The sequence below is a fragment of the Elephas maximus genome, chromosome 10 (assembly GCF_024166365.1).
Source record: "Elephas maximus indicus isolate mEleMax1 chromosome 10, mEleMax1 primary haplotype, whole genome shotgun sequence".
Lineage (NCBI taxonomy): Eukaryota > Metazoa > Chordata > Mammalia > Proboscidea > Elephantidae > Elephas > Elephas maximus.
In genome coordinates, this window is record NC_064828.1 from 62,323,719 (window position 1) to 62,395,807 (window position 72,089).

A 72,089-nucleotide genomic window follows, 5' to 3' on the forward strand; every position below is an offset into this window, starting at 1 on the left:
GTTACCACTGAGTTAATTCCCATGTGTGCAGAGTAGAATTACCCTCCACAGGGTTTTTAAGGCTATGACCTTTCAGAATCAGATCACCAGGCCTTTCTTCCAAGGTGTCTCTGGGTGGGTTTGAACCACAAACCTTTTGGTTAGCAGTTGAGTGCTTAACTGTTTGTGCCAGCTGGGGACTCTTTAGCATGAGAGACCAAAACCAAACCAAACCCTTTGCTGTCCAGTTGATTCCGACTCATAGTGACCCTATAGGGCAGAGTAAAACTGCCCCACAGGGTTGCCAAGGAGCAGCTGGTGGATTCGAAGTGCTGATTTTTTGGTTAGCAGCCAAATACTTAACCACTGTGCCACCAGAGCTTCTAGCATGGGAGGGATCTCAATAAATATTCTGCAAATGGCTTACCACCAACTTCCACATACCTTTGCCTCATTATCCTCATCACCTTCTTTGTAGCCATGTCTGGAAAAATCAACCCTAACTATTATTACTGTTGAACAAATGAGAAAGAAAATAGAAATTTCTTTGCCCAGGAAACGGTCTCTATGCACACTTAGCACAGGCTTCTGAGGTCTTCATAATAGGTGTGGTGTGGATCATGGGCACAGAGGGACTTTTCAGAATTTCTGTAGCCCAGTCTCCAAGCTTCTTGTTCAGGTTCCTCAGGAAAATTTCTGGGCCTCGGACTCAGCCTCTTAAAAATGGGGTTAACATCTGATCATGGTGACGGGTAAAGAGTAAAAATGAAGACCTATTGAAAGAACAAGAAGTGGCACAGATGCTTAGTAGTTACGTGTCTGATTTCTGTTAACAAAATGCCCTGTGCACTCAAAGTAGACTTAGCTTGGGCTGCCGTGATGTAAGATGGATGAAGGGAATGGGCTAGAAGCCAGGTGGAGCCAGCTGGTGGCAGCTTAACCCATGGCTGGCCTCTGCAGAGCCTTTGGGTGTTCTTTGCCTCTGCCCCCCACCCCTCCTGCCTTCCAATCACCCAGCTGGAAAAGCCAACTCAGCCAGCAGCTACGTTAACCTGTGGCACCTGAACTCAGGGTCAAGTGTTCCCATCCTTCTGTGTCCCTTACCCCTGTCTGTGGGAACTGTGTCTCTTCTTAGCTCTGAGGACTTGGTCTCCTGCACTCTACATTGTACCTCAGCCCCCCCAGTGCCTGTTGTGCCCTGTTAGGAAAAATCTCAGGGAACTCAACTTCAGAAAGTCTCTTTAATTCTCCCCTCCTCCCACTTCCATCCTGAAACTGAATTCTCTTGCCTTTCTCAGAGAGTAGAATGCAACATTCCAAAGCTCAGCTTTGGTGTTGGTGTCCATTGCTTACCCTGTGCCCAGCAGTCTGGGATACACCTTCCAGTCCTACTTAAAGTGTTGTCTGCTTTTGAATGGCCTGCTGCTCACACAGCCATCATCGGGTTCAAGCAAATGACTGAGGCTGAGGAGCTGCTGTGGAAGGAAGGAACATTACTGTGATGCCCTCTAAGAATAGAGACGCCCCTGCTTGGGTGGGCTCAGGCACCACTGGTAGGCGCAGAACAGGGGGATGCAGCAGAGGAGGGAAGGTGGAAGAGGCTCTGGGGCTGGGGAGAAAGGGCTCACCTGACATAGGGTTCTGGAGTCCCCAGAGGTGAAAGGCATTTTCAGCAGCAGTAGAGGCTATTCTGGTCATGTGAGGGGAGCGGGATTGTGGGAAGCTCATGAGTCTGTGCTTTAAGATGAGTTCCCTGGGCTGGGGCTTGACCTAGCCCCTAGAGCTGCTGGCATTTGAACACATTCCTGGGTCTAAATTTAAACTGAAATCATGGGGAAGGGGACAAACATACAAAATTGGACTGACGGATGGTCAGTCCTATCTGCTCATGCTTAGATCAGTGACGCTCAATGACACTCCAGCCACCAGGCTGCCTTTATGTATGCCTCCTCCCCATGGTGGGGAGGAGGAGGTCCCCTTCAGTAACTCCAGCCCAGAACCACTGGAGCTGTGGCATCTGCCTTTCTAATCTGGTTTGCAGCTTGGGGGTGAGGTCTGGAGTAGAAAAGCCTCCTCACATAGGGTGTTCTCTGGTGTCATGGATTGAATTGTGCCCCCCAAAATATCTATCAACTTGGCTAGGTCAAGATTCCCAGTATTGTATGATTGTCTACCATTTTGTCATCTCATATGATTTCCCTATGTATTGTAAATCCTATCACTATGATGTTAATGAGATGGATTGACGGTAGTTCTATTGCTGAGATCTACAAGATTAGATAGCGTCTTAAGCAAATATTTTTTGAGATATAAAAGAGGAAGCCAGTAGAGAGACATGGGGACCTCATACCACCAAGAAAGCAGTGGTGGGAGCAGAGCGTGTCCTTTGGATCTGAGGTTCCTGTGCGGAGAAGCTCTTAGACCAAGGGAAGATTAATGACACAGACATTCCTCCAGAGCAGAGAAAGCATTTCCCTGGAGCTGACGCCCTGAATTTGAACCTGTAGCCCAGTAAACTGTGAGAGAATAAATTTCTCTTTGTTAAACCCATCTATTTGTGGTATTTCTGTTACAGCAGCACTAGATGACTAAGACAGAATTTGGTACCCAGAGTGGGGTGCTGCTCTAACAGATACCTAAAGTGTGGAAGCAGTTTTGAAACTATGAATGGATAGAAGACTCAGACAGAAGTGAAGAGAACTGTTAACGCTGAGGAAGGCAGAAATGCTGAGAAACAGCAGCAGAGGACCGACAGCAGCAGTGAACCAGCAGCAGCAGAACCAAGAGACCAGTGCCAGACAGCACTGAAGCCAACCCATCGAGTGAGACAACTGAGTGCCTGTGTGCAGGAGGCTTCCTGGAGGAGTGGGGTACCTCCAGGCACTTATCAGTGGAACTACTGAGCTTTGAAACACTTGCCCCGGCAGGAAAGATGCAGGTGTGAGGCCCGAGGGTCGAGAGGCCAAGGAACCAGGAAGTAGAAGCTGAAGAGACTGAGGAACACAGGAAGCCAAGCTGCCTCAGTCTCAAAAGGTATGGCCAGGACCCCTGGGGCTTCAAAGCGTGGAGCCATGGCCTCTGGTGTGTCTGAGGGTGGAGTCTCCACTTAGATGGACTAGGAGAATGGTGTACATAAAGCTGAGGCAGCAGAGTTGCCATCCGAGAGGGCATGGAAAGCGAAGCTGAAGCCCAGGGCCCAGGGTCCTCTATTCAGAACCTGAAGAGTGTGTCCGATACATACAGTCTAGAGGGCAGGCCTATTCTGTAAATGGTCTCAGAGAACAGAGGATTATTTTCAAGCCTTGAGGGCTAAGGTAATGTGTTCTGCTGACTTGCTTGCTGCCTGTTATGCCTTCTTTCCCTCCAATGTCTCACATTTCTTACAGCAATATCTACCGTGTGGCTGTTCCACCATTGTACTTTGGAAGCAGATAACTTGTATTCTAGATTTCACAGATGAAGAGAATTTTTTGCATTTTAGACTTGGAGTTGATTTAAGACTTTTGCTATGATATGATGGGGTGAATGTGTTTTACATGTGGCAAGGACACAAATTTGGGGGGGCCAAAGGGTGGAATGTCATGTATTGAATTGTGTCCCCCCAAAATATCTGTCGTCTGGGCTAGGTAATTATTCCCAATACTGGTTACTTGAACTTTAGGTACATTGTAGTATATGCAAGGTTAAGGCACTTGGCTGCTAACCAAAAGGTTGGAGGTTTAAGTCTACACAGAGGTGCCTTGGAAAAGAAGTCTGGTGATCTACTTCTGAAAAATTAGCCATCGAAAACCCTATGGAGCACAGTTCTTCTCTGACACTGATGGAGTTGCCATGAGTTGAAATTGACTTGACTAGTACTGGTATTTGTATTTATATTTATATATTCACAGACAGACCTTGAAAGCAGCAAGAGAGACCTTGCCAACTCTTTCCTTGAGAATTATCCTTGCTTAACTTGACTCCCAGGAAGAAAAGGCCCTCCCTTTCACGGATTTGATGCTACTGGTTGTCTGCCTACAGGTGGAGAGAGGGCTCCCCGAGGTCCTCTACCAAAAGGGATGATCAGGGGAGACTCCTGGCCTGGCCTGGCCAGACAAGAGCCCCAGACAATGAGCATGGGAAGAGATGAGAATCTGTTGCTTCGGGGTTTTGCTCTTTCAAAGTAACCCTGGCAGGGCAGCCATCAGTGACAGACACAACAAGGGGGTTAAAATTGTCACATGCACAGTCTGGAGACTCTGTAGCAAAGTACCTGGTTTGAGAATGGACATTCATTCAGCACCCCAGTCTCCCTTAGGAACTACTACTCTGCCTAACAGGATTGTACGGAATGAGCCCAACTTCTAACTCACAGACTTAAAAGTGTAGTAGTTAAATGTGTATGCTCTGGAGGAAGGCTGTCTGGGTTCAAATTCCACCATTCCCACTTATTAGCTGCTAGCCTTAGTAAGTTGCTTGGCCTCTCTGTGCCTCTGTTTCCTCATTTGTTACAATGATTAAAGGACTCCGTATATGTAAGGCACTAGGAACAGTGCATGGCACATAGTAAGCACTATTGGTTTATTGTTGTAAATAATGTTGATGGTGACCCCATGTGTCTCAGAGTACAACTGTGCCCCATAGGGATTTCAAGGCTGTGACCCTTCAAAAGCAGATTACCAGGCCTTTCTCCTGAGGTGCCTGTGGGTAGGTTTGAACCGCCAACCTTTCAGCAAGTAGTCAAGTGCTTAACTGTTTGCACCACTCAAGGACCCCTGTTGCAAGTAATAGGCTCTCTGAAAGACAAAGACTTCTCAAAAGCATGCAGTCTTCAGAGGCCATGAGGCTGTTTGTGCTTCTCCTTAAACTACCAGTCAGAGACATATGGCAGGTTAGCTGCTCTCAATGTCTTTTCATCCCCATATGAGACAGCAGGGAGCTCATTGGAGACCAACAGCTGCCACTAAACTCTTCTGTTATTTGGCACTCAAGGGACCTTGTCCCACCCCACCCCAGCATCCTGAAGTCAGCACTCAGCCTCGCCTGCCCCCTAGGTTTATAACCAGACATACTGGCCTTCTCCTCTTGAGCCCTGACCTCTTGGACTCATTTAGCCAGAGACTAGGGAAAAAAACAAATTAAAGCCTATGTAGTTTGTTCATAAGGTTTTCACCGGCTAATGCTTTTCAGAAGTAGACTGCTGGGTCCTTTTTCCTTCTTTGGATTGACATAGTGGCTGCAACAATGAGCTCAAGCAAAACAATGATTGTAAGGATGGCGCAGGACCGGGCAGTGTTTCGTTCTGTCGTGCATAGGGTCGCTATGAGTCAGAACCAACCTGACAGCACCTAACAACAACAACAACAGTTTGAAAAGCCCAGTGCAGGGAGATTCAATTAAAGCATCTCCAGTCCTTCTTGTGCCTTCTCAGCTTTGCCTGATTATTCTAACTCTCCATAACTTCTTGGGAATGGTGAGAAGAGCAGGAAAGACTGTCTGCCTCCCTGGACTTGATGTGATTCTCTGCAGCAGAACCCTTCCCAGGGCAGCTATGAAGGGAAGGTAGCAGGAGCTCGGAGAGCCTTTGGGTAAAGAGCTTAACTATTCCCAAAGGCAGAAACACCGAAGTCAGTCTTAGCTCTGGTGTGGGCATCAGAAAAGAGAAAAGGTTTAGGGGGTGGGGATGGGGATAAGGGGACCAGGAGGGGTTGGAAGGAGGCTAGAAAAATAGGGATTATTTTCATTATTACAGACTTTTCTATAAAATGGGTGATTTATGTGTAGTGCAAATAAATTACCTTTTAATTAGGCAGAAAGAAAGCTGTGTGTATTAGGATTACATTTGGCTATGTGTGGCAGAAAATCCCAAAATAGTAGTGGCTTTAAAAGATAGACCTTTATCTCTCATATAAAAGAAATCTGGAGCTAGACAACCCAGGGTTGATCTGGAAGCCCTGTGGTTATCAGCAAACCAGGTTTCACCTAATATATTGCTCCGCCAACTTTAGCATGTCTCCTTGTATTTCCAGGTGGCTGTTCAGCCTTCTACCATCACATCCAGACACCAGATAGCGGAAGAGAGTCTTCTCAGAAATCCCACACATTACTTCTGCTTACATCTCATTGTCCAGAACTTAGTAACATGGCCATATAACCTTTCCTCTTGTTAGCTACGTACGTAGAAAAACTGGGGATCTGTAAGCTCCATGAGGCAAGGACTGTCCTTTGTTCACTATTGTCTCTTCAGTGTATGACACCTAGTAGGACCTCAATAAATATTTGTCAACCTACTGACTTTCAGTGCTAGAATACTGGAGAGGTCCAACAGTCAAGGCCATTGCCAATAACACTTTTCTTTAACTGAGTTTCCTGACTGAGACCAGGTCAAAACCGGATTCTCCCGTGCTGTACATCTGCCAGGATTTGGGCGGCCCTAATGCCCACGTCAAGATCCAGGAAGGATGTGGATCGAGTTGCCAAACCAGCCGCTCTGAGAACTCCCACGGCAAACTCCACTTTATAAAACCAGCTCCAGCCAGAAGCACACCCAGGAGGGCAGGAGAACAGAAACTGCAGGCGTGTGGGTGAGTTTTAGATCTGAAAATGCAAGTGGCTGCCCAATGTTTAAGGAGGAAAAGTAGGTCAACCTCCTTCCTTCAGGTTGGCGTCATCCCCAGACCCTAAAGGGGAAGAAAGAGTTGTGCGATCTCTGGCGTCAGAAGCTGTGGGCACATTTGGTCATGCTCAGCTTTAGGAGCACTACCCCCAGCTCTTTTTCTCAAGACTCCCTAAAAATCAGGAAAAGATGAGTCCAAGCTGTTTTCAGCCTTCAGGTCTTGATTATAGAATCTTTATGAGGCTAGCCTTTTAAGAAAGGGTCCATTTTAGCACCTCCCAAGCCCAAAGGCAGGACCCAAACCCAAAATCCACTGCAATCCAGTCGATTCTGACTCAGAAAGACTCTATAGGACAGAGTAGAACAGGACCCAGAATCCAAAATGTTTCCCAAAGTTTCCCATTTTAAATTTGTCCAGCTAGAGATGGAGCATTCTGTTTTCTGGTATGGGATCACGAGATTTTATAGGAAAGAGCAAAGAGAGAGAGCTTGGGAGAGCCCTGTGAAAGAGCCTGCCCTATGAGGCCTCAGGCGTAAGTACTGCCAGTGACTGCTCACGATACGCTCTATGCTAACAGGGCTCCCTACAACTTCCCCAGTCCCAGCAGAGAGGAGACACCAAGATGGAGAAATGGAGACGCGTCTCCAGTTTTGCAGGCAAAAAATCACCCCCTGCACCCTGTCCCTCCACATTCACTATTGTGATGTTTATTCATAACAACCTGGGCATACCTCAACCACTTGTCCTTCTGACCGAGAAGCTGGAAGTGATGTGTGTCTTTGGTATAATCTGGGGATTTTCTGGGTGAGGGCTGAGATGATTAGTTGCTGGAACCGGTTCCTCCTGGTTTACAAGAGGAGGTTATTAAATATTCAAGAGTTTTGTGAGCCAGTTGTTAAGCCTTTGGTATCTTGATATCAGCCATGGTGACAGTACTTACACCACAGAAAATGGCTAATGCAATTAATCTGGATTTTTCCCCCAGGGCTAGTGCACTATGTCCTCAGAAGGAGCTCGGAGAGGGCTAGAGAAGGCAGGAGAGGACCAAGGGGGTAGTGGTGCCAAGGGTGTTTGATGCTTTCCCTTACATCTTTGTCATGCCATCCTTTTTAGCTATTCATACACTTACTTCCTTGGGCTCAACATTTTCCCTGTGGGAACATCGATGAGTTCCACTCCCACTGCACCAGGGAATATGAAGAAGTTTACTTTCACTCACCCCTGTGCTAATGAGCTTCAATAGCACAACCTCCAAGAGCAGCGGGACCATTTCCTTGCGGGATAAAAGAGAGAAGGAAAAGCTGGGGAGGTGTCTTCAATGGCAACAAGCCAATGGACAAGTAGATACGGGCAGCCTGATAATCAAAGTTTGGCTTCCGTCAAATCCCCTGACAAAAACCATGATTCAGGCTTACCCATTAAGGCCATAGGTGATGTTTCTTTTGTAAATGAATCCCTATGCTTCAGATTTCATTTTCAGAAGTCACAAAGAGTTGAAAAGAAAACAAATTATTTTCATGGTAATAAGCGAAGCCCTATGGTGACCCCAAGTGTATAGGATAGAACTTCTCTGCAGGGTTTTTAAGGCTGTGACCTTTTGGAAGCAGATCATCAAGCCTGTCTTTCAAAGCATTTCTGGGTGGGTTTATGGGCTCTCCGTGAGTCTGAATTGACTCGATGGCAACTAGCAAAAACAACAAATGAAACCCAGGATTGGCATAGAGAAGGGCTCTTAAACTTTAATGGGCTGCCCAACTTGGGGAAGGAGGTACTTCCATAAACACAGATTTGCAGGACTTTTTCTGAGACATTTAGATTCTTGAGAACTTTTGTTGTTATTGTGTGCCATCGAGTCGATTTCGACTCATAGAAACCCTATATGACGGAGTAAAAGCTCATAAGGTTTCCTAGGCTGTAATCTTTACGTGAAAAAACGCTGTCGCCATCGATGAACAAGGAAGGCTGAAGAAGAATTGAAGCCTTTGAACAGTGATATTGGCGAACAATACTGAATATACACTGGACTGCCAAAAGAACGAAGGAAGGATGGTGAGATTACGTCTCAAGTACTTTGGACATGTTATCAGGAGGGATCAGTCCCTGGAGAAGGACATCACGCTTGGCAAAGTAGAGGGTCAGCAAAAAAGTGGAAGACCCTCAATGAGATGTATTGACACAGTGGCTGCAACAATGGGCTCAAGCATAACAACAATTGTGAGGATGGCGCAGGACTGGGTGGTGTTTTATTCTGTTGTGCACGGGGTTGCTATGAGTCACAACTGACTCAACTGGCATATAACAAGTAACAACAATCTTTACGGGAGCAGATTGCCAGGTCTTTTCTCCCTGGAGTGGTTGGTGGGTTTTAACTGTTGACTTTTTGGTTTGTAGCCAAGTGCTTAACCATTGTGCCACCAAAGATCCTTGGAGAAGTGTAGAGGGGGCCTAAGAATCAGCTTTTTTAACCGCCCCTACTCCCACCTGAGGACTACACTTTGAGAAGCCGGTTGGAAGAGGGTTCTCAGCAGGGTCCTCATGACAGAGGCATTTGAAGATGGTGGATCTGACCATTGAGTGGGCTCCTCCTCCAGGGCCTACAGTGCCACAGCTGCACGTGGGTCCAGCATTGTGCCAGGTGCTATGAGAAAAAATAAAAAAGCATTCCATTTCTCACCACCTTTAGTAAGGATCAGGGATGGAGCCTGGGAAAGTAGCCATTAGGCTCTGAGGAACCTCTGGGATGCCTTCACAGTGCCAGCCACCTCTAAGCAATAGCCCCAGGTCTCAGCCTCCACCAAGCCCTGCAGCCTCCCTTTGGCCCTGGGAAAGCTAGAAAGAGGAGCACAGGAAGCACTGCATGGTAACTGCCATCTATAAGGAGGTGACCCTCTGATCTCCTTCCCAACTGATGCAGCCACCTCACCTGCAGTCAAAATGACCCAGATCTATGTTCAAGACAGAGGTAGCCTCCCCATCCAAGATCCCCCTCTGGGAACTAGGAGTGACAATGAACTTTTTCTTTTCTTTCTTTCTTTCTTTTTTTTTTTCAATTGTGCTTTTAAGTGAAAGTTTACAAATCAAGTCAGATTCTCATACAAGTGCTATATACTCCCAGTTGCTCTCCCCCAATGAGACAACACACTCCTTCTCTCCACCCTGTATTCCAGTGTCCATTCAGCCAGCTTCTGTCCCCCTCTGCCTTCTCATCTCCCCTTCAGACAGGAGCTGCCCACATAGTCTCATGTGTCTACTTAGTCCAAGAAGCTCACTCCTCACCAGTATCATTTTCTACCTTATAGTCCAGTCCAGTCCCTGTCTGAAGAGTTGGCTGTGGGAATGGTTCCAAGCCTGGGCTAATAGAAGGTCTAGGACCATGATCTCCAGGGACAATGAACTTCTGTTTCTCCAGACAAATGAGAGGGAGCCCTTCCACCATGGGCTCAGGGCACCCTCTGGAAGCTCCTGAAAGCTGCTGCATGTATGTTGCTCTAGTTGGAAGCACCTCTTGATGATGTAGATCGACAAGGGCTTGCAAAATTCATCCCAAGAACCTAAGACCACTTGTAAAGAGGGGATAGAGTAGGGGCATGACACCCCACAGATGGGCCTGATCTGGAGAGGGGCTACTGATGAACAGTGGTTCCCCCCTCCAGTACACCCACACCACTCCTTGAGAAAGATATCCCACTCCCCGTCCAGATGGTACAACCTGCCAGAGGACATCAAGATAAAGAAGGGAAAGAAAAGATGCAAAACTTCATCTCAGCCCTTGGCATTTGCCAACTGTACACCATCTCGTCTGAGTGGAATTCTACTGCAGCCCTTCCTTAGGCTAAGCTCTTTATATTTCCAAGCCACTTCCTGTTTCCTTTTCTAGGTCATAAGGCTGGCTTATAGCTGGTGTGCTTTACTCACCCGAAAGGCGCTGCTATTATCTCCCATCAGAGACTACAGCTGCCTCTCTGAGAGGGTATGACTTGGAAGGTTATTGGTTTGTTCTTATGAAGATACACAAACCATCCTAGGCTTTCAGAAACGCTGCCTGCTTAGGCCCAGAAGCCAGACGTGCCTGGAAAATCTGTGAATTGCTTGGTTTGGGTTTCTCTGCTGTGCTGATGCCCAGTGTCCTTGGTTTCCAGGAGGGACTGGAAAAGTAGAATTTTTGCAAAAAATTCCACTGGAAACCTTGCTTTGCCAAGTGGCCAGGCCTACCAGACAATCATCAGAAAATAGCTAGTGGTCCTAGAGGAAGATGTGAACAAGCAGCCATTCGAAAGCATTATCTTCTAGTAACTAGATTTCAAAACAAGGAGGAAACCACAGCTCAGACATGAGTTGATGTTCAGTAACCTGAGTTCATAAGAAGAGAGACAAGAGCAGACTGAACAATCATATCACCATCCCTTTATGATTTCTAAGCAGTTTACCCATCCTGACTTCCACCGCTTATTGGAGAAGGGCTATTCTGGTGGACAAGGCACTGGGTGATTTGGTCGAGGTCAGTGTGCTGAGTCAGCACCAGACTGCTATTTTTACCTCCCAGTTCTATCCCCTGAGCTTTTTTTCTGTAAAATGTATTGCCAGCTGAAACACACCTGAGATGGCACAGAAAATGCAGAGCTCTAATCTTTTCCCAATACCTCTAAGTGAACATGCATTCAGGGATGATGCTGTCACAGGGGGCTTGGGACAGGGTCCCCAAGAGGATTGCCCATGCTGCTGACATCCACACACAACATGTGTTCTGCAACATGGAAGGAAAGGGGAGATGAAAGAACAGGCAGAGAAGGGCCCAGAACCTCAGTCCAGCCCGGGAGACAGGGATGAGGCTGCTGTCCTGCAATCAGTCAGGAAAACTGAGTTCTGGATCTCTAGAAGCGAAGGTCCTGATCCCAGCAAGAATACCTCCAAAGAGAGAGACCGGTATTCTCAATCTAGTTGTGCAGAGAAGTAACAATGCCACATGCAGGCCTTTTGACAACAGAAAACGAATATCCTTCTCTTAATTGGTGAAGGCATAGGGAAATAGAAATTCTCACTCCAATCTCTGCCTTCACATGACTGTCTTCCTTCCATGTGTGCCTCTGTGTCTCTTCTCCCTTTGAATAAGGACACTGGTCATATTGGATCAGGGCCCAACCCACTCCAGCATGACTTCATGTTAATTTAGCTTACAGCATTGTCCAAGACGCTATAACCAAGCAAGGTCGCAGTCATAAGTATTAGGGGTTAGGACTTCAACAATTCAACCCATAGCACATACATATGTACGCATAGAAAAAAGTCTGTAAATATAAATATGTGTATGAAAATAATATCAGAGATTATTTCTGGTAATAAGATTACAGGTGACTTGTTTTTTTTTCCTTATCTCCTTTCGACAAATTTTATGCTTTTTTAATAATCAGCATCTATTTCTTGGGTTAAAAAATGTTTTTTTAAGTAGCCAGCTGGGAATGAATAGTCTCCTGTGAACTTGAACTTGAAGGCTGGCCTTGCTGTCTCTGGGAGTAAGCATATTGTGTGCAAAGGAAACAAAGGTCTCCTGGATGCTCTCTTGGTCATGGGGTGTAGGGCTTCTGGGATGAACAAGTTAAACATCTATTTCATCTTCACCACTGGGAGTGATTCTCCGTCTATTTTACCTTCACCACTGGGAGTGATTCTCCGTCTATTTTACCTTCACCACTGGGAGTGATTCTCCGTCTATTTCATCTTCACCACTGGGGGTAATTCTTGAGCCCATCACATAACTTGCAGGCTCAGCTCCACAGACAAACTGCCTTGACTTTAAGGAAGGAGGTGCTTTTTCATCATCACACTTTTCAGGATTTACTCAGAGAGTTCCTGGGCCTCTGAAGTCTCTTCTTTCTGGGTCCTAATTTGGATGATTTTGGAAGGCTGCAGCCACAGGCCCCCCAGCAGAGCTGGGTGACGCACACCATGCCCACACGGCAAAATGCAGGGCAGGAAATTACACTATAACTACAGGTCTATATTCAGAAACCCAGCAGCCTCACCACAAAATAAACTCAAGGGCCCTGAGGCCATGGTGTCCTGACCGATAAGATCAAAGAATCTCATGCAATCTTTCCAAGTGGACTTTTAACTATAGCTTTTAGTTTTGACCTTCCAACTGCATGATCGTGCCAAAATGAAATGGTAACTCTGATTTTTTTCTGTGAATCTACTCTTTGCCCTTTTCAACACACCCTCACATGGCGGGAACATGCCACTGAGGTTTCCTGTTAAGGAAACTTCTTTGGTTTCTGTGAGGGGACCATATATCAACACAACCATGTATAAGTTTTGTGGGTACTAGAACAGAACTATTTTAGTTTAACTTGATGTCTTTTCAGCAAACCACAAGCCCCCAAAGTGAAGTAAGGAAGGATCAACTTATTTTTAATGTGAGGTCCTGATGTGCTGCATCAATCAGGAAAAGGGGCTTCCCCTGGAGCAAGTGAAGTTCCAAATCCTCGCCCTGCCAAGGACTCTAGAGAGAGACAGCCTACAAGCAAACCGTAGCAATTATTTTCTCATTGCTGTCTGCAACTCCAAGTCCTACCTGCCCTTTGAGACCCAGCTGAAGAAAGTTCCGCTGTACCCACAAAGAGCCTCTGTGGGCAGATCAGACATTTACGAATGTCTTTCATATCTCCGAATTCCTTTTTAGAGAAGAGGCTATATCCTGCAATTTAGCATCTGAGTATATAATCTGAGTGTTGTGACTCCATGACGAAAGACCTTCTGAGCAAACGTAGTCAGATTCATATTAGTATCCAATTTAGGATTGCTCAGGGTCCCTACCCACTCAGGATCTCAGCTTCTTGGAGATTTCTTTTTCCCCAGGCATTTGGAACCCAACAGGGAGTAGTAGCTAAGCACATAGACCTTGGAGCTGTGTGATCTCAAGCAAATCATTTGGTCTCTCTGAGCCTGTTGCTCGTTTGTACGAAGATTTTAATAATAGTCATGAGAATTAAATGAGAACATTCTTGTAATGCACTTCTCACTCAAAAAACTTAGCATTTCAGTTTTTAAAAGTACCCTTTCTCCCAAAAAGAAACAGTACCAGTTACCATTGACCTCACTCTGACTCACAGCAACCTCATACTCCATAGGGTTTTCAATCGCTGATTGTTTTGGAACTAGATCACCAGGCTTTTCTTCCCAAGGACCTCTGGGTGGACTCGAACCTCCAACTTTTCCGTTAGCAACAGAGCTCATTAACTGCACCACCCAGGGATTCCCCCCACCAAAAAAAAGTGGCCCCCAAATTCTTGGACACACTCCCATTCAGAGGTGGTGCTCTAGGTCCTCTCTCCTTGAATCTGGGTTCTGAAACTGCTTGATCACTAAAATATGAGTAAGGTGTCACTGGCAGCTTCTGCATCCTGGCTTGCTTTTGGAACCCAGACATCCTACTGAGAGTGTGCCAGCCACATGGAGAGGCCACATATGGATGTTCTGATTGACAGCCACAGCTGAGGTACCAGCCACCAGCCATCAAAAAGGCAAAGAAGCTTTTGAGATGACTCCAGCCGCAGGCACCACTGGACTGCAACTGCGGAAGTTAGAAACCCTGAGCAAGATCCGCCAGCTGATCTTGGTCAACACAGAACCAGAACTATAAGAATAAAATGATTATTGCTGTTTAAGTCACTAAGTTTTGGGGTGGTTTGGTACTTAGCAATAGGCATCTGAAGCCCTTACTAATTGTTTTAGGGAGGTCTGATGTTGGTCCATGAATTGTCCTGGTCCTCCTCACTTGCTGTTCCTCCCTCAGCAGCTGGAGAGTCATCCGCGCTGCTTGGTCCTCCCCAGCTTAGCACAGAGTTAGATGCGCCCTCCTGTCACTCAGACATGCTTGTAGGTATCTGAAACCCAACTGTAGACTGAATTCAAGTTTTCTCCCCTGATGAAATGTCTTAGCTCTCATATAAATCATGTATTAAAAGAATAGTTTGGGTGGAAAGGTGTTGCCCAATGTCACATATATCATGACCCATGTCAGAACAGCCAGTTGGAATCATATACTGCCTCATCCTGTTCACTATGTTTTCCATGAATATTAGATCCCATTTTTTAAAAAAGAATATAAATTTTGTGATGGCAGGGACTCTGCCTTGATTTGTTTTTTGAGCATCAAAAAGAAAACAATGATTATTATTTACTGGAACCAGTTGAGTATATGAAAAGTCTCCTAATCCATGGTGATGCTGGAAATGGACAAATGGTAAAAAGTGTGCTAGAGAATAGTCACACTGTTTGATATGCATTGACTGGTGCCCAAATTCTCATTAAAAATATATATATATATGGGGCAAATCATTTTATTGTTAAAGGAGTGTGAAATTTGTTCACACAAATTAAAAGTCCAGGGATTGGAGGGTAAAATTCCTTCAAGGGATTCAGGGTTGTCTCATTGGGTAATTCAAGAAGTTACGGAAGTCTGCTCAAGATATAAGATATAAGATATATTTTACCTGCTGAGATGAAATTGCAAAACTCTTCACTCTTAGGTACTTAGAATTGTAGGAATATTCAGACCTGAAGATCAGTGGCTTGGCACGAGAGGGAAGGGTGGGAGGACTGGGAGGACAATGGGGGAGTGTCATGCATTACACACAAATGTCTCATTCACAAATCTCAATCTGGAAGTATATTGTGTGATGTCTCCTGCTCCACGGAAACATCTTCATAAACTTCCCTATCAGTCGCCAATCACGGTGGTCTGTCTGTGACTGTTGGCTTCTATTGCCCAATCATATGTCTTCCCCATTGGGACAGCCGTGCGTTGTACTCACCTTCAGTGGTACCTTCTCTGTGCTCCCACAGCTCTCTGGTCTCATCTTTGACCTAACCCTTACTCTGCGGTACACTAATTGTCCACACACCTCTCCCTCTCCAACAGACTGTGAGCTTCTTGAGAGCCATGACAGTCATTTATTTTTCTCTCCCTGCTCCCTGGCAACAGCAAGACTCTCCTTAATAAAGTTTCAAATGAATCAATAAATGGATGAGCAGATTAACTAACGAATGAATGAACTTTCCACTATTTCTTTGTCAGTTTCAACCAGCACAGACAACTTCCTTTTTCCCAACTGTGCCTTGTGCTTCCTTGACCCTAAGGAGACTGTGCTTTACGCGTTTCTTGAAACCTTCCCACAATAGTGTAGCAGCAGGCCTGGCCACATGGGACCCAGTGAAAACTGAAAATGCAGAGTCTCTGATTCAAAAATTATCAAGAATTCCAAGACAGTGACAGCAGAGCATCAAACCAAGTGTGGGGCATTTCTAAGTGTACCAGCTACCTGCTGTTTGCATCAGCTGTGCATGCCATACCTCTGTTTCTGATAATTGCATGATTTTTATTTGAGGAACCACTTTTCCCTATGTAGTAGCTTCGATGGGGCTGATACAACCACCCCTAGCCCAGGGATGGGCACGGATCTGGTCTGGCCAATGAAAGCATTGCCTCCTCCTGGTTGTGACTGGTTCAGGGATGAACATGTGACCCAAGCACAACCAATAGAAACCATACCCTAGAATTTCCCTGCAGGAAAAGAGGTGTCCCATTTCCTGGGGTTACTAAGTTATCAGGAAGTAAGCCTAGAGCTCCAGGGGGTCACAAATTGGGGAAGTCTTACCTGAGATAACGCTGATTCTGAAAAAGCAGAGCTAAGATGGTAGAATGGTATGGGGAGAGGTTCCTGCCAGTATCATTAAGCATCTGGATTATGCTGACTACCTGGACATTCATTTTTTATTTGTATGAACCAATAAATTTCCTTCTTGGCCTAAGGTAGCTTATGTTGGGTTTTGGTCCCTTGAAATCAAAAGCGATCTAATAGATTTAAGCCTTAATAAATACCTTTCCATTTGAATCATAGACTGCCAGAGGTTGAAGGAATCTATTGTTTAGTTCTATGACCTATCCTTTGCTTGGCTTTATTTTTCTTGAGAATCAGGGCAAGAAATAGAAAAGCCCATAGGGGCTATGACTAAGTTATTAATGTGTCAGATATAATGGAGAATTTAACAGTATGTTAAAGACTTAATCTCTTACCCATACTCATTGTTTTGTGTGTGGAGGAAGGCAGGGACCAGGGGCTTTGCTTTGGAGATTGGAAAATAGTGTTTTTATGTTAAACAAGATTTACTTTTGTAATATGAAAGAATAATAATAAAGTTGATTATTTTAAGGGATTTGGAAAGATATGACTCAGGCCAGTTTACCTTTCCACAAGACTACTTAGGTGTCAGTCCCATATAGTGTGACTCTGACCAGCTACGCCAATCCTTCACCAAAAGCCAAGCTTCACAGAGTACAGAAGTCCAGGTGAGCCCCCAGGCCAGGGCTCAGCCTGCCTGCTCCTTCCCTCTCTGCTCTTCTGCCAAGGCCAACAGACCAGTTGTATGTTTACTGACTTGAGCCTAACCACACCCCAGCCTGCATCCTTTCACTAGAGTTTCATTTGGAATCCTGAGCAAAGGCCTTAGGTTGCTATCTCTATTGCCAACAGCAAACACTATCTAACCTCTGAATGTGTTGGCAGGAAAAAAAAGTTTTTATACCTCCTGGCTGGCTAAAATCTTGAGGTCAGTTAACTTCCCTCATGGTCTCATCCTAGTCATCCTTCACTTCTGCTCAGAGTGAAAGCCCCATCCATGCTCTGCCTGACTCTCAGCCTAGCAGTTCTTTCTTTCTTTCTTTTGTTTTTTTTAATTGTGCTTTAGGTCAAAGTTTACAGCTCAAGTTAGTTTCTCATACAAAAATTTATACACACATTGTTATGTGACCCTAGTTTCTATCCCTATAATATGACTGTACATTCCTCCTTTCCACCCCGCCTTTCCCATGTCTTTTCAACCAGCTTATATCCATTTCTGCCTTCTCATCTCACCTCCAGACAGGAGCTGCCCATTTAATCTCATGTATCTGCTTGAACTAAGAAGCACACTCTTCACGAGTATTATTTTATGTCTTATAGTCCTGTCTATTCTTTGTCTGAAGAGTTGGCTTCAGGAATGACTTTAGCTCCGGGTTAACAGAGAGTCCAGGGGCCATGTCTTCTGGGGTTCCTCTAGTCTCCGCCAGACCGAGCAGTGATTTCTGACACCCTCACCCAGATTTGACTTCCACTGCAGCCTTCCCTGACAACCCCTTCCTTTGGGCCCTCCTGAACCCTTTTCATGTCTCTCCATCCTACTCGGTCAGAATCCTCTTCACTGAATCCTCTTTGCCTTCACTGAAACTAGGTCTTTTCAAGAATACAACCTGCTCCCATGGTCCTCTCACAATTCTCAAGTGGTACTTTCCAGTGCCACCTGAGTCCTGCCATCACCCTAGGGAAATTTCAATTTTCATTGTATATCTTCAGCCAATATCTTAGCCTCAAGTTCTTCTACCTCCCCAATTTCAGCGTCCCATCTTCACTTCAGCCATGTCCACATTTGGGATGTTCTAAAAAACTCAGAACTAAAATGTTAAACTCCAATATCCCCAAAGTTGTTAAAGCAAATGAAAACAAAAAAGAAAACCCCAATATCCCACTTTTTCACTTCAGTTCCTTGGTTTCTAGCTTTCATACTGTCAAACATCTGCATTTTCACTTTTTTGAGACTGCTGGTCAATGGACAACTCCATTTTCCCCAAATTCACACATTCAAAACGCATCTATTGAGTCTGTATATGTGCCAGGTACTGCCAGGCAAAGTTCATGAAGCCTCATTCTAGTGGAGGATGTTCCAGTTCCCTCTGCTGCATAAGAAACTTCTTCAAAATTTAGTGACTTCAAACAACAAGGACTTATTATGTCTCACAATTCTCTGATCAGAAATTTGGTCAGGGCCAGGCTGGGCATCCTGCTCCATTGGGTGTCAGCTGGGGTTACTTACTCATCTACAATTCAGTTGGTAGCTTGCCTGAGCTGGAAGATACAAGAAGGCACCATTCACATGCCTGTCACTTATGTGTTCCTCTATATGACTTCTCTGTCTCCATGTGGAGAGGTTGGGCTTGCTCATGACATGGTGGTCTCAGGGTAGTCAGACTTCTTAGATGACAACTGGCTTACACATCAACCCTTCTGCCACATTCTGCCAGAGAGAGAAAGTAATAAGGAGCCTAAAGGCCAGCCCAAATTCAGACGGAGGGGAAATAGAACTTACTTCTAGATCAGTATTGCTGTATGTACAGACAATGAGACAGAGGATTGATGGGATCGTCTTTTGAGAATATATACTACAAAGGAGTTATAAACAGGAAAATACCAGATAGTAATAAGTGCGGCTCAGATAATTGAAACACAGTGATTTCATAAACTATGGCCAAGTAGCTCCTGTAGATTGAGGGGATGGTCAGGGAAAGTCTCCTTGAAAAAGTGATATTTAAATTAAAACTTGAAAGAAGATGTGAGCTGTGTAAAGATCCAGGTAGGAGGAAGAGCTGGTACAAAAACTCCAAGTGGGCATGTTTAAGGAATAGAAAGAAGCCCCGTATGTCAGGAGTGTCGGCAATGACAGAGGGTGATAGGAAATAAGGTCAGACAAGCAAGGGCCAGATCAAGTGCACTAAGGTTGGATTTTATTCCAAGAGCAATGAATGAAAACCCATTGAAGAGTTTTAAACAGAGAGGGACATGATACAACCTATATTGTTAAAAAGTCAGTCTGGCTGCCTCGTGGAGAACAGATTGCAAAGTGCAAGCATGGAAGTAGCAAGACCAGTCAGGGATCAGCTGTGGAGCCCAGGAGACAGATGGTGGCTTGGCCTGGCTGCTGGTTGTGGGGAGGAGACTGAATGGGAGATGTGTTTGGGTGCTGGGTCAGCAGGAAGTGCTGAGGCTTGAATCTGTGCTATTTGGCTTAAGTCCCCTTCATGCCTGATGATCATTATAATAACTCATGTCTCTTCCTCAACAATGCAACCCACACCCAGTTGTCAGAGTTAGTGCCCCTCCTTAAACAGCACTGTAAAAACGGAGTGGTGGCATTAGACCTCCTCGTCCAACTTCATGAGGGGGAAGAGAGAGAATCAAGATCAACATCAACCCAAGGCTGATTCCTATGAGATGGAGGTCAGACATACCTCCTTCCTCCATTCTTTTTACCAATTCTGTCACCAGCCATCCCTCCCATGGCATTCTCTACTTCTCTGCTTGGTCTGATAATTTGTTGCAATGGCTACATGGAACTCACAGATCATACTCACAGTTATGGGGTTTATTAAGTATGTAACAGATAACAATTCAGGATCAGAAACTACTCAGGGTGCAATTCTTTGATCAGAATGGCTTCTTCTCAGCCATGCGCACAGGCAGGCCTTTCTCTGGCCCTCAGCCCCTCGGAACTTGGCCTGCATTGGCCCTGCTCAGGCAAGTGTTATGAAGCTCTTTAACTTTGCCAGTAAGTGCCCGGAGGCACCCCAGTCTACCAGGAAGCCTCCTGTCCGTAGGTGCTCAGCTCTTGTTCTGTGGGTCAGCAAGCCTAGTGTAGCCACCTCGCTCCTTGAGCTGGGAAGCCTTCACCATCTAGCTCTGGTCTCCTGGTTATGCTGTCACCATTTCTCTGCCATTGGACTCTGTCAGGCTTGCCACTGCTTCTCTCGACTTCTCACTGCTACCACTCCATCTCTCGCTGTCTTCAGTTACAACTCTCTGTCTCCTAGGGCTAGGATGTTCTCAGCATAGGTACCTTGGGTCCAAAGGATGCACTCTACTCCTGGCTCTTCTTCCTGATGGTAGTGAGGTCCCCTCACTCATCTTTTAGGATTGGTTCCCTTCCAGCCTAGCCAGATGGAAAAACTTACCAATCCCCTCACTAGGATTCCATATACCTTATTTGCATGGTCCTGCCCTTGCAAGGGCTCCATGCACTGTACTTGTGTTAACAGCAAGCTGTCCAATCCCCTTGATGGGCTGCAATCACCTTACTTTCATAGTCCTACCCAATCATTTTGTGGAAGTCACAAAAGTCATGGCTAGAGGGACCATATTAGAGTAATTCACTACCCCACAACCTCCTTAGTGTTTTCAAGATTATTTTAAATTCCATGTCTTTGCATATAATGTGGCCCTTCATGATAGGCTCACAGCCCCCATCCACCCATCTTTGGCTTGTTTCCTGCCGCTATCCCCCACATGCCCTTTGCTCCAGCCATATCTAATTATTTACTGACCCCTGACCTGTCCTAGTTCATGCGCTGTTTCTGGAATGTGCTGATCCTTCTGCCTAGAATGTTTCTTCTCCCCCACCTCCATTCTTTTTCCACCCAACTTCTATTCCTCCTTCAAAATCTAATAGGGGTCACCTCTTTCATTAAGTCTTCCCTGAAACCCCAGTTTTATATGGACTCTATTTGTCCATGCGCTCAAGCAATCCGCACACTTGACACATGGTCCCATAGATGTCTAACTCCTTGTCTGTCTCTTCCAGGTGATTGTGTGTTCCTTAAGGGCAGAGACCTTCACTAGAACTTGGCACAGCACTCATAAATGAAGAAAGTAAGAAATTTAAGAGTACTAACTCTATCATGTTCAGCATCATTTGCCAAAAATGTGCCTTTCAAAGACAAATCACAGCAGAAAGATGGATTTGATAGATCTTTTTAACGAGTTTCATTCTCCGGAGTCCTTGGATGGCGCAAACAGTTAAGTGCTTGACTACTAGCCTAAAGGTTGGTAATTTGAATTCATCAAGAGGAGCCTTGGAAATCAGGCCTGACAATCTGTTTCTGAAAGGTCAGAACCTTGAAAACTCTGTGGAGCAGTTCACGCTGCACACATGGGGTTGGCATAATAGGAATCGACTAGACAGCAACTAGCAACAGCAGACTCATAACTTAAAAGGTCTTAAAAGGCCTCCAAGGGGGAAAACTTGTGTTCCTCTATGTTCAAGTTTCTCCAGGAAGGATGTGAACTCTGCACACACATTGATCAATATTATTGCTAATGTAGTATTGACTTCTGGTAGAATTAGTACTCACATTGACTTTTCCTCCCAGACTGTCTCTGGGAAGATCTGAAAAGCTTACTGCTATCAACACGAAGCTCACTGTGATGTTTAAAGATAAATACACATGTTGCTGACTTTAAATCTATACCCAGACAACCTACAGAATGGGAGAAAACATTTGGTAACTATATATCTGACAAGGGTTTAATATCCAGAGTAAATAAAGAACTCCTGCAACCAGTTACCATTGAGTTGATTCTGTCTCATAGCGACCCTGTAGGACAAAGTAGAACTGCCCCATAGGGTTTCCAAGGAGCAGCTGGTGTATTTGAACCGCTGAACCTTTTGGTTAGCAGCCGACACTGGATGGCTATTTTCAGAAAATAACAAGTGTTGCCAAGGATGGAACCCTCATGCATTGCTGGTGAGAATGTAAAATAGTGCAGCCTTGGTAGAAAACTGTTTGGTGGTTCCTCAAAAAGTTAAAAATACTATTACCATTAGACCCAGCAATTTCACTCCTGGGTTGTTGTTGTTTTGTTGTAAGCTATTGAGTCAATGCCAACTCATGTCAATCCTATAAGTATATACCCCATGGTTATGGGCTTGATATGCATGCGTATATATTCTTCACAGGGTGGGAAGAGTGGTGGTGGGAGGAGCCAGAGGTCTGTTCTCACACCTGGCTCAGCCACTGACTGGTAGTGTCCCTGGAAAGGACCCTGTACCTCTCTGAACCTCTAGTTCTTTGCAAACCACCCCCCCAAAAGCAAACCAAACCTGTTGCCATCGAGTCGATTCTGAGTCATAGTGATCCTATAGGACAGAGTAGAACTGCCCATAGGTTTTCCAAGAAGCGCCTGGTGGATCTGAACTTCCAAACTTTTGGTTAGCAGCCAATCTCTTAACCACTGCACCACCAGGGCTCCTTGTCCGTAAAAGGAAGGTGATAATAACTGCCTCTTCTACTGCACACTTTCCATATGTATTCCTACCGAGTCATGACTACAACTGGAAGTGGCATGCACAGATGCACACGCTTGCAGCTGCTCCCAGTCTGTGCCATCTATCCATCAAAACATAAGAGAGCAGAGGCCCAGGTCAGCTGTCTGCCAGCTGCTGCTCCAAGTCTCAGCTGGAGCTCTGGACTGGCCAAGGAGAGGGAACTCAATCCCCTGGGCATTTTATAAGAGCGTCTAGACTGGAGATGGCCCTTCTGGGCAGGCTGAGCATCTGCTACATGTGGAAGTTGTTCCTGAGGAGTGCCCCAGAGCCATTAGTGTGTATGGAGGGACACTGGCTGCCACGGTGCTCGACTCAGCAGGACCCTAGGCTCACTTTAGCAGAAGGGTGGGGGAATGCAGGCCCTAGAGCAAGAGTGCTCACCTAGGACATCTACGGTATTCTTATCTTATTTTTTTCCTGCTGAGTAGAGGGTGAGAGGGTGTTGTAAACTGATAAGGCACCAGGGAACACAGATTTTATTTTTTATGCATAAATGAGATTTTAAAACTGGACTACTCCTTTCCTCACCCACCACACATTTTATTAGTAACAAGTGTTTATTAATGTACCTACTATGTGCCATGAGTCCCTTGGTAATGCAAATAGTTAATGCACTCGGCTACTAACTGAAAGGTTGGAGGTTCAAGTCCCAGAGGTGCATTGGAAGAAAGGCCTGGTGATTTACTTCTGAAAAATCAGCCATTAAAAACTGTACGGGGCACAATTCTACTCCGATACACATGGGGTTGTCATGGCTCAGAATGGACTCAATAGCGACTGGTTTGGTTACTGTGTGCCGTGCATGGTATTAGGCACTTAAATTGTCTTGTTTAACATGCTCACCTCACAGAGGAGAAAATGAGGCCCCGGAGCTCACAAGATTTTCAGAGCCTGAAGTAGAACCTTGGGCTTTTGGTGTCCCTCACTCTGTCAGCCTTTCTCAAAGCTTCCTCAGTGCTGAGCTAGTCCCACAGCACCACCTTGTCAAACAGCTACCAGGGTCAGATGGGTTTGGGAATCTCTCTGCACATTGTGTCCTTCCTGGTTGCAGGATACTATTAGCTGAAAAATCACAGAATACCCCGTGGCCTGAACAATGGAGAAACAAGCCAGAAGAGCAGGTCCAGGGCCATTCCAGCGTGATTTTGCAACTGTTTAACCAGGCCAGGGATCAGGATTAGCTTCGTTAAGAGTTTCTTGGCTTTTCTCTTATGATTGCAATAAAACTGCAGCAGCTCCAAGACTCACATCTTCACACAGAAAGAGATAAGTACTCAGCCTATGTCTTGTTTTAAAAGCAAAAAATACTTTTCTGGAAGTCCCCAAACCTGACTTTCCTTGCATCCCAGGGCAGGGCTGCATCACATGTCCAGGTAGAAAGCAATCACCATCACGGAGATGGCTTAGACCAGTCACATTCCTCCCCAAGACTTGAGAGGAGCCCACAAAGCTTACAGATGTCATAATTGAATGAAATCCAGGTTATTTAAGCAAAGAAGTGGAGGTGGGATGAGGCTGGGAATCGTGTTGAGTAGGAAGTTAACAGGGGTTTCCATACCCTTCTTAAAGATTCACATTGCACATTTAAAGTGAAAACAGTTAAACCCTTGACTACTACCTGAAAGGTTGGCAGCTCAAACCCACCCACAGGTGCCTTGAAAGTCAGGCCTGGTGATCTGCTTCGAAAAGGTCACAACCTTGAAAACCTTATGGAGCAATTCTACTCTGCACACATGGGGTCACCATGCGTAGGAACCAACTCGACAGCAACTAACAGCAACAGTAAAGAAATGTATTTTACTCCTTTGAATCAATGCTTTCCAAACATTTTTTCCTTGGCGTTCTCGTGAACTTCCTGCAGACCCACCATGCCGTCTGTCCTCAGTTAAACGACTGTCCTGAGAGCTATGTAACACCTCCCTGGAGCCAGACAGAGCTCTGTGCAAACACAAGAGAACTATGACAACGCCTTCATAATCTGGAGGAGAGAGTTTTCTTTGGCCCAATTAATAGGAAATAAAGGCAGCAGTTTTGCTTCTTCTACAGGCCCATTTTCTTTCTGGCCGTTCAAAATTAAAAGGTTTAAGACATTACTTTCAGTTCAATTTCTTTCCACTAACCTTTCCAGCTCTCCAGTGCCACGAGGGAAGGAGAAAATAACTGCTTTTAAGAGTGATTAAAGAGGGACTCAGGAGCCCTGGAAAGCGCCTTGGCGCAGTGGTTAAGTGCTCGGTTGCTTACCCAAAGGTCAGCGGTTCAAACCACCAGTAGAAAGATGTGGCAGTCTGCTCCAGTAAAGATTACAGCCTTGAAAACCCTATAGGGCAGTTCTACTCTGTCCTATGGGGTCGCTATGGAATCCGTCCACAGCAATGGGTAAAGAGGGGTTGGGCTGGTGGTTAGGTCAAACCAGGACTGCAGCTTCTCCCAGTCTGTGTGTAGACCAACATTAGCAAAGCCGGTAAGAATGCTCCTCTCAGCTCCTTACTTCCCGTAGCCACTTCTCCACAGCAAATAGCCTGCCAGAAGACTGGACAGCTGACAGTTAGTGCTCACTGTGTGCTCGGCCCCACAAACCTCTTCCCCCTCCCTTCTGTTCCTAATCTTCCTGCCTTCCCACTCCCTGCTTCTCCACTGTGCCTCTTCCCTTACTGGGAATTCCTTGCTGGTTTGTTGTTGTTAGCTGCCACCGAGTCGGTCCTGTGGCTCATGATGACTCCATGTACAACAGGACTGGAGCATTGGGACCCATAGGGTTTTCACTGGCTAATTTTCAGAAGTAGATCACCAAGCCTTTCTCCCTAGTCCGTCTTAGTCTGGAAGCTCTGCTGAAACCTAACATCGAAGCACGGAACAAGTCTCCACTGACAAATGGGTGGTGGGTATGCAAAAGGCACTTAATTGTTTCCTGGTTTACAAAAGGGAGACCTTGAGGTTTCTTTGTAACTGGTATTTGAATGAAAATGGAAACCAAACTGTAGTCCTCTGCTGAGGAGAGTAACCAGGGAAAGCTTCATCCCTGCAGACCCTGGCAACTGACTGAGAAGGGGAAGGAATTTGGGCAAGCAGGAAGGACACATTTTGCACTTAGGGTAACAAGGTTCCGGTTGATTTCGCAGATATAAACACTTGTTCTTTCTCCTGTTCATTCCTCGGTCCTCATGTTCTCTTCCTGTGGGCTCACTTTTGTTCCCATTCTTTTATGTGGGTTGGTAAGGCCATCCTCTCAGGTATGGAAGGAGGCAACCTCAGCCTTCGTTGGCTTCCTCAGACAAGTTGACCTGCAAGTTAAGAAGCTGAACCCTCTGGGCTGTGTCTGGTGGAAAAGATTGGAAGGGTGAGGTACAACTTACTAGGATGACAGAGAAAAGCTCAGCTCACTACCCCTGGTTCAACCAGAGACAATTAAAATGCAGCCAACACTTACCAGTTAAATCAGTTGCCATCTTGTTGAGTGTGACCCCTGGCAACCTCTATAGGGCTTTCCATGGCTGATTTTTTGGAAGTAGATCACCAGACTTTTCTTCTAAGGTGACTCTAGGTGGCCTGGAACCTCCAACCTTTTGTTTTGCAGCCGAGCACGTTAACCTTTAGCACAACCCAGGGACTCCAGTCAACAAATACTACTTGCAAGAGGTTCCTGGGATTCTGGGTTATAGGCAGGGTGACTTAGCTTGCAGTCTTCCCTCCACTCTGCACTGTGTGTCTTCCTTCTTTGTGACTTCAGCATCTGTTTAGCTGAACCTTCCCACTCCCTGGGCTCTCACTCCCTTGATCTCTTTACCTCCCATTTTTTTACCTACATCCAAAAACTGTCTCCCACCATCCACTTCTCTCCATTTCCACGGCCTCTGCCAAAGTTTAAGTCACCAGCATCTCTTGCCTAGACACATTTTCACTCTTTCATGGCCCAATCCGTTCTCTATACTGCAGCCAGAGTGATCTTAAAATGTCACTCCTCTGCTTAAAACCCTTTGGTGGCTTCCCCTTGGACAAAGAATAAAATCCACGATCTTTACAGTGGCCCATCATCCGGCCCCTGCCTCTCTTCTCATTCCCTACTTCCCTCTGCTCACCGTGATCAGTTATGATGGCCTCTTGTCAGCCCTGAGCAGGGCCGGCCAGCTTCATGGGTGTGAGACCACTGCAGTTGCACAGGACCCCAGCTCAGAAGGGGACCCTATGCTTGGGGCTTAATGCTCTGCAGTCTCCATCTTGAATTCTTAATGAATTTATCTTTGAATTTGTTTTTTGTCAGTGAAGTGTGATAGAACTATCGAGCATGTGCTGGGGTCTGTTCCTGAGCTTTCTATTCTGCTCCACTGGACTGACTACATGTCTGTTACTGAGCCAGTACCACGCTGTTGTTATTACTATGGCTTTATTATTTCTGGGGCCTCTTGCCACCTCCCTGTGCCCTGGGGCCCCAGGCCCTACCAAGCTCTCTCCCTCCTTTCCCTCCCTGCCCCTGTCCTGTAACCACTGCCACCCTCGCCCTAGAGCAGTGACAATGTGCATTGGCAGGGAAGGCTGTGTGGGTGAAGACACGGAGGGTCAGAGTTAGGTGAGTGCCCCACAGTATCTCGGGATGGGACAAGGCAGCAGCCATCTCCATCCAGGGCTGGCAGCACCATAGTACATTTGGCAGGTGATGACAGGGATCTCTCATCCACCCTGATCCAGGTACCAAGCATGTCCCAGGGCAGAGGCATCATCTTTTGGGGATCTCCCATCTGCCATGGGTTGGGGAGGTGAGCCCCTGGGAAGAGGACACTAACTCCATCACCCCTGGGTGGGGTCTTGTATTTTGATTTTGCACTGGGTCCTGCTAATTACATAGGCAGCCCTGGTTCTGAGATTCTCTGAGCCAGACCACTCTTTCCATGGTTGATTCCTTCTCATCCTTAAGGACTCAGCTTATGGGTCACCTCCTCAGATAGTCCTGCCCTGCTCCTTCCACCCAAAGAGGGACAAGCCTGTAATACCCTGTTTTCTTTGTATTATTTTTCACCATTTATAATCATGTATTTGTTTTATTGCTTGTTTTCTGTCTTCTCAGGAAATTTTAAGCTGCAATTCCTTGTCTGTCTTGCTCAGTTATAGCCACATCACTTACCATAATCTTTAGCACAGTATCTGGTACATATATACTCAACAAATATTTGTTGAATAATCAGTAAATTTATTTCAGAAGCTGCATGGTGAAGATGGTTCCTATTTAAAGCAAATGCAACAAAAAGTGGACATTTGACCAAGTGGAGAGGTAGGTGTTTGCTATTTAATTCCCCAAACTTTTGTGAATGTTTAAAATAATACCGTTTTAAGGAAGTTGAAAAAAGAAAACTATTTCTGGGTTTTTATATACAATTCCTCTAAGTATTGTTTCCAACTTGCTTTTTTCCTCTCAACAAGAAATCTGTAAGGATCTTTCCCCACCAGTCTGCATAGATCAATTCATCAATTTTCTTACATAGTTTTCCATACTTTATTTAGCCGTTTCACTATTGCAATCCAACGAGATTGTTTAAACTTTTTTTGGTGCTATAAGCAATGCCTCAGTTAACTTGCCTGTGTATACCTTTCTGCGCATGTGCTGTGAGCATTTCTCCAAGGTAGGTACCAAAAACGGGAATTGCTTAGTTTGCAGGGCTTGTACTTTTTTTTCCTGCCTGTGTACTTTTTTTTAAATTGAACTTTAGATGAAGGTTTACAGAACAAACTAGGTTCGCATCAAACAGTTAGTAAACACATTGTTGTATGACATTGGTTAATAACGCCACAACATGTCAACACTCAGCCTTCTCAACCCTGGGTTCCCTATTACCAGCTTTCCTGTTTCCTCCTACCTTCCAGTCCCTGACCCAGAGCTGATCCACCCCTTTAATCTTGTTTTGCTCCATGGGTCTGTTCAGTCTTTGGCTGAAGGTTGAACCTCAAAAGTGACCTCATTACTGAGCTGAAAGGGTGTCCGGAGGCCATACACTCTGGGTTTCTCCAGTCTCTGTCAGGCTAGCAAATCTAGTCTTTCTTTTTGAGTTAGAATTTTGTCCTACATTTTTCTCCAGCTCTGTCTAGGACCCTCTACTGTGATCCCTGTCAGAACAGTCAGTGGTCATAGCTGAGCACCATCTAATTGTACTGGACTCAGTTTGGTGCAGGCCATGGTAGATGTGGTCCATTAGTCCCTTGGACTAATCCTTCCCTTGTGTCTTTAGTTTTAGGGCTTGTACATTTTTTAACGAAATAAAGAGATGCTTTTAGGGCTTGTACATTTTTTAACGAAATAAAGAGATGCTTTTAAACCACTCCATCTCCTTGGCATAGGATAGAGCTCCTGAGGGGCAAGGTGAGTGAGAGGCTGAGTGTGAGTGAGCTGCCTGATGGTGCCTCCTCTTTCTTCCCAGATACTCACACTCTTGCTGTGCTGCCTGTCTTGGCCTCACTGATCCCTCGAGAGAAGATCCTGGCAATTACTTGTCTCAGAAGAGAATAATTCTCCTTCTATGTTTCTGTTTAGAGCCACTTATTCTTCTCCATGGGGTAGGTCAGGATGGGGACAGGAGGGACTTGAGAAAAGGTCTAAAAAGTCCTTTGTTAAAAAAAAAAAAAGTTGAGAATTGCTGCTTGGTACTTTTCCTGATTTTTGTTTATAGGAGACTCTGACTCTAGCTCCTCTTGAATTCAGGATGGACAATGGACAGGCATAGAGCCATCTTAGAATCTGTGGTGCATTTATTCAACAAGTTTTCTTTTCAGGGACTTAGTATGGACACTGACTAATCAGGGCATCACTGGTCCTGGTGCTAAAATAGGGTACTGGAGTCGCCCTACCATGCCAGTCAATTTAGTTGGGGACCTGAGAAGTATCATAGGGGACACAGAGGGACTTGGGGCAATAACTGGTTACCAACTGGTGTAGATGTATTTCAATATTTTAACTACTAGTACTAATACATTCCACCACCCATCTGTCAGTTTGCTGCACTCTCGTGGCTTGCATGTTGCTGTGATGCTGGAAGTTAAGCCACTAGTATTTCAAATACCAGCAGGGTCCACCCATGGTGGACAAATTTCAACAGAGTTGCCAGACTAAGACAGGCTAGGAAGAAAGGCCTGGTGACCTACATTGGAAAATTAGCCATTGAAAACTTTATGGATCTTGACAGAATATTGTCCGATACAGTGCTGGAAGATGAACCCCCTAGGTCAGAAGGCACTACACAACAGCAGCAGCAATGGACTCAAACATACCAATGATCGTGGAAATGGCCCAAGACTGGGCAACATTTCAATCTGTTATACATAAAGTCACCATGAGTTGGAACCAACTTGACAATAGCTAACTACGGCAAATATGCTATAGTGTACTGGCACTGTTTATGGAGTTTACATTCTAGTGAGAAGAGCAGAAAATATACAAAATAAGTAAAATAGATAGTAATGTCAAATGATGCTATGGAGAAAAACTAGACCAAGGAGAGGAAAGGAGAATAGGAAGAGCCATGGGGGAGGTAAGTTGCTATTTTATGTTGCAGGAAGGAGGAAAGGGAAGAAGAAAGGCGCGTTCCCCACCCTTTGAGAGCACTTTCCAAAAGTTGCACAAACTACTTACACTCACAGCCTATTGCTCAGAACCAGGTCACACAGCTGCACCTTGCTGCAAGAGAAAATGGGAAATGCAGACTGAAGTCTGGGATGCTATGTGCACAGCTGTGGGGGAGGGAGAGTTTTGTTACTGAAGGTGGAAAGAATGGATATTGGAGAACAACCAGCCACAGCAGAGGAGTAACATGACTAGACTGTGTTGTGGAAAATAATTCTTAAGGATCTTTTGGGAATGAGTTCTCCATGAATCTCTCACATTTCTATGTGTCTTATGAGCAGAGGCACTGGCTGTCTTTTTCTGGACTGTCTTTTCAAGAATGTTTGTTTAGTGAATGGTCTCAGAAGTTAGAGATAGTGTCTCTCTACCAAGCAAAGGGCAGGCATGCTTAGTGTCAAGTAAAATAATGTCTCCCTCTGCAGAAGAGGGGAGGTGGGCTTAAAGCCCGTTATAAGAGATTCTGATTCCCTAAATTCAGGGGTTCTTTTTTTTCTACTGTAACGCAACCCACTGCATGGGCAGGTATCACCTGGTTCTCTTTGCATTGATCTGTGAGAATTAGGGCTTGGGAACTGGTAGAAGAAAATACTGATACTTTGGTTACAACTATTCTCATGAATAATAAAGTCCTTTGTCTTTGACCCAGGAGTCTTGTGCCTTCTACTAGCATCCATGAAACTGTGGCAGGCTAGCTTGTTACTTGTGAGTAGGGTAAAATCTCAGACCCTTCATTCTTGACAGAATCATCAATGAACAAAAGCTTCTTATGGAACAAGATATTCAAATGGCCTCTAAGTAAGACTTTACAAATATATGTCTAATTATTCCCAGGTACCAAGGGAAAATGATACCTTTACAATGGAGAAATCTGGCAGATTCCACCTTAACAAAATTATCAAACATAACACCGCCAATAAGGGAACAAACTGGCATCATGTGCCTCTTAATATAATGCACCAAGAAGAACCCAGCATTATCTCCATTGTATTAGTGTTAAAAATATATATAGTGCAACTCCAGAAGAAGGGAAGTGAGGAATAGGAGGAAGATATGGAATGCATAGCTAACTGGCTCCATGACAACTGCTTCCTTGCCATGAGACTGGATGGTGCCTGGCTACCGTTACTGAACATTTTGATCAAAGATTCTATAGAAAAATCCTGATCAAAAGTGGAGAAATACAGAACTTCAAATTTTCATGGACTCCAGACTTTCTGGAGCTATGGAGGTTAGATGAACCCCTAAAACTATTGCCTGAGATAATCTTTAAACCTTAAACCAAAAATATCCCCTAAAGTCTTCTTAAAACTAAACAATAGTTTAGCTTAACTAGTAAAGAATGTTTGCCTTGAACATTGTGCTCTTTCAAGATCTATCTATATGGGATCAAATTGACAACAGAAATTCGAAAGATTAGATAGGAAACTTAGGAGGCAGTGAGTTTATCTTAATAGGGGAGGAACAACTCAGAAAAGAAGGGTGAGAATGATTGCACAACTTGAAGAATATAATAAATGTCACTGAATTGTACATGTAGAAACAGTTGAATTGGTGTATGTTTTGGTGTGTATATTCTCAACAGCAAAATAAAATTAAATTAAGAAAAAAAATAGTATGACTCTAATCATGTAAAAAACAATCATGAGGTAACAATAAATCAGATTGAGGGATATGCTACAAAAAATATTAACATCATAAAATACAAAAAAGGGTGGGGAACTATTCCAGATTCCATGAGATTAAACAGATATGACGGAGCCCTTGTAGCACAGTGGTTAAGTGCTCGGCTGCTAACTGAATGGGCAGCAGTTAGAGGGAGAAAAATGTGGCAGCCAGTTTCCATAAGATTTACAGCCTTGGAAACCCTATGGGGCAGTTCTACTCTGTCTTATAGGGTTGCTATGAGTTGGAATTGACTCAATGGTAATGAGTTTGGTTTGATTTAAACAGATGTGACAACTAAATGCAATGTGTTACCCTGGATTGAAAAAAAAAGCCTGTAATATCTAATATATCTCTAGATTCAAATTTCCCTTGGTAAATTGAATATGGATATATATTAGCTAATATTATTATATCCTTATTAAATTTCTTGACTGTGATCATGGTATCATGATTATGTAGGAGAAAGCTCATGTTCTTAGGAGGTACATGCTGAAATAATTGGGAGAGAAGAGTTATGATATCAGAGGCTTATTTTCAAATGGTTCAGGAAAAACCTGTACATGTATACATAGAGAAAAAGAGAGAATGCAAATGTGGCTACATGCTATGATTTGGTGAATCTATGTAAAGAGTATGTGGGTCTTCAATGGCTTATTCTGTAAACTTCTCTGCAGGTTTGACCTTTTTCAAAATAAAAAGCTGGAAAAAATGGACAAGATTCGTGGTGGCCCTGCGGAGGATGGGTCAGAGGAAGGATGAAGCTGGGCTCAGGGATGACTGGATTAGGAGCTGCATCCCATCAGGAATTCTGTCTCCATCACTCATCATGGCTTCTCTCTGCAGCCTGGTTTTCTTTTCCCCTACTGCATGTAGGCTTTTAGGTGGTAGGACACATGGCCGCAGGCCTCTCTGGATTTCCAGCCGTCCAGCTAGTAACAGAGGATAAAATCAGTTGCCATTGAGTCAACTCTGACTCATGGCGACCCGTGCGCTTCAGAGTTGAACTGGGTTCCGTAGGGGTTTCAATGGCTGATTTGTTTGTTTGCTTGTTTGTTTGTTTGTTTGTTTTGCATGACCCAGGGACATCTCACTCCCTGCCCCAGTTTGAAAAATCCTGGAAAGGGCTCTGATTAGCTCAGCTTGGTCATGCACTCACCCCTGGGTCAGGAAAATGTAGGACAGGGAGCGGTGTGGCCAGGACACAGCATCTGTTATGTACTCCAGGCAGGGGCGGGTTAACCAGTAAGCAAGGCACTCATGGGCTTAATTGTGTTTCCTTACTAATCTGTAGTGCACAATTTCACATGGGTTTCACCACATGCTGTGGTGAAAAACAGGTGAAATTGTGCACTACTGATTAGTAAGGAAGCACAAATAAACCCATGCATACCTTGCTTATCTGTTAATCTGTCCCCGATCAGGGAAGAATGGGAATCTCCTAAGGGTAAAACGCTAGGAGGGAGAATCAGTTGGATGTGAGATGGAAAGGAGAGAATCAGAGGAATTAAGGATGATTCAACGGTTTCTAAAAAGGGTGATTAGTAGAAGGTGTGGTCATTAACTAAAAGAGAGAACTCAAGAAGACAAGCCAGTTTGGGGTGCTCTGTTTGAACTTGATGAATCCAGGTGCTTTGGTGGCAACTAGGATGAGAAATTTCATGGATTGTTGGAAATACATTTCTGTGGCTCAAAGAAGCACCGGCAGCTCTGCTGCTGGATGAAAGGCATGGGTGCACCAGTTCCTCACAAGAATGTGGAAGATGCCACCTTGTCTGGCAACCTGGCAGCAGAGCTTTCTCTAACTAGACCCCTCAGAGATTGAGAGCCTGGCTAATTATGAGGTTGTTTTTTTTTAGAAGAAGTTGGGCACCACTAAAAAGTGTTGCATCCATATTTCTGTTCAATGCCTCAGCATTTAATGACTCAGCTAGGACTGCTCCTGCTTTTTGCCCCAAAGCACACTGGGAGCTGCTAGGAAATGTCTGGACAGCATTAGGTCCTAGCCCTGCAATGGCCTCAACCTCCCACGTGCAGAGCCTCCTACCTTGGTGTGAGAAGCTCTCTCAGCTTCTCTGTCAAACCAGGGACAGCAGAGCCACTTAACCTTGTGTCTGGCTTCCCAGAAAAGACCCCCTGTCGAGAAATGTGTCCCGGGGGGGGAAAGCAGGGAAGGAAAATGTAACCAAAGGTCCAGGGTACTGGTACCATGCTCCTGTCTTTTTCTCCAGAAAACACAGGTCTCCCCATTCTTTACTATGGTTCCTTTTCCTTCTTATTCTGTGTTCAGGGGAAGTTGAGTCTGTGGTTAATCTCTTGAGATTCGGAGTGAGTCAGACCTGGGTTTGTATGCCAGTTTCCTCATCTACCAGTAACCAGTAACCAGTTGTCATCAAGTCAATTCTGACTCACGGTGACCTCATTTGTGTCAGAGTAGAACTGGGCTCTACAGGGTTTTCAGTGGCTGATTTTGGGGAAGTAGATCACCAGGACTTTCTCTGAGTTGCCCGTGGGTGGATTCAAAGGTCCAGCCTTTCATTTAGCAGCCAAGCACGTTAACCTTTGCGCCACCCAGGGACTCCTTCCCATCTACAAAATGGAAATAAAAATGTACCTTCTTCCTAGGAGTAAATAAATCCAGTGAAATTACACAGATTAAAAGCTCAGCCCAGTGTTTGGCACATGAGAAGTGAGCCTAATGTAGCTGCTCTTCTCCCTCAGCAGTGCCCGAAAGGCTGGAGATGGACACTTCCCTTCCTTGTTCCTTTCAGATACCCAAGGACGCTGTAGGGAGCAGAGACTGGAGGAGGGCCGGCGGGACTTCACTCATGTAAGCTGCACACCTAAAATAAGCCCAGGCAGAAGACTCTGGGAATTTCCTATAATTTTCACTGTAAATGTCCTATTTATAAAGCTGAGTCACCGCAAGCTGATGTTTCGCAGTTGCTCCGGTGTGTGGAGACAGGCCATAACAGGAAACGAGGCGCACACCCAGAAACACAGGACTCACCTATGGGCTTGGGGGAGCCCTGGGTCTGACCTGGGTTTGGCTGTTCAGCTCTCAGAAGCACCCTGACAAACTCAGGGGATTTGTGCTACCTGACCAGACTTACTCACTCTCATCCCAATGGCCCTTTTTCTGGCTTCTTTGCTCCAAATAGTTTCCTTGTTTTTTTTTTTCCTTTTCTGATTATAAATTTACAAGGAAAGCCTGGCCTCTTCAAGAGTTGTTTACCAGCCAGCAGTACTAGGCCTGTCTGTTCCCAGAGACCTAAGTGTTCTGTCACGTGAGTGGCATCTGAGGGCATCTGCCTACTTCACTACGTGAAGACCTATCTAATTGCTTCTGCTCATCGCTGCCCCTATAAAAAAATTGTTAAAAAAGCTAATTCTCTACACCAATGTCCATAGAAACACTATTCACAACAGCCAAAAGGTGGAACCAACCCAAGTGTCTATCAATCGATGAATGGATAAACAAAATGTGGTATATACATATAATGGGATATTATGCAGCCGAAGTGTGGGTTTGAACTAACCACGTTTAGGTTAGTAGATGAGTGCAAACCTTTTGCGTCAGCTGCACTTAATGTTTTTATAATTTTATGCCCTGCAGGGAGGAACCAGGAGGGGAATACAAACCCCTCCACCCTGGTGGCATAGTGGTTAAGAGCTACAGGTGCTAAACAAAAGGTCAACAGTTTGAATCCATCAGGCATTCCCCGGAAACACTGTGGGGAAGTTTTACTCTGTCCTGTCGGGTCGCTATGAGTTGGAATTGACTCAATGGCAATGGGTTTGGTTTTTCTTTTTGGGTTTTCAGCCAGTAACTGAACAGGGTCACTAATCATAGCTGTGAACCCAGTGCCTCCAGCTACTGCTCTGGTAAAACTCTGTAGAGTCCCATTTCACCACTTCTGTCAGAGATGCAGAGAAGTTTCCAAACCAAAGCAACCTTAATGCTTAGCTACAGTTTCTCATGAAGCAATCACCCTTTCTCAGAAAACTTCTTTTCAGGACCGAGTGTTGGAACACCAACTCTGCCATGCTTTCTGGATCCAGCTCTGACTTCTGGGAGCTCTGGGGATGTAGGAGAATCACACCCTGATGAAGACAAGTTCCTGGGCTGAGGCAGCTTTGGGTATTAGTCAGGGTCACAGCAATGCACATGACTACTTATGTTAGGGCCTCTCCCTCCCACATGGCTCTTTCAATTGGTCAGCATGGGCTGGAGGTGGGAGGGAGTTGTCAGGTACCCAAGTCTGTCTCCCAGGTGCTTGATCCTCCCTCCCTGTTCCCATATTAGGTGACCAAAAGTCCCCTAGGGCTTTTTTGAGTGCTGCTCCTGGACAGTGGGTCTTCTGGTCCAGCTACTCTTTTGGAGACTCTTTTATCACCGCTTGTCCCTGATACTTTCCAGGAACAGAATGACCTGCCCCTCACCCCCTATTCCTCTCTCTTTTCTCTGCCTTTCTCCTCCTCTCTAGATAGCCCCCCACCTTTATTTTTTGGCTCCCCCATAACCAGAGAACTACAGGCCACCCTTTCTCCCATGATTGTGGTTCATGGCCTCACTAGCAAGTCTTTGGAGATTTGGGAAATCCAGATCTTAGGATCAGAGAGGCCCAGCCCCCTCCCTGTAGTAGAGGGAGAAGGAAAGCATCTTCCACTCCTTCCAAATAATTCGTCCCACCCCTAACTCTCCCCACTCACGTACCACAGAGACTACCTGGGAATACTTCTTACTGTAGCAATGGAAAAGCAAAATGTCAACTTAGAAAAAACAAAGACTCAACAAATTAGAACTAATAAGGTTCAGCCAGTTTGCCAGATAAAAGGTCAGCCTGCAAAATTCAACATCTCTCTCCACCCCAACAACTATTATAAAATATTACTAAAAGGATACCATTCATAAGAGCAACAAGAATTTTAAATATCTAGGAGTTAACCAAGAACACACAAAACTTATATAAATCTTATTTAAAATTCTAATAAAGGAAACAGAAAATGATCTGAATAAACAGAATATAGTCTATACTTTTGGACTGGATGTTTTAATATTATAAAGACCTAATTATATTTTTTTTGAATTATATTAAAGATTAACCTATAAATCCAATGCAGTGCCAATCAAAATTCCAGTTGAACAAAGTTTTTAATTTTGACGAAGTTCAATTTACCTATTTTGTTGTTTGTTGCTCATGCTTTTGGTGGCGTATCTAAGAACCCATTGTTTAAAAACTAGGTCCCAAAGCATTACTCCTATATTTTCTTCTAAGAATTTTATAGTTTTAGTTTTTACACTTAGGTCCTTGATCCATTTTGAGTTAATTTTCATATATGGTGTGAGGTACGGGTCTAACTTCTTTCTTTTGCACGTGGAAATCCACCTGTCCCAGCACCGTGTATTAAAGAGGCTATGCTTTCCCCACTGGATGGACTTAGTTTGTCGAAGGACTTTATCAACAGAGTGAACGGGCAACTTACAGATAAGAAGATATACAAATGGCAAACAAGCACATGAAAAGATGTTCAACATCATTAGTCATTAGAGAAACGCAAGCAAAACCACCACAAGATACCACTTCACCCCACTAAGTTAACTATGATTTAAAAAATGGAAGACAACAGTACTGGTAAGTATGTGGAAAAATTGGAACCTTCATCCATTGCTGAAGTAATTATAAAATGATGCAGCTGCTGTGTACAGTGTGGCAGTTGCTCAAAAAGTTAAACATGGAATTACTATATAACCCAGCAATTCCACTCCTAGGTATCTACTCAAAAGAATTGAAAGCAGATAAAAAATTGAAAGAGATACTTGTATTCAATGTTCATAGCAGTGCTAATCACAATAGCCAAAAGGTAGAAACAACCTAAATGTCAATCAACAGATGAATGGATTAACAAAATGTAGTGCATACACACAATGGAATGTTATTGTAGCTAGGTGCCATCAAGTTGGTTCTGACTCATAGTGACCCTATGCACAACAAAACGAAATGCTGCCCAATCCTGCGACATCCTCACCATTGCTGCAATGCTTGAGCCCATTGTTGCAGCCACTGTGTCAACCCATCTCATTGAGGGTCTTCCTCTTTTTCACTGACCATCTACTTTACCAAACATGATGTCCTTCTCCAAGGACTGATCCCTCCTGATAGAATGTCTGAACTATGTGAGACGAAATCTAGCCAACCTTGCTCCTAAGGAGCATTCTGGTTGTACTTCTTCCAAGGCAGATTTGTTCGTTCTCTTGGCAGTACATGGTACATTCAAAATTCTGTGTCAACACCACAATTCAAAGGCGTCAATTCTTCTTCCATATTCCTTATTCATTGTCCAGCTCTTGCATGCATAGGAGTTGATTGAAAACACCATGGGTTAGGTCAGGCACACCTCAGCCCTCAAGATGACACCTTTGCTTTTTAATACTTTAAAGAGATCTCTTGCAGCCAATTTTCCCAATGCGTCTTTTGATTTCTCAACTGCTGCTTCCATGGGTGTTGATTGCAGATCTAAGTAAAATGAAATCCTTGACATCTTCAATCTTTTTTCCATTTACCATGATGTGGCTTATTGGTCCAGTTGTGAGGATTTTTGTTTTCTTTATTTTGAGATGTAGTCTATACTGAAGTCTGTGGTCTTTGTTCTTCATCAGTAAGTGCTTCAAGTCCTCTTCACTTTCAGCAACGAAGGTTGTGTCATCTGCGTAACGGAAGTTGTTAATGAGTCTTCCTCCAATCCTGATGCCCCATTCTTCTTCATATAGTCCAGCTTCTTGGATTATCTGCTCATCATACAGATTGAATAGGTATGGTGAAAGGATACAACCCTGATGCATTCCTTTCCTAACTTTAAACCATGCAGTATCCCCTTGTTCTGTTTGAACAACTGCCTCTTGATCCATGTACAGATTCCCCATGAGCACAGTTAAGTGTTCTGGAACTCCCACTCTCTGCAATGTTATCCATAATTTATTATGATCCACACAGTAGAATGCCTTTGCATAGTCAATAAAACACAGGTAAACATCCTTCTGGTATTCTCTGCTTTCAGCCAGAATCCATCTGACATCAACAATGATATACCTGGTTCCACATCCTCTTCTAAATCCAGCTTGAATTTCTGGCAGTTCACTGTCAATATACTGCTGCAGCCGCTTTTGAATGATCATCAGCAAAATTTCGCTTGCATGTGATATTAATGGTATTGGTTGATAATTTTCACATTCAGTTGAATCACCTTTTTTGGGAATAGGCATAAATATGGATCTCTTCCAGTCAGTTGGCCAGGTAGCTGTCTTCCATATTTTTTGGCATAGGCAAGTGAGCACTTCTAGCACTGTAGCCGTTTATTGAAACATCTCAGTTGGTGTTCCGCCAATTCCTGGAGCCTTGTTTTTCTCCAATGCCTTCAGCGCAGCTGCACTGAAGGCAATGGAATACTACTCAGCCATAAAGAGAAATGAAGTCCTGATACATGCTATGACATTGATAAACCTTGAAAACATTATACTGAGTAATATTTCAGTCATAAAAGATAAATATTGTATGATTCCGCTTATGTGAAATATCTAAAATAGGCAAATGTACAGAGACCAAATTTTATTAGCAGTTACCAGGAGGAGGAAGAAGGAGGAAGGGGAAGTTATTGCATAGGGGCAGTGAATTCCTGTTAAGAATGATGGAAAAATTTGGAAACAAAGGGTGGTGATGGTTGTACAACATGGTAAACATAATTAATGCCATTGAACTGTAAATGTAAAAAATGTTGAAATGGCAAATGTTTAAAATGACAAAAGTATTTTCACTACCAAAAAAAAAAAAAAGGGCAAAAAAAATTCCAGTTGTATGCCTTTTTAAGGAACTCAATAAACAAGTTAACTTTAAAAAAGAAGACTAGAGAGGGGAGACTTGCCAATCAAAGATACTACAAAGTCATAGCAATAGCAATAGCAATAGCAATAGCAATAGCAATAGCACTAGCGTGGTCCTGGCTCAATAACTGACATAGAGATCAATGGAACAGAATGGAAGGCTCATCAACAAATCCATATACTGTATATAAAGAAATTTTGGAGCCCTGGTAGTGCCAGTGGTTAAGTGTCCGGCTGCTAACGAAGAGGTTGGCAGTTCAAATCTACCAGCTACTCCTTGGAAACCCTATGGTCCTGTCCTGTAGTGTTGCTGTTAATCAGAACTGACTCTAGGGCAAAGCATTTTTTTTTTTTTTTTAAAGAATCTTAACAAAAAAACACAAGGTCTCAGTGGGTTAAACCACAACTTAAGGTTTTGCTGGAAAATCTTGCTATGCTACTATCACTGTAACAAGTATACCTTAAGGCCTCCAAGTGATTTAAAATGAACTACATAAATCTTGCTCCATGCAAAGAACAGTATTTACTGTTATACAGGCCTAATTTTCCAGAACTACTTCCTAAAGACAGCAGCAATAACATATCCCAGTAGTGCATATCCTTAACATTAAAGGCTGAGGCATAGAAAGCTGAGACAGGTCCATGAGCAAAGCCACACAGGTCATCCATCTCTCCCTACAGGAAAATCACTGTGTAGTAAACAAGAAGGTGAACTCCAGCTGCCAAAAGAGCTAGAGCGTGAGCTGAAGGAGATGAACTTAGGCTGAGACAAAAGGGACCCCACAAAGCAAGCCCATTCTGAGTATCTAGCAACTTTAAGTCAACTAATCCATGCTGCTGTTCAACTGTCTTGAATTCCTAAAAGCATTTAAAAATTTTAAGAAAAATCTGGCATAAAAACCAAATATAATAAATTTTGTTTCCACTTTTTTTACCTACTTGTCACTCATTTAGTATTTCTATAAAATGACATCTTTTCTTCTTGTTTTAGTCAGGGTTAATCTAGGTTGAGTTGTAGCAACGATCAAGGCCCAAATCACACTGATTTATGTATTAGTCAAGATGTATTGCATTGGGCAAATTTGCTCCAAAAGACCTCTTCAAGGTTTTAAAAAGCAAAGATATCACTTTGATGTCTAAGGCGTGCGTGCCTTACCCAAGCCATGGTCTTTTCAATCATCTCATAGGCATGTGAAAGCTGGACAATGAAAAAGGAAGACAGAAGAATTGATGCATTTCAATTGTGGTGTTGGCAAAAAATAGTGAATATACCAGGGACTGCCAAAAGAATACAAAATCAGGCTTAGAAGAAATATAACCAGAATTCTCCTTAGAAAGGAAGATGGCAAGACTTGGATTCACTTACTTTGGACATGTATCATCAGGAAAGATAAATCACTAGAAAAGGACGTTATGGTTGGTGAAGTAGGGGGTCGGTGAAAATGAAGGAAACCCTCAGTGAGATGGATTGACACAATAACCACAGCAATGGACTCAAACATACCAATGATCATGAAGATGGCACAGACTGGACAACATTGTGTTCTTTTATACATAAGATAGCCATGAGTCAGAACCAACAAAAACAATGTATTAACAATAGTTTAACCTGAGTCATGGGTACAGCAGGTTCAAGATACTATTCTCTCTGCTTTCATATACAGGAATTCTCCAACTTATGACTTGTTTGAGTTATGATAAACCACACTTAATAATGTCCATTTTTGTGTACGTCTTATCATTCATAATATATACTACATACAGTGTTGTAGTACGTAGTTTGCTGATGTTATATTCTCAGATGTAATGTTTCCAACCCCCAAAGACAAGTGAAGTGAAGTTGGCTTTATAAAGACACTGATAATAAAAGGCAGTAATGATGAAAACTAAAAAAAAATGAGGTATTCGACTTATGTCAGAACTGATTTACAACAAACTAGTCTTCAGAACAGAACCCCGTCGTAAGTCGGGGACTACCTATATGTATGAACATTTTCATAATGAAAGTTTTGAAAAGCCTCTGTGGCTTAAAACAAAAAAGGCTTTTTTCTTTCTCATGCTACATGTCCATCACAGATCAGTAAGGTACTCTACTCCAATTTGTCCTCATACAGAGACAAAGGCTACCAAGTCTTTACTATATGGAGCATTGCTGGTTACTGTGGCAGAGGAAAAGAAGCATGATGGAGCTGTGCAATGGTTCTTAAGGCATTGGCTTGAAAGCAACACATATCACTTCTGCTCACATTCATTGGCAAAGAAAGTTACATGGTCACATCTAACTTCAGTGGCTCAGGAAAATATGATTCTATCACATGCACACTAGAAAGAGAACTGGAAATATTTGGTGTGCAGTGGTGATGATTACCACAGCCTTGTAAATCTAGAAGTCAAAAGCAAAAAATGCACTCTGATAGACTATTGCTATTGCCATAGGCTTTCACTCCAAAGCAAAGGAAAACAAAACACTCAATTTTTTCAACTGTGATAAAACAAAGTTATGCCAAGATTGGGAGTTCCACAATGGTGGGGACAGTGTATTTATTTTACCTTTCCAAAACATAGCACCCTGTCCTGTCTTTGTTGTTGTTGTTACTTGCAGCAAGTGGATTTTGATTTATGGTGGTCCCATCTGTGCAGAGTTGAACTGCTCTATAGGGTTTTCAAAGCTGTAGCCTTTCGGAAACAGATTGGCAGTCCTGTCTTAGGCTAACAGTTGAGCTCTTAACCATTTGCACCACCCAAAGACTCCATCTTGTCTTTCAGCCAAAAAACCAAACCCGTTGCCATCAAGTCAATTCCAGCTCATGGCAACCCTATAGGACAGAGTAGAACTGCCCCATAGAATTTTTAAGAAGTGCCTGGTAGATTCAAACTGCTGACTCTTTGGTCAGCAGCCAAGCTCTTAATCATGGCACCACTAGGGCTTCCATCTTGTCTTTACCAGTCCTAAATAAAGATTTTGCAGAACTGAAGAGACAGAGGCTGTGAGCAGTATGAATTACCAGGTGTTCCCTGAGAGAATCAATTTCTCATTTTTGTTCTTACTTTTATCAAACTCCGTCTTATGACAACCGTAAAAAAAAAACCCCAAACCAAACTCAGTGCCGTCAAGTCGATTCCGACTCATAGCGACCCTACAGGACAGAGTAGAACTGCCCCACAGAGTTTCCAAGGACCATAGGCAGAGGGAAAGGGGGACTTGCTCCTTTCTAGGAGGATGCTGGGTGGTTGAGGAAACCCTGGTGGCATAGTGGTTAAGAGCTACATCTGCTAACCAAAAGGTCAGCAGTTTGAGTCCACCAGGTGCTCCTTGGAAACTCCGTGGGGCAGTTCTACTCTGTCCTATAGGGTCGCTATGAGTTGGAATTGACCCGACAGCAACAGGTTTGTTTTTTGGCTTTCGCTGGATGGTTGAGACTGTCCTAGGTGGCCAGTCCTGCTTTGCAGAGAACCTGAAGATTGGACTCACCAAATGAGGGAGACTTGGGATCATCCAGCCAAAAGGATACATTTTACAGGCAAGGAAACATAATCCCAGAGAAAATAACTAGTTCCATTTACTTCAAGAGTCCAGGGCCCCATAAATCCCTTTGGCTTAATGTTCTCTTGTGATTGTGGTTGAACTGACTTTGGAACCTGGGTACCCTGGATCCCAGCTAAGTACTCTCCCCATCTGCAATATTGTATATAATCATGCTATAAATTACCAAGTGTTCAGAAAAACTGAGGTGTCCTGGTGGCACAGTGGGTAAGTACTCACCTGCTAATTGAAAGTTTGGCAGTTGGAACTCACCAGCCGCTCTGCTAGAGAAAGATGTAGCAATCTGCTTCCATAAAGATTTACAGCCTTGGAAACCCTTTGGGGGTAGTTCTACTCTATCCTATAAGGTCAGAATCAGCTCAAAGCCAACAGGTTTGATTTCATTTTCAGAAAAACTAAAATTAAAAGAGAGACAGAGAGAAAAATAATTAAATAGAGCAGGTAATTCAGCCTGGTGTTCCTCTCATTGCCAAAGATGACAAATCTGCTGTTCCCAATAGGTTTCGGTTCTTGCATTCTTCTCTTTGTGTAAGCACTAGGGAGGCTTTGTATGGTTCTAAAAAAAAAAAGATAAAAAAGAAAAAAAAAAAATTCAGCCCCTAGATGCTATCCAGCAGTTCAGCTGAGAGTCCACTGAAGAGACACTGATCTGTTCTAACACCGGAGGGAAACTTGGTCCTTTTGGACTAAGAGAAATTGAGTCATGATGTCCAACGGGCAACTTCTGAAGGGATTTTCGAAAGTAACTTTGACCATACTCACTGTCTTTAGGACCTAAGCCTGGGTGTGATTTGCCTCTGCTATAATTTTGTCAGCACAGGAAATTGGCTGCCAAGAAATGACCCATTCAGAACAGTGCCATGTGTTAAATTACCCTTTGGTGAGCTCTTGCTGAAGCATCTTATGGGCAAGCAAGTATGGAGAGAACAGTAACATGAACAAACCTACACATCACTGGACTATCCAAATCATTAAAATATTGAATAATTTAAAGACTTAATGACCCAGCAAAGATGGGAAACACGTTTAAATGCAGATCTCAGTCATTAAAAATGCATTTGGCACGCCACATTTACCTCCTATGAAAATGGGGGAAAAATACATTTAGGACCAGACTGCCACAGCTCCCCAAGAGGGTGGCTTGGGAAAATAAGCGACAATTCTATTTGGTGCCCAATGAGGCGACTGCTCTGAGTTGCTGGGGTGCCTTTCTGTGGGGGCTGGCGATGCTGTCGCCATCTAAAACTGCAGCCAATTCACCACTCCAGAGACTTCTGAACTGTGCAAGATACAGGAAGCATTTTCTGCGAGAGACCCCCTCATAGGGGAAGGTGCCAGAGAGAGTCTGGCTTGACAGAAGCATCATGAGGTAAGGCAGCTGGGGAAATTTATATAGCAAGAAACACTGACAGAAGCAACTTGCAGGGTAATAGATCGCTTTTATATGACCTTTCTTGCCATGGTCTTGTAACTCCCACCAAATGAGTGAGTGGGGCTATGCAAATGAGGTGTTTGTGGCCCACCAAGGGAATTGGATAGCTTGCAAATAATGCAAATAAGGTACATGGCACCCTTGTGGGGGTGAGACCACACAAATAAGGGGATTAGTCAGTCAGTTTTGCCATCTCACTAAGCTTAAAATGAGCCATCCCAGAGGCAGACAAGGGGAACCTCACAACCACCAAAAGGGAGAGATGGGAGAGGAGTAGGGCCTTTGGACCTGGGGTCCCTGTACTGAGAATCTCCTAGACCCAGGAGACAGAGAAAGAGCCGTAACACCAGAGACAGCACAAGACGGTCAGAAACGGCAGCAGAACCAGGAGACTAGTGCAAAATGGCACAGCGGGCTTCCCAGCCCACAGAGCAAGGTGGTTACTGTGAACATGTTAACTCACAGAGTGAAAGAGCTGAACACCTTCAGACAAGAGGCTTGCTAGTAGAGTGGGTTGCCCCCAGGCACTTACTGGTGGAGTGGAGCTAAACAGCTTTGTGACACTTGCCTGAGCAGAGCAGAGACCAGGCCAGCCCAAGAGGCCCAAGGAGCCAAGGGCTGAGAGGCCAAAGGCCAGGGAGAGGCCTGTCTGTGGGCACAACCAAGAAGCTGTCCTGACCAAAGAACTACATCCTGAGTCGTTCCTGTTCCTGAATTGTAACTTATCATTTCCCTAATAAACCCCATAACTGTGAGTATGGTCTGTGAGTTTTGTGTGGCCATTGCAACGAATTATTGAACCAGCAGACGAGTAGACAGTGTTGTGGAAGGGATGGCTGGTGTCAGAATTGGTAAAAAGATTGGACAGAGTATGTATGTCTGATTTCCACTTCAAGAATCAGCCTTGGGCTGCCAATCTTGATTCTCCTTCCACCTTGCAAAGTTAGAAGAGGTCAGAAGCCCCTATCTCACCATTTTTACACAACTTAAAAGAAAACCAACCAAACCCCCTGCCGTCGAGTTGATTCCGACTCATAGCGACCCTGTAGGACAGAGTAGAACTGCCCCATAGAGTTTCACAAGGAGCGCCTGGCAGATTTGAACTGCTGACCTTTAGGTTAGCAGCCATAGCACTTAACCACTATGCTACCAGGGTTTCCCAGCTTAAAAGAGAGGGCCAAATTGTCTTTTACCTGATGCACGCTTCTCCTTTCTTACCAGACCTATGCTATTAAATGATTATATTAAGTCCCAAAGGAGACTTTTGGGTATTTTGTTTTGTTATACAGAGAAAATTAAGTTTGTGGTATTTGGAATGGATTCTGCTTTTCTAAGGGGTTTGATTCAATGGAAGTCCAACTATAGGCCTCCTATTGACACAATGCTGGGACAGTGAGGAAGCAAAAGCTGGGGCTGTTAGCCATGAACCAGATATGTGATCTTGAGCAAGTAACATAACCCTCTCATTCCTCAGTTTTTCTCATTTCTAAAACAAAAGAACTAGATCAGGGAGCAGAATGACATTAATTGGCACTCAGTGTCCCATCCAACCTCCCATGAGCTTTCCGATATGTCAGAGATGAGAAAGCTAAAGACTACATTTCCCAGATTCCTTTGCAGCTAGAGCCTGGTTATGAATTAAGTTCCCTTCCCCCCACCCCCATGAGATGCACTCGTGTGAGATTTTGAGAACAAAAATGAAACAGAGGCCATCTTCCTACTGCTTTTTCTGCTGGCAAGCCATGTCAAGAGCGTGGAGAGGCAGCTGTGGAGGTGGAGTTAGAGCTCTAGTGTCTCATAACCAGGCCAAGGGCCTGGAAGAGCCGTTAGGGTGACAGGGGCAGCAGCAGCAGAGGCTCCCCAAACTCTAGGAATCTTTTCCATAGATATGCTGGCAAAAATATGAAAAACGTGCTCAAGCGTGTTCACTACTGCACAGTTGTAATAATAAGACTGGCAACAACCCAAATGCCCATCAACAGGAGACGGGCTGAATAACTATGGTACAATCACACACATAAAGGAGTGCTGCATAGCTTTATAGAGGAATAAAGAATATCTCCGTATACATCTATGGGGTAATCTTCAAGATATACAGTTAAGTGGAATAAGCAAAGTGGAGAAAATGGTATAAAGTAGGTTACCATTTAGAAAAGAGGGCTATGTATACACATACTTAAAAAAAAAAAACCTTGGTGAACTGCCACTTGAGAACTTATTTGTATTCCCCCACCTAAGCTCTTTAGCAGTCTTTTGTATGTATTTGCAATAAAACTATCTTTTTCTGAGCAAAATAAATAAATGAAAGAAACCTTGGAAGAACAAACAAGCAAAAAAGAGGTAGTCCTAAAGACCTCCTGGAATAGGAAAAACAGCCTGTCTAAGATGACAGGCTGCAAACTCTGATAGTGAAACTAGAAACAAAGAAGCCCACGTGCTGACTAGTTCTCCACGCAGCTCAGGATGCAGTTGGGGGGAAAACAGATGGTTGGGGAAGGTGAGAAGGAAAATTAGCATTTACTGAGTGTCTACTATTTAAAGCACCTGGCCCAGGTTCTCCTTTAATCTTTTACAGCTTCACTTTGAAGTAGGTATTTTTATTATCCCCACTTTGGAGATAAGGAAAGGAGAGTAGAGAGAAACTGAACAACTCAATCAAATCCATAAAGCAAGTAAAGTGCCAGAAGTAGGGCTTTGCACCCAGGCCTTTCTGACCCCAGCTATAGAGTCATTCTTTGCTGGGCCCTCAGACTGAGCCCTCAGACTGAGCCCTTGGGCAGCTGCCAAGGGGGAGGAACTGCCTCCTTAGGGTCCTGGGATGTCTTCTTCCCTTCACCTACTCCTAGACTGGGGCCCCATGCCAAGCCACGGCACCTCCCAGCTTCTCTGTGACTGGCTGGGTAGGGGTGGGAGGACCTCTAAGCTACTGGTTTTCCATGTATTTTGAAATCACCTGAGGAGCTTTAAAAAGCACTGATACCCAGGTCCCACCTCCAGAGATTCCTATTTAATAACTATGGGGTACAGCCTGGGTATGAGAACGCCCCAGGTGATTCTAATGTACAGCAAAGTTCGAGACCCTCTGCACTAAGCTCTTACTGTTTCCAAGTGTGGTCTGATGTCCAATAGTACTGACATCACCTGGGAGCTTGTTAGAAATGAGAAGTGCCTGGTCCCACCCAGACTCACTGAATCAGAAACTTGGGGAGAGCAGAAGAGACCTCAACAAGCCCTCCAGGTGATTCTGATGTACCCTAAAGTTTGAGAATCACTGCTCTAAGCAACAAGTTAGAGACAGATGACATACCACAGTTTGCTTTGTAATCTATCAAATAACCACCATGTTTGTTACAAAGTAAGATAAAATTGATAGCCTCAGGGAATGAGACCAGCCAGGCCTTTTCCCCAAGGACAAAACCTTGAGGCATGTGAAAAAATGCTTAAATGTGGTTTGGAATCATCTGGAACTCACTGCAGGCTTCTGAGAAGGGCAGCATAATCAAAATATGAGGATGCTACTCAGCCACTGTGTACCAAAATCTACTGAAGGAAGCGTTGACAGCTAGAATATGGTCCTCAAGGACAGATGGACAAGGATGAACAGCTGAGGGTGACCCAGCAAACCAGTGGCCCCTCTTGACAAGGCTTCTCAACTTAGATGGTTTCCTGTTGTTGTTGGGTGCCATCGAGTTGGTTCCAGCTCATAGTGACCCTATGTACAACAGAATGAAACACTACCCAGTCCTGCGCCATCCTCACAATCATTGCTTAAGCCCATTGTTGCAGCCACTGTGTCAATCTATCTTGTTGAAGGTCTTCTTTTTCACTGACCCTCTAGGGCTGCCATAGCAAATTGCCACAAACTGGTTGGCTTCAAAAAACAGAAATTTATTCTCTCACAGTTTTGGAGGCCAGAAGTCTGAAATCAAGGAGTCAATAGGTTTGGTTGCTTCCGGAGGCTCTGCCTTTCTCCTAGCTCCTGGTGGCTACCAGCAATCCTTGGTGTTCCTTGGCTTGTAGATGCATCACTCTCTGCTCCATCTTCACATGGCCTTCCCCTCTGTGCTCTGTGTCTCAGATCTCTCTCTCCTATAATGACACCAGTAATTGGATTTAAGGCTCACCCTAAATCCAGGATTATCTCTTCTGGAGATCCTTAACCTAATTACATCTACAAAGACCCTATTTGCAAATAAGGCTACATTCACAGGTACCTGGAGTTAGGACTTGAACATATTATTTTTGGAGAGCACAATTCAGTCAACTACAGAAGAGAAACAAATTTTACTTCCTTATAGCTGCCCTCCCTAATGCTGATTCTGAGCCAAGAAGCTGCCTTACTCACTCCTTGCTTTCAGGCAACTCTGTTTGCCCTCATGGCAAATGCGGATGGGCCCACCCCCACCCATTCCCCATTGCTGTTGGGTCAATTCTGACTTACAGCGATCCTATAGGACAGAGCAGAACTGTCCCATAGGGTTTCCAAGGAGCACCTGGTGGATTCAAACTGCTGACCTTTCGGTTAGCAGCCGTAGCACTTAACCATTACAACACCAGGGTTTCCGATGGGCCAGGCATACAGTACTAATAATTATCTTCTCAGAGGTGCTTTATAGGGTGCTTTCATGTGTGCTCATTTAAAGCTTCAACCAAAGCTGTGATATTTCTGGGCTATTGCATAAAGGAAGAAACTGAGGCTCAGGGAGGTTAGGTGATTTGCCCAAAGTCACAGAGTTAGCTAGTGGTAGAGACTGGGCTTGAACCCAGCCCTCCCACACCAAATTCCCAGCCTCTTCTGTTGGAATCATCTACTGCCAGGCGGGGAAGGATTATCTGTTAAACAAGGTGGGCACGGGCTTACTTGTGTTTACTTGCTGATTTGTAATACACAATTTCACCTGTTTTTCACCACATCTTTAATGTGAAATTGTGTAAAACCCATGTGAAATTGTACACTATAGATTAATAAGTAAACACAAGTAAGTCCATGTGTACCTTGCTTACTGTAAGCTGGTGCGTACCTTGTTTACTGGTTAATCCACCCCTGCTGCCAGAACTCATGATTTAACCCTAACATCTTCAGGGAAAGGGGACCAGGAACTCTTCCCTGGGACCAGTGGTCTAATCAAGATACAGCATTCTCTCAGTTTGTCACCAATGGTTCATGGAAGATGATCACTGCTTCCTCTCTCTGCTTCCCAAGACTTCCAACTCTAGTTCTGCAAATATCAAGAGCCTTGTATGTGCCAGGCATCTTGGCCTGTGGTAAAAACTCAGTAAGTGTGAAAAGAATGATTTTGTTGTTGTTGTTGTTCTGACCATAGCTCAGCAAGAAACATAGTTGATATAGGAAGTTGAATAAAACACACACCTAGTCCCAAGGACTCAACAATGCAGGGGACACACAGGCATACCTTGATGTACAATGACAGCAGAAGCAGCGGGTTCCAATACCAGTCCCCATGTTCTCTTAATTTAAAAATTGGTGAAAACCTATTACCACAGGGGCCAGGAGGCTGGTCTTGATGCTTTTATCTTTAGGTGGTGTCTTGTTTTCCGTAGGTTGTTGTGGTCCAGTAATGCTGTGTCTGCTTCATCTTTAGTGTCTGTCTTAGTCATCCAGTGCTGCTCTAACAGAAATACCACAAGTAGATGGCTTTAACAAAAAGAAATTTATTCTCTCACAGTCGAATAGGCTAGAAACCCAAATTCAGGGTGTCAGCTCCAGGGGAAGGCTTTCTTTCTCTGTTGGCTCCAGGGTAAGGTCCTTGTCATCAATCTTCCCTTGGTCTGGGAGTATCTCAGTGCAGGAACGTCAGGTTCAAAGGACACACTCTGCTCTTGGCGCTGCTTTCTTGGTGGTATGAGGTCCCTAAGTCTCTTTGCTTGCTTCTCTCTCTTATATCTCAAAAGAGATTGCCTTAAGACACCATCTAATCTTGTAGATCTCATCAGTGTAACTGCCACTAACCCATTTTATTACATCATAGTGATGGGATTTACAACACATAGGGAAATCACATCGGACGGTGAAATGGTAGACAATCATACAAGAGAATCATGATCTAGCCAAATTGACAGATATTTGGGGAGGACACAATCCAATCCATGACATTCCACCCTTTGGCCTCCAAAAATTCATGTCCTTGCCACATGTAACACATACTCACCCATCATCTTATAGCAAAGGTCTTAATTCAATTCCAAGTCCAAAATCCAAAAATTCCTCATCTGTGAAATCTAGAATACAAGTTAACTGCTTCCGAAGGCACAATGGCAGAACAGGCACTAGCTAGACATTTCCATTACAAATAAGAGACATTGGAGGGAAAGAAGGCATAACAGGCACCAAGCAAGTCTGCACACATTACATTGGCCCTTAAGGCTTTGAAAATAATCCTCTGTCCTCTGACACCATTACACAACGGCTCTGCCCTCCAAACTCTAGGTACTGGCTACAGTCTCCAGATTCTGAGAGGAGGCCCCTCAGCTCTGGGCTTCGGCTCCACCTTCCAGGCCCACTAGGACAGCAACTCTGTTCCCTCAGCTTTAGGCGCACCATTCTTCTAGTCCATCTGAGTGGTGACTCCACCCTTAGAAAAACCAGAAGCCATGGTTCCACCCTTTGGAGATCATGGCCATAGCTTTTGAGACTGAGGCAGCTCGGCTTCCTGTGTTCCTTGTCTCTTCAGCTTCTGCTTCCTGATTCCTTGGCCTCTTGGTTCCTGAGGCCTCACACCTGCATCAGCCCTGCTGGGACAAGTGATCCAAAGCTCTGTAGCTCAAGGGATAAATGCCTGGAAGCACCCCACTCCACCAGTAAACTTTGGCCAGAAGGCACTCAGCTCTCTTGCTCAGTGGGTTGGCAAGCCCAGCTTCACCTCTAAGTGCCCAGAGGCACCTCACTCCACCAGCAAGCCTTCTGCACACAGGCACTCAGCTCTCTTGCTCTGTGGGTCAGCTCCAGCGCCATTTTGCACTGGTCTCATGGTTCTGCTGCTGCTGTTTCTCACCATCTGCACCTTCTCCAGTGTTAAGTACTCCTCATTTCCTTCTGAATCTTCTATCCATTCACAGTTTCAAAACCGCTTCCACATTTTAGGTATCTGTTACAGCAGCACTCCACTCTCAGTACCAAACTCTGTCTTAGTTATCTAGTGCTGCGATAATAGAAATACCACTAGTGGATGGCTTTAATGAAGAGAAATTTATTCTCTCACAGCCTAGGAGGTTACAAGTCCAAATTCAGGGTGTCAGCTCCAGGGGATGGCTTTCTCCCTCTGTCAGCTCTGGAGGAAGATTTCTTGTCATTAATCTTCCCCTGGTTGAGGAGCTTCTCAGATGCAGGGACCCCAGGTCCAAAGGCCTTGCTCTGCTCCTGATGCTGCTTTCTTGGTGGTTTGAGATCCCCGCTCTCTGCTTGCTCCCCTTTCCTTTTATCTCTTATAAGATAAAAGGTGATACAAGCCACACCTCAGGGGAACTCCCTTTACATTGGATCAGGGATGTGGCCTGAGCAAGAATGTTATATATCACCCTAATCCTTTTAATCACAGGCAGAGATTATGATTTATAACACGTAAGAAAATCACAAAATGGAGGAAAACCACACATAGCCTAACCAAGTTGACATATTTTTTGGGGGACGCAATACAATCCATGACAGTAGCACTAGATAACTGAGAAAAAAATTGGTACCAAGAGAGTGGGGTGCTCTCTGACAGGTATCTAAATTGTGGAGGTGGTTTTGAAACTAAATAGGTAGAAGCAGGAAGAGTTTTAAAGTGTCTAATAGTAAAAGCCTAGATTGCCTTGAAGAGACTGTTGGTAGAATTATGGACATCAAAGACAATTCTGGTGAGGACTCAGAAGGAAGTGAGGAGAGCTGTTATATTAGAGATGGCACAGAAGACAAGAAGCAGCAGCAGAAAAACGGCAGCAGCAGAACCAGAAGACCAACCCAAGACTGTGCTGGAGCCAATCCACAAAGTGAGAGAGCTGAGTGCCTACAGCAGGAGGCTTCCTGGTGGAGTAGGGTACCTCTGGGCATTGATCAGTGGAGGCAGGCTTGCCTGGCCTGTAGAGTGAGACAGCTGAGTGCCTTCCAGCTGAAGTTTACTGACAAAGTGGGGTGCCTCCAGGTACTCATCGGTGGAGCTAAAGAGCTTTGGAACATTGCCCCAGCAGTGCAGACGTAGGCTGTGAGGCCCAAAGGACTGAGAGGCCAAGGAACCAGGAAGCAAAACTGAAGAGACAAGGAACACAGGAAGCAGAGCTGCCTCAGTCTCAAAGGGCGGAGTTGCCACTCAGATGGACTAGGAGAATGGGGCTGTCCAAAGTTGAGGGAGCAGAGTTGCCACTCCAGTGGGCCTCAGAATTCAGAGAGTGTGGCCAATACCTAGAGTCTGGAGGGCAGGGCCATTGGATATGTTGTCTCAGAAAACAAAGGATTATTTTCAAACCTTAAGAGCTAATGTAATGTGTTCTGCTGACTTACTTGGTGCCTGTTATCCTTTCTTTCCCTCCAGTTTGTCCCATTTGTAATGGATAAGTCTACCTTGTGCCTGTTCCACCATTGTACTTTGGAAACATATAACTTGTATTCTAGATTTCACAGATGAAGAGGAATTTTTGGATTTTGGACTTGGAGTTGAATTAAGACATTTGCTATGATATGATAGGGTGGGTGTACATGTTTTACATGTGGCAATGATATGAATTTTTGAGGGCCAAAGAGTGGAATGTTATGGATTGAATTGTGTCGCTAAAAGTGTGTGGCAACTTGGCTAGTCCACAATTCCTAGTATTGTGTGATTGTTCACTATTTTGTAATCTGATGTGATTTTATTATGTGTTGTAATTCCTACCTTTATGATGTTAATGAGGCACAACTCAATCTACATGATTAGGCTGTGTCTTAAGTCAACCACTTTGGAGATATAAAAGAGAGAAGCGAGCAGAGACAGGTACCTCATATCACCAAGAAAGTACTGCCAGGAGCAGAGCATGTCCTTTGGACCCTGGGTCCCTGCACTGAGAAGCTCCTAGACCAAGGAATGGTTAATGACAAGGACCTTCCTCCAGAGCCAACAGAGAGAGAAAGCCTTCCCCTGGAGCTGGTGCCCTGAATTTAGACTTCTAGCCTCCTAGACTGTGAGAGAATAAAATTTCTCTTTGTTCAGAGAATACCCTTGTGGTATTTCTGTTATAGCAGCACTAGTTAACTAAGACACATATCACAGACATTACCTTTACCAACCTGGGTATAGATCAGAACAGTTGGAGGTCCCAGTGAAATATGGTAAGTATATTGTACAAGTGATCATTTACCAGTTAACAGGTGAGAAAACCACACCTGATTTGACTCCACTGCCAAGACAGTGTCACTGCTAGGGACCTACCAGGCTCCTACCCTCTCTCCCACTAAGCAATTCAAAATATTTTGACATGTGCACTCATTCCATTTAATGTATTTGTCATCATTTGATTTACCTGTCATACCACACAGCAAACCTAAATTTGATATGAAAAGCATCTCAGATAACAAGGGTGCTAGACTCAGCATTTAAAACTCCTCACTGAGAGCAGTTGGTACAATTTCTTTGGAGGGTAATATGGTGATATCAATTAAAATTTAAAATATGAATATCCTTTGACCTAACAGTTCCACTTCCAGGATTTCTTCCCATGGATAATAACAAAAACAACAAAATCCAATCAAAACAGAAATACAAATGCACGTGTGTGCATACTTATTTTGGCATTATTTATAATAGCATAAGACTGGACACAGTTGAAATTATCTTTATTAGATGATGGTTAAATAAATTCTGATACATCCAAACAATGGAATTCTAAGAAGTCATGAGAAAGAATGAGGCAAATCTTATTATTTTTCTATTTTTATTGTCCTTTAAGTGAAAGTTTACAAATTAAGTCAGTCTCTCATACAAAAATTTATATAACCTTGCTCTGCACTCCTAGTTGCTCTCCCCCTAATGAGACAGCACACTCCTTCTCTCTACCCTGTATTCCCGTGTCCATTCAACCAGCCTCTGTCCCCTATGCCTTCTCATCTCCCCTCCAGACAGGAGCTGCCCAGATAGTCTCAAGCGACTACTTGAGCCAAGAAGCCCACTCCTCACCAGTATCATTGTCTATCTAATAGTCCAGTCTAACCCCTGTCTAAAGATTTAGCTTTGGAAATGATTCCTGTCTTGGGCCAACAGAAGGTCTGGAGACCATGACCTCTGGGGTCCCTCTAGTCTCAGTCAGACCATTAAGTCTGGTCGTTTTTACGAGAATTTGAGGTCTACATCCCACTGCTCTCCTGCTCCATCAAGGATTCAGAATTAGGTAAATCTTTATGTGACAATATTGAAAACAGAATGAACTACGAGATATGTTAAGTGAAAAAACAAGGTGCAGAGGAGTAGATATAGCATGTGTAATATATGTAGTGTATAGTATTCTTCCTTTCATTCAGCATTCATTCATTCATATATTCAAACTAAAGTACATAAGTGTTTCTTCTCCGTGTATTTACTTGCTATTGAGTTTATTGTAGATCTCTGAAGGCTCATAATTTAACTTGTTCTAAGACGCTATAATGCCATCATCTCTGAATCAAAAAAAAAGAAAGACAAAGGGTATTAAATACTGGTGCCATATTTATAAACTAAGAAAAAAAAGGGAAACAGATTTGTTACTATTGCATCTCTTCCACCCTCCTTACTGAAATACACTGTTCCATTTGAGCTGGCACTGGTAAGTTCTTGGATGCTGAAGAAATTGTATCCTTTTTTAAAAAAACCCATAATACTGTGCCTGCTGCTGACTTCTTATCCCATTTATGAACTGATGAGCAAAACTGGGTCCTGACTTTCAGCTAGCAGCATAAAATAAGGGGTGAATACTGGAGCTTATAAAAGATCCCACCCATATATACTTCCCAGGAATTTCCAGACCAACAGCATGATAGGGGCAGTCAGACTAGGGCCTCAGGGACTATGAGGATTCAGCTCCATACACTTCATCTTGGGAAAGTAAATGATGAAAATCATGGGTTCATGAGGAAGGTCTAAATGGCTCCTAGTCTCTTCCTTTGGTACCTAGTGGATAAGAGCATGAACTCTGAAGTCAGACTCCAGGATTCCATCCTAATGCTGCCATTTGTTAGTTATTTCACCCTAGATAATTTATTCTCTGGTCTCAGTTTTCTCATCCGTAAAATGGGGGTAATTCTATCACACATCTCCTAAGGTTACCACGAAGGTTAAATGAGCAAATACAGGTAACACGCCTAGAATAGTACCTAATACATACCAAATACTTAACCAATGCTAGTCATTACTATGAACCTACAAGCTAATCTAGTCCAGAAAAAGAAAACAATCCTATTTCTGCACAGTAAACATTAAAACTTCAAAACCTCATTGCTCTTCCCCTCTCCAAGGGCCCCGAGGCCATGAACTAAAATAACAGACATGATCTTTGTTTCTTACGTTCTACAGAGCGGTTTTTCTTAAGCAACATTGTCTACCTCAATCCAAATTAACTTAAACTATTCATTTTATCTCCAAATCATTTCTGAATCCCACAGTCATTAATTTCAAACCCAGACTTGCCTTTGCACTTAATTATTAGTTCTTCTCTCAGGAGTCAGGAATGTAGCACTTTCATTAACTTACAAAAAGTTTAGGTGCCTACCGTAGTGGTGGTGGTGTCTAAAAAGATCCAGTGGAGCACTTGGGCTGGTGTGTTAGGAACCCCCATCTGCTGCTGCAGAGAGATACCATCTCAGAGCAGTTTCTAGGCTAAAAGCATGGCAGTTTCCCCACTGCGTAGGCAGGATATGGGATGCCAGAGACAGAGTAGCTGTGGAATCCTAAGCAAGCCCTCACTTGTCCAGTCTTTACTTTCAGCATCTATAAAACAAAGGGATAGAATGAAATGAGTTACTTGGTTTTTTCCAGCCCTAAGCCACAAGCCTCTAAGTGAATATGAACCCTGTCTCAGGAAACTTGGCCCTTTTTTTTTTTTTTAACTATGCTGAAGCACTTTTGTCTCACCTGAACCCTGCCATCACACACCTAAACACACACAAATGGTGAACTCATAATAACAGTTCTCATTTATTGGGAACCCTGGTAGCGCAGTAGTTAAGAGCTCAGCTGCTAACCAAAAGATCAGCAGTTTGAATCCACCAGGCACTCCTTGGAAGACTTTGGGGCAGTTCTACCCTGTCCTATAGTGTAGCTATGAGTCGGAATTGATGGCAACGGGTTTTTGTTTTTTTTTTTAAGGTGCTAAGTGCCAAGTGCTTTATACACATCATCACATTTAATCCTCGCAACAAACCTTTGAGGTAGATACTAATTTTTCAGATGCACAGAGAGGCCGAGGTGAGGACCAAAGAGTGAGTCTAGTTTCTTCTTTGTAAAAGAGGAAGGTGGACTAGATTACCAAGGTCCTTCAAGCTTTAGGAGACTCTGGTGGTGTAGTGGTTAAGTTCTACAGGTGCTAATGAAAAGGTCGGCAGTTTGAATCCACCAGGTGCTCCTTGGAAACTCTATGGGGCAGTTCTACCCCGTCCTATAGGGTCCTTTGAGTTGGAATCGACTCGATGGCAATGGGTTTGGTTTCAGTTTTTTCCAGCTTTATATGATTCTGTAAATCTAGGTTCATTCTAGCCTTAAGTCTTCCAAGTTGACCACGTTTGGGGTGAGGGATCCCAGAACTGTGAGATTTCTGAGGTACATTTGTGGGATTCTTCCTGGCATACAAGGTATGAAATCGCACCATCATCCTTGAATTTATACTTTTGAATGTTTTGCTTTAGCCATTCTGGTTTTATGAAACAACATCGAAGGCTTCCCACCCCTCCACCCCCAAGCGGGGCTCCAGGGCAAGCAGAGATTCTGTATGCTGTATGTGATTACAAATTTTCCTTCTTCTCAGAAACTCAGACCCCTCCACAGTTCTTCTCAGGAGAGAGATTAGGCAGAGTTCCCCTATTGTGGGTTTTCAGCTTGCGTCAGACACTGGGCAAAGCTGAGCCAGAGCACAGAGTGATATGACCTCACTTTCAGTGTCTGGTTTCAAAGCACATATTTAAGTCTCTGATTCTACCACAGCTGCACATTTTCTGAGCCTTTATCTTCCATCCCTGTCTTAAGTATTTCATTCCACCCAGCCAATCTCTCTCTCTCTCTCTCACACACATACACACACTCGTATTCTCACTCATTCCTTCTCTCCTTGAAGATATCTCATAGTTCAGGACAAACACATCAAAATTCAGGCTGTTCTCGGTGACAAGAACATGTGACAATACAAAGACATGAAAGGCTGAGTTCTTAAACTCTCAGTCAAAAAGGGACGTCTTTGGAACCATCCTCTTCTTTACAGGGCTGAGGGCTGCAGTAAAATAGAACTCATCAGAGACACAGACACACTCAGAAAAAGAAAAGCACATATTTATTAGGAGCAGCTGCGTTCGTCTGCGTTCCTAGAGGGATGTGGGAGAAAACTGGCATTCATTCACAGCCCTGGAAAAGGCTGGTGCCAAAAGAACCAGAAAGAGCGAGTAAGTTCCCCAGCGTAGTGGGTGGTACCTACCAGACAGCCGTGTCCACCAAGGTGGACCAGCCTCCCCAGGCATGGGACAAACGGTGCCTGCACATGGCCTCCTCTCCCTGATGATCAGTCACTGAGGGGCCCAGCCACTGACCTCACACCCTTCTTTAGGGACCACTGGCCTCGCAGAAAAGGTTGGGTTGGGCAGGGTTGTGTCGGAGGATGGCTCAGTCTGTCAGGAGAGGGGCAGGACCAGGCCAGGGCAGCCTGCAGCACCCTTGTCAGTCTCTTGAGGATAAGGACATCAAAGCCTCGCTGGAGGCTGCCTTCCCACAGAAGTGAAGAGCTTGGGCCTCCTCACCCTTAAGGGGAAAAATCCTGTAATCCTCTAAAGGAAGGAGCCACTTCACTTCCCATTGGCCTTCACTTCTGATGAGGTCCTCACTTCCGGTGAGGCCTTCGTTTCCAGTTTGCCTTCCCCACCCATGGGATCTTCCCTCCAGTTGGCGCCCTCCCTCCTGGGTGGTATTTAGCAGATAGAAATAAAGAACACATAATGTTTCAGTATGAGTATGTCCCAAACATGGTACCAGGCATGCTTATACTAAAAGATTATCTCAAATTTGAATTAAACTGGGGGTCCTATATTTTATCTGACAACTCTCCTCCCCACTCCCTGCTTATCTCTCAACCCCCCAGGCCTTCTCTGCAGTGCTTATTCTAGCTCTGTACTCTCAAGCAGAAATTTGCTCAATTCTGGTTCTCTTGGGATTCCTAGTAAAAAGGCAAAGACCCCAGGCCACATCTGCTGAATACAAATCTTTGGGGATGAGGCTTAGAAATATATATTTTATTAAGTTGTTATCTAGTTGATTCTGATGTATATTTGTATTAGTTATATATTGCTTTGGAACAAATTACCCTGAAACATAGAGACTGAAAACAACAAACATTAATTATCCCACAGTTTATATGTATCAGGAATTCAGAATTGACTTAGCTTTGTGGCTGTGGCTCAAGGTCTCTCATGAGGCTGTAGTCAAGGTTTTGGCTGGGGCTGCAGACATCTCAAGGCTCCACTGGTGCTAGAAAATCCATTTCCAAGATCATTCACATGGCTGTTGGCTAGCCCCAAGTCTATGCTGGCTGTTAAGCCAGACATTCTCTATAGGGCTGCTCACAACATGGTAACTGCTTCTGCCAGAAATACATATATAAGAGAGAGAAAGCCAGAAAGAGCCCCCAAGACACTAAATTCAGCCTGCACTCAGAGGAATAAGATTATACAAGAGTGTGGATCCCAGGAAACAGGAGTCATTTGGGGACCATCATAGAAGCTGCCTACCACAACATTCAAGTTTGAGAATTACTATCATAAATTAGTCCTCAACACACTGCAACTAAGACCACATTTTTTAAATAGGATTCAATGTCTTTCTTTACTTCTTTTTTCCTGCTTCCATCCTTCCTCTCTATCTACCTCCTTGGAGATTTGAGACAATAACAATGAGGAAGTAAAAAGAAATGAAGAAAAAAAATTTAATGATAGTCTTAGGAGAATAGCAAAACATTAAATTGAAAACTGCCTGCAAATATTGTTTGGCTACGGGGAAATTATATGCAAACACCATGCATATATAGCCATGTCCCTTCTAAAATTTTTTTAGCACTTATTGCAACTCTTTGAGAATCTCCTATGAGGACTTCAGGAAACACAGTAAGTAGGGTGACCAATTGTCCTCATTTTCCTGGGACTTTCCTATGTCCTGGAAAACTCTGCAGTCCCAGGCAAAATGAAATGGTTAGTTACCGTCATAATAAGAAGCCAACACGAAATCTCATTAGACATTCTGCCCTTATCTGGAGCCTAAGTGGATCCCCCTTGGTTTAGAAAAGCAATGTGATGAAGTGGAGAGGGCATGGGCTTTGAGCTGGAAGCACACCAATGTGCGCTCTTAACTGTGGCCTTAAGCTATCTCATCTAGAAAATTGTTGTTGTTTGGTGCCGTCGAGTTGGTTCCAATTCATACAGATCCCACATACAACAGAAGGAAACTCTGCTCGGTCCTGCACTAACTTCACAATCGTTGCTATGTTTGAGCTCATTGTTGTAGCCACTGTGTCAATCCATCTTGTGAGGGTCTTCCTCTTTTTCACTGACCCCTTCTACTTTACCAAGCATGATGTCCTCTCCTGGGACTGGTCCCTCCTGATAACCTGTCCAAAGTACATGAGACGAAGTCTCACCATCCTTGCTTCTAAGGAGCTTTCTGGCTGTTCATTCTTTAGGAATATTCAATATTCTTTACCAATACCATAATTCAAAGGCATCAATTCTTCTTCAGTCTTCCTTGTTCATTGTCCAGTTTTCACATGCATATGAGACAACTGACAATACCACAGCTTGGGTCACTTAGTTCTCAAAGTGATATCTTTACGTTTTAACATTTTAAAGAGGCCTTTTGCAGCAGATTTGCCCATTGCATTATGTCATTTGATTTTCTTAACCACATCTTCTATAGGTGCTGATTGTGGATTCAAGTAAAATTAAATCCTTGACAATGTCAATCTTTTCTCCCTTTATCTGGATGTTGCTTACTGGTCCAGTTGTGAGGATTTTTGTTTTATGTTGAGCTGTAATCCATACTGAAGGCCATGGTCTTTGATATCCATCAGTAAGTGCTTTAAGTCCTCTTTACTTTCAGCAAGCAAGGTTGTGTCATCTGCATATCACAGGTTGTTAAGTAGTCTTCCTCTAATCCTGATGCCAGGATCTCCTTCATATAGTCCAGCTTCTCAGGTTATTTGCTTAGCATACAGATCTAGAAAATAGGGACCATAAATCTACATTAAAAAAAAAATATATATATATATATCCATTGCCTTTAAGGCAATTCTGACACATGGCAACCCCATGTGTTACAGGGTACAACTGCTCCATAGACTTTCTTGGCTGTAATCACCAGGCATTTCTTCTGCAGTGCCTTTGGGTGGATTCAAACCACCAATTTTTCAGTTAGCAAGCCATTTGCACCACTTTTAAATATAATTATGTACATGGAAGTACCTTGTAACCTAAGAGGTGCCATATAGCTCTTTACTACTATTTTTTTGGAGAGAAGAGTCACAATTTTACAGGTGGGAATAAAAATTCACCCTTTTGTACTTTTGCTACCAAGCCTGACATTTTCTTTTTCAAGTAGGCTGGCTGTGCTCACCTCCTGGGAAGGTGAAAAAAGCCCACAAAATCCACATTAAATGCCTCTAATTTTCATTTTAATTTGCAGTTTAATCCCCATTACTCTAAACTCCCAAAAAAGGACAGTTACCTCCATTGTATCCTTGATGACAAATTTCCCAGAAAATCTTCAAAAAATCCTGCTACAAAAGACGTGATTCATTTCTCACAGCTCTGACGGTGCGACTCCCTCCCTGAACCTGTCACAGCGGAGAGCCTGCCCCCACCCTCCTCCACTTCCATTCCTCAAGGTTTGAGACCTTTTTTTTTTTTGGCAAGAAAGGCAGTAATCTGTAAATTGTATTACAGTATTCATATCCTCTCTTTTTTTCTTCTGCCTTTACCAGTTCTGGGCAGGTCTGCACACTTATATGTCCATCAGTCTCTAGTTCAAATTAGACAATTCTATTTGAACATTGATTGCATTTGTCTTCAAGGTGGATCAATTAGTAAGAATGGCCACGATCTGCTTTTATCCATTGCTTCCTCCACATCCTTCCACACATATTCCAGTGCCCTGGCTGCGAATCCCGGGCAACTAATGACACTGAACTGATTCTGGCGCAGAGGAAAGACCTCTGAACTGAAGCCAATGATCTGATTCTGGTCTGTTCCCTGCTACTTCCCAGCCCTATCTACTTGGACCTCTCTGAGTCTCAATGGCAAGAAAGACATCCAGCCTTCCTACAGCATGGGTGGTTGTAAGGATCAAATCGAATAAAATTAATGTAAATGAAAGGCTTTTTAAAACCTTAGAGTGCTATATAAGTTATTTTGTTTTTATTAGAGTCCTTTCTTTGGCACACTTCAGATAACTGGCCAGCTGTTACTAGGTGAGAATTTCTATTTACTGACCTTAGAAAGCTTACATAATAATTATAATATTCTTAGTACTGCCACTGAGCTGTTGCCTCATGATTTCTGTTTTATAGTTTTAACACTTTAAGAGGCTGATTTTTGCCCCTGCACTTTAGGAACACCGCCATCGAGTAGTGGTGGTGTGCCACAGACCGATTCCAAGGTATGTCCTTTTTCCCTGTAACTCATGGTGGTGATATTTCAGCTTACACAGAATGTAACATTTAATTTTATACCATTTCTTTAAAATCTGCAGTTCTACATCAATAAAATTGATTTTTAAAAATGAACAGTGCTTAAGCAAAATCTTACACAAGTACCATAACTAAAGAGAAGACAATAAACACATCCCTCCTCCCCTCCCCAGTTTATTAAGTTGCATTCAAGCTTGCAGTTAATATGTCATTATAACATTTATAGCCATATCAAAAGAAAAAAATTTCACCTACAATCTTACCAGACTGATACAATGGAATACAAAGTGAATTGCTTGGTTATATCATTTTTGTTCTGAAGGAGGAAGGATAAGGGAGATGAGCTCAAAGGCTTAACCTCATTCCATAGCCCTATTTCATCTTTCTGGAACACTGGGGTATAGGGGTTAGGGTTATTGTCTTGCATAAGATCTCTCAGGAAATTCTTGACGGAGCTGGGCAAAGATTAAAATCAAGAACATTAAAACTTGCAACCTAAACAGTGGAACAAGAGTCTTCAAGCCGTTTCACTATTCCTCTGTAGGCTCACATACCTGCAGACGTAATTTTTAATTAAGCTCAGACAGGAGCCTAGAATATTTCAAGGACATTGACAAGGCAGCTCTGCCTTGGTGGGAGCCAAGAGGCTGGATTGAGGCCCCTTCCACTGTTTAGGGCTGGGCACCCCAACTGAGTCATTTAAATTCTCTCACCTTTGGTTTTCTCATCTGAAAACTGAGGTACTTTATAAACACTGCAGTAAAACGTCCGGTATTATTTTTACTTACTGTATTTCCTAAATTAATCATAATAGTTGCTAACATTTGAGAACTTCATATGTGCCAGAAAGAGCCCAGGTGGCACAAGGGTTAAGCGCTCAGCTGCTAACTAAAACTCAGTGGTTTGAATCCACCAGCCACTCCTTGGAAACCCTAGGAACAGTTCTAATCTCTCCTATAGGGTCGCTATGGGTCAGAATCAACTCGACGGCAATGGGTTTGGTTTTTTTCGGTTTTGACTGTATCTGAGAAAAATATATGCATGAATATAGTCATACAGAGAGTACTGTTTAAAACAAGTTTTTGGCAAACTGGCTATTTTGATAAATTTGACAAGTTGGTCATATGGTGAATTGATACTTTGTTGAATTGTCTCTTGGAGAATTAACAATTGGGCAAATTGACCTAGAGCTATTGGAAAGCTTGTGTGAACAAAACCCTAACTGTCCTCGCCCCCTCCACTCCCTAGAATGTCACACTGCTACCTGAGAGAGGACAGTACACAAGGCCAGGGAGCACCTACAGAGACAACAGATGCAACTGGTGTATACACCCCAGCAAGGGGCTTCTGATGAAAGGAGGGACGAGGGAGATCAATTTAGGGGAGAGCTCCCCTGGGGGCCTCAGAATCCCGGTAGTGGGGATGGAAAGGAAACACAATGTTAGAGCTAATGATTGTTTTCTAACTTTCCTTTTCTTTCTCCCCGATTCCTGGACCTCCCCAATCAGGCCACGTGGCCATTTCAGTGTTCCAGGTATCTTCCAAGTTGTTCCAGCAACAGGTCTGCGGCAGCATCAGCTTCTTAATGTTGAGGGCCAAGTCTCCTTGTTCATATATTTAATAGTGGAAACCCAAGGACATCAGTCATGTATGTGCCCCTTGCCCCTCAAGTTCCATGTACAAATTTAGATACATCTCTTTCCTTCCTTCTTCTTCCCTCCTCCCTCCCTCCCATTAATCCAATTGAAGAGGTGACCCTCTTCTTTCTATAGTCAATTCACCTGCCAGTGCTCTGGGTCTCATTCCTCCCTGCCTTCATGCTTCACTTCATCAATTGTTTACACCCTGATTGCCTCCCACCTTTATCTTCAACCATCTTCATCTCCCGCTTTCTCTCCCATCTTTATCTACAAACTTTCTCTCAACTCTCTCTCCTCATCTCCATGAAGTTATGAAATAAACTACTACACCTACTTTCTCCACTGTCTTTATTGCCTCATTTTTCATTCACCCCTACTCATTGTTGTATTCTTTACAGGACCTAGCTCACAGATCACAGGTGCTCAAGCAAAGAATGTTGGATGAATGATTCAATTAAATGATTAAATATTTTTCAAGTAGAGTGCAAAGAAGACATTGTTCTTGTCTTCACGGAGGGGGTGTCTAATTAGAGAGATAAGATAGAAACATGAAAAAAATATCACAAATGCCCCATTGTGAAAAACAGAACAGAATCTTTAAAATGGAAGCACCTGGAGAGCCCCCTGGGACTTGATTAACACCTTGCTGTTTCCTTCCAGTGCTTCTGTGAGTGGAAATCAATAAAATCATAGCAAGGTGCAAGGACCAAAGGGGAACCCCAACTACTGTGCCACACTCAGAGACAGATTACTCAATAAGTAAGGTATGCACAGGCTTGTTTATTTACTAATCTGTAGTGCACAATTTCACATGGGTTTACCACATCTGATTAGTAAGTAAGCACAAGTAAGCCCATGCTACCTTGCTTACTGGTTATTCTGCCTCTGGTCACACTGGTGATTTATACAAAATGAATACATACAATATTTTGTTCAACAGGGATGGCATCTTTGGAAGAGGGGCATGTCCCTGGAGGGAAGAGGGTGTAGGTGGACAGTGTGAATCGGTATAGAGTACTTGGGACTTCACCCTTCTCAGAGTGTTTTGAATGATTAAAGCTGGAACCTGGTCCTGGCTTTCCCTCACTGTTCGCCCTCAGTTTCTTCAGCTATAAACTGAGTTTTGGGTGCTTCGAAGACATCGAGTGTTGGCAGCAATCTCAAGGTGATTTTCTCACTCTCGACTTGGTTGCCTGGCTCATAGTTGTCTGAAACCTTCCAGGCCCCGCCCCTCCAGGCAGTCCCAGAACTTCCTCCTTCTGAGTAATGTTGGCAGCTGAGAGGAAATGCCACTGGGTTCCTGCAGCTGAGCCTTCCCCTGAGTCTCAGCCCTGGGGAGAGCCCTGGTCTCCTCGGCCAGACCCTGTGGGGCCTTGGTGCCCCTGGATGTCCCCTGTCCAACACTCACATGTGTCTACAGGAGGATGCCCATGAGCTGGCTTCTACAGGCCCTGGAGCTCCCACAAACCAAAGCAGCATTTACAGCCTGCCCTCTGACAAGTGCCAACGCTGAGTTCTCTCAGGAACAATGATATCAGACACAGGATTGGGCTGAGGAGCCCTTTCATTTGATAGTTTGGAGGAGTCATTTACAAAACCAGCCACTCCTCCAGTAATAATCATAATAATAAGTATTTGTAAAATGCTTGGCATGGCCCAGGCTCTATTCTGTAGCACTCACTCCTCTTAGGAGCTCCTCTACACTGTTCTTAGCCACTCAGCCTAGCCCATTGAACAGAAACGAGGGGAGATGGTGACTTTCTGTCTCTAGGCATATTGTATGAAGAGTGAGGGGGAAAGACTGCAAAATTTGATCCAAGATCAATTCAGGGAAGAAAGCCTGAGAGACTGAGGGAACCGATCCATAATCTATCCCATTCTCTTTTATGAACCTTCTGCTTAGAACCCTTGCTTGTTCTAGGGATGAAGTAGATCATACATAGACAGCTGCTGTGAACGAGGGAGCTAGCACTCCTGGAGAACTGAATTTATTCTCAAACGGAGAATGCTCAACTGAGAAACAGAAACAAGGAATCAAGACTTTTGTCAACTGTGCGGCCAACCACAGTAACCAGAGCCATAGGAAGGGTAACAGCACCCAGGGGCAATCTCTAAATTGTGCCCCCCCAAATCCGAACACCTGGAGGCAATCTCTAAATTGTACATGCCCCCAATTTCAGGATGAATGGACGTGGATAGCAGCTACACAGAAACGCCTTCCCCCCTGGCTGCCTCCGTCAGGGACCTTTCATATTCATGGTGCCTTTGAATGTCATTCCACACCTTGTCTGGCACCTGCTTGGACTTGCACTGGGGGCAAGTGCCCCCCTCTGGTCTCCTCCCCACCCCCCCACCCCCCACCCCCCCACCCCCCACCCCCCCATGCCTCTGATTGTTGTTGTTGTTAGGTGCCGTCGAGTAGGTTCTGACTCATAGCGACGCTGCGCACAACAGAACGAAACACTGCCCGGTCCTGCGCCATCCTTACAATCGTTGTTATGCTTGAGCTCATTGTTGCAGCCACTGTGTCAATCCACCTTGTTGAGGGTCTTCCTCTTTTTCCACTGACCCTGTACTCTGCCAAGCATGATGTCCTTCTCCAGGGACTGATCCCCCCTGACAACATGTCCAAAGTATGATTAGTATGTAACTGATATTTTCATCCACCTTTAGAGTTGACATCAGGCTGTCACACATCCATTTTCCTGTTTGAGCATCTTAAGAACTCTGTGGGTAGACAGAACAAATGTCACCACTGCCATCATCATCCCCATCTTACAGATAAAGAAACAAACTCATACCAAGGGACCCGCCCGAGGCCTCACAGTTGGTCAGATGATACTGTCAGTTCCTGGATTCTATCTAGTCCAGGAAGTTTCTGCCAAATGGCGTTGAGGCAAATTCTTAATCAGGAGAGGGATAGGGTGACCTGAGGGCATCCGAGTGGCTACTCTCCTAATCATGTTTAACACCTGGCATTGATTGTTTGGAAAGATGGTAGAAAATGCCCCCAAGACTCATGGATAAGTCAGAGTTGCAAAAATTGTCTGTGGTTGGAGAAGTGTTTCTGGGAAGATTCTCAAGCTGGACCCATTTCACCCTCCACCAACTGGGGGAGGCTGACTGGGCCAAAGCCCTGGGCTCCTCCTCTATAGGATCCCACTCTCCCCGGCAGGGATCTCGTGGAGGTATGGCAAAGAGCATCATTCTTTTTGCTGCAGAATAAAGGCCATGTTTTTCAAGGCTATCTGGAAAGGTATGCCGGTGTTCTAGAGACACTGGTAAGAAAAATAAAGCCATAGATTCCTCCAGCCTTTTATCAATTAATTATAAACTCACAGCCTTTACCCTTCCTTTCACCACGCGCCCCCCACCCCCACCCCATCCCAACCTACTCTCTGCTCCTATTTCACTGGTCCAGGCAGAGATCTTTATCCAAATGCAAAGCACTGAATTGTTAAGTGGCAATATTAGCTTGGGTCCTATGTTAGCCCTGATCCCATTAAGCAAAAGAAGGGGCAGCACTTCTATCAGTTTTGACAGTCCCAAGCCCATTTATAATACAATCCCAACATTTAATCTGGTTTCCTATTGGTTAGTAATTTAATTCTTCTACAACTGCAGCCAATAACCTGTCAATCATAAAAAAAAAAAAAACCTACCTTTAAAACCAACCTAGACCTCTATGTCTTATGCCTTTCATAAATCAGCCTCTGTGAGAGTCAGGGATCATTCTGGAAAGTTTTAAAATTCATGATTTTGTTTTAGAATTTCATTTCTCAGTTTTTATAGCCACAGCATAAGGACCTCCTGGTCTCCCCTACAATAATTCACAATTATTTTTTAAAACTATCTTACCAATTTATCTGGAATAACATGATGGGAATATAAATTGTATTTCAAGTTTCAAATCTGGTGATATAAAAAATTAGGCTCACTTCAATCTTTTCAAACACTATATTTTTACACGAATAACACACGTCTTCTACATTTACTTACCAACCACTCCCTCCCCCCCGTCAGTTATTTTTGTTAGCTCCCTGTGCTTCCCGCCTCCCCCCCCCGACAGCAACATGTTATAAAAAAATGACATAGCAATGCTTATGAAAATAGCTCTTGGAGGGAAGGCTCGGTTGGCAAACAAATGTAGAATGTGTGCGTTATTTGCATAAAATATGGTACCTTGACTAATCAATCTGCCCTGGACTATCACATCTAAAGCCCAGTAAAATGTTCAGGCCTATGTATTGCAAAGGGCACCATTGAAGGGGACACCATTCACATTGTAACTATCGTTATTTTTGTTTGCTTGCTGTATTTTATTTTATTGTGGTAGAATATATATAACAAAACAATTGCCATTTCAACCATTTTTACTTGTACAATTCAGCGACATTAATTACACTTGCTAATTATTATTTTGAAATTAAAATTGTCTTATAATATCTGCATTTCCAGAATGCCCCTATTCCAGCTCACCCTCTTGGTATTTGCTGGGAAAGGGAAGGTTTTTTCTTATGTCTCTCCTGAGTGGCCCACCCAATGATGGGCACCCTCCCTGCCCCTTCCCACTCTGCCCTGTCCTGGGGCTTCCAGACCCGTCCCCATCCAGAGGATGCTGCTCCCTTCGGTGGGCACCTGCCAAGGGGAATGGGGAACAGTATGTTTCCTACACTGGCTTCATCCTACACTTCCTGCCACCACACACAGGCCGGATCCAGGTGTCCGACTTTCTTGAAAGCTGGGTAACTAAAGGGAATTTCAATAGATGAGGGGAAAATAAATTAAACTCCACACTCAGTGTGACTTTTCGTGTAACCCAAGAGAAAAGCAGCAAGGAAGTTTAACCTTTCTTTGATGATATCTTCAGCTCCTAATCTTACTCTTCCTGATCTCAGATCTCATTGCTCAAGTGCTTTTCCTGATAAATGCTATTTAACTCCCCCTCCAATCTCCAGGAAACCACACTCCCTTAACCACTGAGTTAGTTTAGTCCCAGAATCCACCCACTCCTCTAAGCAGTTCGTTCTCTTAACCCTTGAGTTATTCTAATGATCCCACGGTGGGAATGGAGAAGGTGGAGGCTTGAGCATTTGGTGTAAAACCAACGAGACCCATCGCCACGGAGTCAATTCTGACTCTTAGCAACCTTATAGGACAGAGCAGAACTGCCCCATACTTCCAAGGAGCAGCTGGTGGATTCAAACTGCCCACCTTTTGGTCAGCAGCCTAGCTCTTAACCACTATGCCACCGGGGCTCCACTGGGTGTAAAGGAAGTAAATTTATTTTGTTAATGAGTTTCAATCAGCTTCTGATTAGTTTTACAATGTTTACTTTTGTAATTTATAGGTTAAGATTTCCACAGCATGATCAGCAACCAACACACAGTTCTAGGGAACTTCTAAATCAACTGCTAAAATGGTTTGGCTTTCATTATGGACAAAATGCACACTTCACTAAGATTGCTAGGTGCCATCAAGTCGCTTCTGACTCATAATGACCCTATGTACAACAGAATGAAACACTGCCTGGTCCTGCCCCATCCTCATAATAGTTGCTATGTTTGAGCCCATTGTTGCAGCCACTACATCCATCCATCTCATTGAGTCTTCCTCTTTTTTCGCTGAGCCTCTACCAAGCATGACGTCCTTCTCCAGGGACTTGTCCCTCCTGATAACACGTTCAAACCATTTGAGATGAAGTCTTGCTATCCTTGCTTCTAAGGAGCATTCTGCCTGTACTTCTTCCAAGACAGATTTGTTCATTCTTCTGCAAGTCCATGGTATATTCAATATTCTTTGCCAACACTGTAATTAAATGCATCAATTCCTCTTTAGTCTTCCTTGTTCATTGTCCAACTTTCACATGCATGTGAGGCAATTGAAAATACCATGGCTTGGGTCAGGTGCACCTTAGTCCTCAAAGTGACATCTTTGCTTTTTAACACTTTAAAGAGGTCTTTTGCAGCAGATATGCCCAATGCAGTATGTTGTTTGATTTCTAGACTGCTGCTTCCATGGGCATTGATTGTGGGTCCAAGTAAAATGAAATCCTTGACAACTTCAATCTTTTTCCCGTTTATCATGATGTTACTTATTGGTCCAGTTGTAAGGATTTTTGTTTTATGTTGAGATGTAATCCATACTGAAGACTGTAGTCTTTGAATTTCATCAGTAAGTGCTTCAGGTCCTCTTCACTTTCAGCAAGCAGCTTCCTAGAAATAGTGTTTCGGAAAGCCCTTTAAATAAGAGCAGAGTTTGACAGGTAGAAAGCGGAGAATATACCAGTTAGGGCTCGATCCATTGCAAGTGGGAGAAACCCACCCTAAACCAGCTTACCACAGCTAACGAGGTTATGTAACTGGAGAGTCTTGGGCAGTGGCCTTTAGCCACAGCTGGCTTCAGAGGCTCAGACTGAATTATCAGACCAGCATCCCAACACCCCTCTTTGACATTAGTCTCTGCTTTCCTCTATATTGATTTTTATTATTGGGCAGCTCAAAGTTTACTTTCTCCTTAGCAGTAGCTACCCTAGAAAAGACAAAAATGTCTATTTTCTTTGAAGCTAAAGAATTAATCTCAGAACACCAGTGAATTCCACCCTGATCAAAATGGTATTAATTTGAGACCTAAGCTTCTTATCATTAGTAACAACATATCCTTTTTGTTTGTTTTTCTTTCATTTTTCTAGAATAAGGACAGAGTATTAAAATCATTGTTCAAGCATTGCTCTGCAAAGATGGCACGGGTGCAGAAAACTGAACTTCTGACTAGCAGGCAGCACCATTATACAATAACCCACAATGCTGATTTGGGGGTAGATGTACAAAATCTGAATTTGGCACATGAAAGGCAGATTGGAGGTCTTAATGTATAAAGAAAAAAAAAGAAGAGATTGGAGGTCTTAGTGTATAAAGTACACAAATGAGTATTGTATGACCATCAAACACACTTATGTTGATAACCACTTGTCCCTGAAGCCAAAGGAGAAGACACTTTCAAGTTTTCACCTTTAGGTTGTGGAGAGACTGGAACATTTATACACTGCTGGTGGGAATGTAAAATGGTACAACCACTTCGGAAATCAATTTGACACTTCCTTAAAAAGCTAGAAATAGAACTACCATACACTCCAGCAATCCCACTCCTTGGAATACATCCTAGAGAAGTAAGAGCCATCACACAAACAGATATATGCACACCCATGTTCATTGCAGCACTACTTACAACAGCAAAAAGATGGAAGCCACCAAGGTGCCCATCAGCAGATGAATGGATAAATGAATTATGGTATTTTCACACAGTGGAATACTACGCACCAATAAAGAACAATGATAAATCTGTGAAACTTTTCATAACATGGAGGAACCTGGAAGGCTTTATGCTGAGTTAGTCAGATGCAAAAGGACAAATATTGTATGAGACCACTATTATAAGAACTCAAGAAATAGTCTAAACAGAGAAGAAAATATTCTTTGATGGTTATGAGAGTGGGGAAGGAGAGGGGGATTCACTGATTAGATAGTAGACAAGAACTAATTTAGGTGAAGGGATGGACAACACGCAATATAGGAGAGGTCAGGACAACTGGACTATACCAAAAGCAAAGAAGTTTCCTGAATAAACCAAATGCTTTGAAGGCCAGAGTAGCAGGAGTGGGGGTTTGGGGACCATGGTTTCAGGGGACATCTAGGTCAATTGGCATAATAAAAACTATTAGGAAAACATTCTGTATCCCATTTTGGAGAGTGGCATCTGGGGTCTTAAATGCTAGCAAGCGGCCATCTAAGATGCAACAATTGGTCTCAACCCACCTGGATCAAAGAAGAATGAAGAACAGCAGAGCCACAAGGTAAGTATGAGCCCAAGAGTCAGAATGGGCCACAGAAATCAAAGACTACATCAGCCTGAGACCAGAAG

The 72,089-nt window shown here is 43.9% G+C and overlaps 1 long non-coding RNA gene across 1 annotated transcript; it reads left to right on the top strand.

Annotated features, from left to right (window-relative positions):
- Positions 1–6,455: 6,455 nt before the first annotated feature.
- Positions 6,456–33,065, top strand: LOC126083762 (uncharacterized). Its single transcript, XR_007518862.1, has 4 exons — positions 6,456–6,542; positions 21,018–21,231; positions 27,733–27,804; positions 32,484–33,065. It is a non-coding gene; the product is annotated as an uncharacterized LOC126083762 (long non-coding RNA).
- The last annotated feature ends 39,024 nt before the right edge of the window (positions 33,066–72,089 follow it).